Here is a 67,637-nt window from a genome sequence, read left to right on the forward strand (position 1 = left end):
TTATTTTTTCTTTTTTCATATATCATCATCAATAACAGAATTAATCTATATTTATAATCATCTGACATGGTTTTTTTTTCCCGTATAGCACGTGAATGACGTGGTATATTAATTTTTTTAAAAAAAAAGAATAAAGCAAATGAGAAGTGGAATGTGAAAGTGTGAATGGAGAAAGGAAATGGGAAGAGGGTGACGAATCAGATTCTAAAATGACCAAAAAATGTGGAAAAAGATGCGCCAACTGGAAAGTGGGTGAGAGGTGTAGTGGTAAACAAGAGAGCCAATTAAAACCAAAGTTGGGTCTGGTGACCCTCCATTTTGATTTTGTGCAAATCATCAACCCATTTTGCTTTTCGCAAAAGGCAAAGTCAAAATAATTAGCGCTTAGAACCCGAAATCTTCAAACCCATCACACCGAGTGGGCCCTTCTTTTATTTGTGTCGTTAAACAAACCGGAATTGCGCCCACAACTCATCTCTGTGTTCCCTTACATCAGTATATCTACCAATCCTATCGCCCACACCAAATCTCTCTTCCCAAATCCCACAAATCCAAAAGTGTAGTTCCACATCTTCATGTTTTTAGTCGTTGGGTTCATTGATAAAACAACCAATATAATCACCAACAAGCTTGGGTCTTAATATAAGGAATATTGATTATTTAAGCAGAGAGTCTTCATTCAAGTACGTGTAAATGCAAAAACCATCTAAAAAAAACTATTTACGATTGAACTTGACAATGCTTCACTTAATTTAATAGTCATGGAAAAAAGAACCAATATAATCTACCAAATTCTTAGACCTTTTATTTTCTTTTACTAATACTAAATGGAGAAAATCACCTACTTCCTCACACATTTCTCACCTTGTGAGATTGAGTCCCGCCTTTGATGAACGTGAGACCTAACTTAATATAGCAACAGAACTCTTGAATATTTTGAAAGGTCTTAATTTTTATTGAAATAACAAATTTATTAAAATTAATATTTACTTTGATTTTATGAAAGCTTTCATCGCCTGTCTAACATAATTTTTTTGATAATTACCTCCACTGTCAAAACCTATCAAAAAATCAGAGAAATTAAACGATTATAGTTAATTACTCTCTTCGTTTAAAAATATAAGATATTTTTTAAAAAAAATTAAATGTTTAAAAATATAAGGCATTTTTAATCTTTCGAAGTATAATAATTGCTTGACTTTATATTTATTACAAGGTGTTTAATAGAGGTGAATATAAAAATATATGGTTAATAAAATTTAATTAAAAATATAATATTTTATATTTTTAAACGAAATGAATATATAAAAAAGTAACTAAATGCCTCGACCTAGTTACTTACCATGCATCTAGTCAAAATAACGATTTTATGATATTCAATGATCAACCTTCTACCTTCAAGGTGTAAAAATCTTGTAGGTTTTAACGTGATGTAACTGTTTTTCTTTTTACACAATAATTCTTGGCCTTGTGCTGGAAGAACATGAAAACATGGAAAGAAAAAGGAAAGAGAAATGAGCAAGGAATGATGTGGAGCCAGCAGGACTGATGATGCACGGGAACGGGACACAGAGATCAAGAAATTATTGAGATGGTGTTTGGTTGACACTAATCCTGCAACAAAATCTGCCTCTTTTCACGCTGTTCGTTCTGGATCAAGCCTGGGCCCATCTCCCACATTTGTCCCCTCATCTCAGGGGCAATTTGGGCATCTGGCTCCACTTTTTCCTTCCTTTGGGCATCGCCAACGTACACTTTGCTCTTTCCCGTTCCTCCCCACTTTTTTTTTTTAAATTGTTTTATTTTAAAATATAAAGTCAATTCTTATTATTTTAGTCAATATTCCACCGCCATCTTGCTGCATTCTCAACTTATCCATGACGTCAGCCCGTTGGAAACTTTCAAGTCCTGAGTTCTTTGCATAGGACGTGCACCGAAATTTCCGTTTCAGTTAGAGCTCTCAATATTATATTTTTAAAAAGAATATTGAAACTTGCTCGCAATTTGTCTGTTTTCAAGTTGAATTATTTATAGACTTTGTATTTATCCCATTTGATTATAAATATCTTAAATATCTTCAGTCTCGACAAACTAACTCACAAGAAAACATATTTTAAAGATTAAAATAATCGACCATGCTACTTAGAAAGAGAATGATCTAGATTAAATCGTTAATTTACTTAATATCTTATTTTTGTTCACACATTGAAATAAAAAAAATATAAATATAGAATAAATAAATTCTTCACCCAAAAATTAACTAATTGATTAATAATAGAATATAAATAATTGACTCACTTAACCAATTATTTTATTGCCAAAGATATATTTCTTGCGCCCTTAACTGCTTTCGCGGATGATGATGTGTGCGTTCCACCTCATTGTCGGTCAGACTTACTATCCCCGGTGGACCCTACACTTGTTTGCGTGTCATCACGTTTGCCACGTCTAATCCCATACGCGATGTCAGCTTCCAAAAAATTAATACTGATAATAAGCACATAAAAAAACGTCATTCATATTTCATAAAATTACTTCCGGCCAAAAAAATATTTCATAAATTGTCAAATCTAATAATGACAAATCAGTACTTAAAGTATGCTTGCAATTAATCATTCATTGCACTATTACAGCTATAAATAAGGAGCGTGAAATATTATATCAAAGATAAAGTGAGAATAAATTAAAAAAAAAAGGGTGACGAGGCTCATTTGGGTGATTAAATGTTGATTTAGAAAAAAAAGAAATCAGGAATCTTGGTTATATTTAGTTACAGAGACAAATATGTATTTATTCGTGACTTAGGCTTATATATCGTTTAATTTGGTTGGTATTCTGTAGCTGCCAAACTAGTAGCTTTGATTTTTCCGCCCGTCGTTTTAATCTTTTGAAGATGCCACGCCATGTAACTTAACACCAGACACATGCTTTTTGTTTGTGACTCCAATCATACATGCTTTCGAAATGTTCTAATAAAAGTGTACCATTACAATGATTGCGTTTTTAAAAGAATATTATATATAATAAAATACAATAGATTTGACTATTTTGAAATTAATTGTATTGTGGGGCTCGTTATTCCTTTTTTTCTTTAAAAAATTTTTACAATATTTTTGTAATACTTATCATTTTTTATTTTGTTAGAAAAAAATAAAGCATGTTTAACTGTGGCTGCGAACATTTTAAAATTATTTTTATATCATACTTCATATTTATATAGTTTTCAAATTATCCTTTAATTTTTTCAGAGATAATAAGTTCAAAAATAAAATAAAGTGCTTATATTTTTAGTGTGCACACAAATAAAAAAATTGCAAAAAAATTAATTGGAGAAAATCAAAAAATCCTATTCCAGACATAGTTGAATACTATATATGGATATCCCTTGTAAAAAGAATTCAAACCTTAGTTTGAGGGTCAATTGCCTTTTTTTACCTCTAATTTTATGACTAAAATATAAAAAATCCTCATAAACTTTAAACAATTGTATATGACTCTCTCACATTTAAATATTTAAAATTATAGTAACATTTAATTTTATTTTTTAAAACCTCCTACCATTAATTAACTGTTATTTTATAATATAGCTATTACCATATCATATTAATGCAATGCATAAGGAACATGATATGGAAAAAAATATTTTTATAATTTTTTAACACAACTCAATGACAGATAACATTATAATTTTTACTTTTAGTACTCATGATAGTGCTCTCATTTTGTTTAGATGAGCGACAATGTTTTCATAGTTCACAGGTAACACAATTTAAAAGGAAATTATAATTTTATTATTCTCTGTCAATTAAAATAATAATTTATATTAAACAAATAAAAAATATCTAAAAGATGTCATTGATAATAATCATATAAATAAAAATTTATTCTTTAATACAAGAAAACTATAATATTTTACAAATTATTTTTAACAAAAGTGATACAAAACATCAATAGAAAAAAAGAACTTTTGCAGATATAGTTTATACTATAAAATCAAACAAAACAAACAGCTTAATATTTTTTATATTTTACATTATAATCATTTTATTATATTTATTAATTATATATCATTGTATATCAATGATAAATGCTGATAGATTTTTAAATTTTCAATAACAAATCTATTTATATTAATAATAAATACTTTGTAAATGAATGTAAACCAACCTCACTTCCAACTTTTTAAAAATTTCATTCATATTTTTTAGATGCAAGATTTTTTTTGGCCAATGGGCTAATTTATCCTAAAAAATATATATCTTGTTCTCAAGCTGCACACATTTCATTTGTAACATATCAGTAACATGTTTTTTTTATCTCAAGCTGCACACATTTCATTTGTAACATATCAGTAACATGTTTTTTTTTTTAAAAAGTAACAACAAAATTCGTTTGAATTATATAAACAATATTTTGGTTCTTCAAAATGTCATAATTTTTTTGAAGTTTCTAAATACTTTTCTACAACTTAATTAATATAAATGATTAAATTATCCTTAATTCACATATCAATTGTCATTTATAAATTTTATTCTAAAATTCACAACCTTTTTTCTTAAAATTGTAAGAATTCAATAGCAATTTAAGTTCGTATTTGAAATCATAATATTCATCAAGTGTTATAAATATTAATTGTTATTCATAAATTTTGTTCTAAGATTTATAAATTTTTTTAAAAATTGTAAGAATTCAACATCTCGCAAGTTTGAATTAAGAATAATTTGATAATTTATATTTAATTCTTAATGTTATAAAATTTCTTAGGGACTTAAAAAAATTATAACATTTAGGATATTAAAATGTCATTTACATAATTCAAGGAAATTTTATTATCATTTTTTTAATAAGTACTGAATTTTTTTTAGAGAAGAAAATAATAAATGCAAGCAAATAAGAGTATGGAGAAAATAAAAAAAGAAGATAATAAAATTTACATGCCTCTTATCAATGAGAGCTTTAATTTTACTCCATTTGTTAAAAAATATAAAGCATTTTTAATCGAATCTCATTCCCAATAAAGTAATTATCTACTTTCAAACTAACCTTATTTTTTTCATATTCACCCCTATTAAACACCCTACAATAAATATAAATTCATTATCAGTAGGGGCACTGAAAAAATTAAAAATGCATTACATTTTTTAACATTCAATTTTTAAAAAATATTTTATATTTTTTAACAGAGTAAGTATACCTTTCTTTTCATTTGTTTTATATAAAAGGATATTTTAATTGATAGGGAATAATAAAATTATAATTTTTCTCTTAAATTATATTACCTATAAATAATGAGAATAGTGTTGCTCAACTAAAAAAAAAATGAGAGCATGATCATGTGTGTTGAAGGTAGAGATTACAATTTTACCCCTTCTTAAATTGTGTTAAAAAAATAATAAAAATAATTTTTCATGTCATGTGATATGTGAATCAAATTAACCTGACATGGCAATAACCATGTTAATAAAATAACAATTACTTAATGATAACAGTTTTTGAAAAATAAATTAAAGATTAGAGAATTTAATTTTAAATGTTGAAAGGTAAAGTAAGTCATATATAATTGTGTTAAAGTTCAAAAGAGTTTTATATATTTTAGCCAAATTTTTATTATCATTGTTATCATTTTTTTTAATATAGCCATATTAAATTATTATTTTGATAGTGCTATTGCTACCCTTTTTCACAACCTCTGGAGCAAAAAGTACAATTTTTTTAACCATTTACAATGGCAATGTGTAAAATTATTGTTAACTTTAAAATAAAATAAACTATCAGATAGATACATCTTTTAAATTAAATATTATTATGCATGTTAACAATAGAATTTTCAAATTAATTATCAAGTATTACTGAATTTGTTAAAATGTATATTCAAAATGATCTAAACTTAAAGGGGTGCAAAATCTTATGATTTGAGAGGGCAAAACACAAAAATTTATATTACTTTCATATAATTTCTCCCAAAATGAGGGATGCATCTGCGTCCCTTAAATTTGTAGCTTCACCGTTGCAGCTAAATAATGCCTTGAGACAAACAAGAAAGAAAAGAAAAAAGAAATAAGCGAATTTTTCTCTAATCTCGTGTATCACATGGGACTTTTTTTTTTTTTGAAAAATATGAATATGAATTGTCTGAGTTTACTAACCCGACTACTTTTACAATTTTGTTCGATTTTTTTAATTGTTAAACTAATTAAACTAGAGCATAAGGCCATAAGTTAAGTAATAAAGTAAATTATTGGATCCAACAAGCGAATTAACGCGATTACAATAATATATGAGTTTTTTCAGGGTAATATATATTATTAGAGGACAATGTGAGTGGCCAAGAAATATGCTCTGGCAGATAATTTAATTCTGTTTTTCTTTTTTTCACGTCATGGTTCATTTCCACAACCTTTTCACGGTCAACGCTCGAGGTTTTATTCTCTAGCCTATACCCACATGTATATGTATTTGCATTACGTTATTTTGAAGATCACACACACACACGTTTTGCGCAATTTTGGTCAAATTTTGTTACCGAAATTAATTCAAACTCGTAAACGAATTTTTAACGTATCTGTAACAATATAACACCCCCTTCCAAAATTAAATACAATTTTAAAAAATTACGTGAGAACAGGGCTGCGCCGTAAGCCGTAATATTTCAAAATAAAGTATCCTATATAAAAAAAAGTCAAAGGAACCTGTCCCGTTGTTTACGTTTTATTTATATATTTTTCTGGAAATGGAAAGCACTGTTCACTGTTTAGGCCTCATCATGGATAAGGTTAAGGTTAGGCTAAAATAAAATGTTTCTTTTGGTACTAAGAAAAATTAAATATTTTTTATCACTGAATTTTTATTTCACAGGCTTCACAGTTTTTATTTTCATTCTTAATTACATTCTCAAATGTTTAGACGATCCAGGCTCAATTCAATTTTAAATAATTTCATAAAAATACGGAATGGAATATCGTGCACCTTATATAATTTAAAATTACTATAATGTTGCTTAATATTCATGCCTTTGAACTTTGAAATTTTCATAATATATTATATAAATAAATACTCTCTTTATTCAAAAAATATAAGACATTTTTTTAAAAGGTTAAATGTTAAAAATGTAAAATATTTTTATGTTTTGATGTATTAATGTGTTTTTTTCAAAACTGCACATAAATAATAATTGTGCTTTTTTAAAAGTACTCATGATAAATAAATTATTTTATATTTATTTTAAAGTAAAATATTAAATTAAATAAAATTTATCACTTTATTAAAGTGAAATTTGATAAAAAATTGTTTTATATTTTTTATCAGAGGGAGAACAGCTATGCATAAGTACCCCCAAACTCTTATAATATCAAAATTTAATTTAAAAAGCAAGAAAACTTAAAGCGGCTAAAATTTCCAAGAGCAACCCTGATATTAATGTGATCACGCCTTAACCAGAATCTGATAAAAAAGTTGTTAAAAATTCACTCAAGAATTAAAAAAAAAAAGTCAAACAAACTGTCCAAATCTCACGTAAACAATATCGAAAGATAACAAGCATGTTGTGGCGGACTTGTGGTGATCATTTTTTTTCCCCATCCATACTCTTAAAATAATTATAAAAATCGAGAAACCTAAATTCAAACAGAACTTTTTTTCTAACACCAATAATATCTAGATATATACTGCCTCTTGTCCTGTATATTAGGCTCTTTCCAGGAGCACAATCTGATTCCCTTGATAAGCGATTAATTGATGAGATTATTATATTTTAAATTAAAATTCTTAATTTATTTTTAAAAAGTAAGAGAGAGACAGAAAAATAATATGATAAAGTATAAATTTAATCCTTTAATTTACACAATTTTTTATTTTATTTTTTAATTTTATAAGATGTCTTTTTAATCCTTCAACTCTAATATTGTTAGTTTTATCTCAATAAATTTTTACATTAAACTTTTAAATATTAACAAAACATTCTTCAATATTAATATATTAAGATTAATACAAAAATAATCATTTAAAATTGATGATATTAGGTTAAAGGATTAAAAAGATATTTATAAAATTAGAAACTAAATTGAAACAAGTTAGATGATTAAAAATATACTTTAATCTAAATAATATTATATGTTTTGTCTATTTTTTGCTTTTTATTTGGGGAATATGTTTAAATTTTATTTATTCTTATTTTTTATATTTTTATTATATTAATATTAAGGAATTATAAAAATAATTTATAAATAAGATTAGAAGGAATATTACATCATTATGACAGAAATTTGAAACAGTGAAAAGGGAAATTAACAATTATTCCCCATGTGTGAAGGACGGCGAGAACACACATTAAAAAAATTAAAAACTCTTGTTAGGTCTACAGATTAGTCCGTCCTGTTTGTTTTCATCTAATTTTAGTTTAAAATATAAAATTTAATATTTATAATTTTTTTCATTTTACTGATTAATCATTTTATTTATTAACATACATTTTTGTGTTTATTATAAATTTATGATCTTCGTTCACCATAAATTAAGATTAAGAATAAAATAAAACTAATATATATATATATATATATAGAAAAAATTTTGTTAATAAAAATCTGTTTATATTTTGTTTCGTAAAGTAACATAACAGTTGGATGGTTGAGTACAAAGAAAGGCGAAGCCCTAGAAGCATCGTGACATCATAATTCCCTGACCCACGTACAGTTCTCACCCCCACAATATAAGCCTCACCCCTCAGCCTCCCCAAAATCCTCCTCCTTTATCTTCCTCCTTTCTTGGTCTCTGTCTTGTTCATTTATGTAGGGTTTTCTCTCTGTGTCCTCCATCTCTATCATGACCAATATCCCCACATCTCTCACTGACTCTTCCCTCGCCCTCTTCTCTCTCGCCATATCAGCTTCTGATCCCTGGCCCTTCTCCTTCTCTCCCTTCCTTCTCATAGCCCTTTCCTCTTTCTCCATCTCTGGTTCAACCACTTTCTAGGGTTTTCCTCGACATGGGGTTCGTCTCCAGTGGAGACAGTAACAGTAATCAGAAGCACCATAGCCACCACCACGTGATTAATTTTCATCTCCATCTTCCTCACATCCACTTTCTGCACCACCAGGAGAAGAAGGATGGTGATCTGAAGGATATTCCGAAAGGTTGTCTCGCGATACTGGTGGGTCAAGGAGAGGAGCAGCAGAGGTTCGTGATTCCGGTGATCTACATCAACCACCCTCTCTTCCTGCAGCTCCTGAAGCAGGCCGAAGAAGAATATGGCTTCGATCAGAAAGGTCCTATCACTATTCCCTGCCACGTGGAGCAGTTCCGCACCGTCCAAGGCATCATCGACAAGGAAAACGCTCACCACCACCCGCACCACAACCACCACCACCACCACCATCACACTTGGTGCTTCAAAGCTTGATATGCGTGTGTCTGTGTGTATCAGTCACGGCTATATGTATCTACGTTTTTGTTTTCTTGATTTCTGAAACACCCAGAATGTGGTGTGGAGATGACAATGACTAAAGAGCTCTGGAATAGAAATTGTCCGTGTGCTCGGTATTACATGTTTAGATCAGTGACGAAATAAGGATGCTATATCGACATATATATTTCCTGTGATCTCACTCTTTATTAATTGTGGATCTCTGTGTGAGGCGTGAACGCGTGAAAGTGTCAAGGAAGGAATTAAAACTAAAAAAGAAGGAATTAAAGCTGGAAAAGGGGTTAAGTGAGAACATAATGAAGGGATACAGCAGTGTGTATGCTGTGTGGTGTAAAAAGAGGACAGAGATGGGAATATAGGAGGGTCCATGCATGGGGACAAAGTCACATATGGTGTTGGTGTTTTGGGCTGTTATGACGTTGCTTTCTGTGTTTTCTAATCCAAGAATGTATGGTTTCGTGGCTTTGCCTTTAATTTGGGATTTCTTGTGAGTTTGGTGGATGGTTTTAGAGCATGCTGTCCCACTTGTATTTGTCCTTCACATACGTCTTTGGGATCAGTAGGATTCAAGCAAAACAACAAGTACAGCAATTTCTGACCAGCAAATTAAAATATAATTGCTTTTATTTTTCTGTGTTTTTGTAATATTATAGATTTTTTGGGTGGCAGATATTTTTAAGTTTTTCAAATAATTTTAATTCATCTTTGCTTCTTTTTAAATTAGAAATATATCTTCTATATAATCCAAATTCATTTTCTTGTTATTTATTCTTCAGTTATTTTAGGAGCTTTTTTAGCTTTGGCCGTTCCTCTTACCGTCTGAACATTTATTGACTTAACTTTAAAAGTTCTTTTATAATAATTTTAAAGTTAATAGAAAGAATTAATCTTTTAATCAGTTACTTATTAGGCTTCAACTATAATTTTGCAACTCAGCAACTTTCGCTGCGATTCAGTCCCTCCTTTTGATTCACCTATAATTTTATCCGAGGGATCATGAACTAAACTAACATTTATTGACTAAATTGTAAGTGATTTAAAAGAGGAATTCGAGTCATTTGATCACATCATAGTTGAGGGACTGAATTAAAGTGAATTAAAAGTTGAGGAAAGACTAATTTTAATCAAAAGTGCAATATTTTTTTTTGGCCAAAAAGTGCAAGATTAATTAAACTATTATGTATTATAATTATTTTAAAAATGTTACATTGTACCTCTCGCCTTACGAAACTCTCGAGTTTAAACAAAAACCGAAGTGATGGGAAGTTAAAATTGGTGAGTTTCAAATAATTTGATGAAAAGGTGAATTTCAGACATTCCATGAACGTAGATAGTTGTTTATCAAGATCAATTCATCAAGTATCATTGCCATTTGAGAATAAAATATAGGACGTAACTCACTAAACATTTCCTCATCCAAAAAAGCAAATATAAAAAATTCGTCGAGGTCAAGCCATGTCACAGAATCATTCCTCGTTCGGTTTTTTCCACGAAGAGGGGATTTTGACTCGGGAAGCACTTTCTCAATCCATTTGATATTGAACTAGGGAAAAAAAAATATTGTTTTAGGATTCATTAGTCAATCACCTAAGTTCAGACACAATATCGTCGTATTATTTTTGCTGTATCAGGGGAAATTTTCTTCCTCTCACCCTCTTGTTCTAACGACCGAGCAAAACTGTTCAGTGAATTTACCTAAAACAAAAACAAAATTCAGGGAGGCAAGTGGTAGGATTCCACCATTTATGATTGCTCTGTAGGAGCCGCCTCTGCTCACATGCAAATCTCTTCTGACAGTTGAACCGGTCTCGTCATCTTTGCTGGCCAATTCCAGTCTGGGTTTGAAATTGAGCATTTGATTCTAGTAAGCATTTTTTTTTTTTTTAAATAATGTTCGAACAGTCATTCCGGCCACGAACAACTAATCATTCCTCATTTTATGTAGTTGACGTATTCCGGGGGCGAGCATATTTTTTAAAATTATTCAAATAACAACGGGCATTTCCTTTTTGTTTACCGGCCTTCATTTTTATTTTGGAATGAATATTATATGCAAATCTTTAGTATATCCCAGTTCTGGCTTCACAATTTCTTCGTCTCTATCGGTGGCCGTTACGGTTCCGATAAATTAATGAGAAAAATTTTAACACGAGACTTCGACAACGTCATGAGGACTTAAAAAAGCCAATCTCAAGACACGCACGATACAGCTGTTCAGGTTTAGGCCATTCGGCTAGCCATTTTGGGCCCCGTCTCTAATTTTGACCAATTTGTTATGGCACGGAGGCTAGGATTGCGACCAAATGCTCAGAATTCTTTAAAGCAATTTAGATATAAAACAATGTTTGACTTGCAATCCTCCATCCGAATCCTTGTTCCTGAAGGACTCATCACCGTGACCTATGGAGCCATAAATTGGTTTTTGACTGTAATTGAAACGTATTTAATCTCCACACGAAATCCCTTAATCCCTTACAATATAACATGCGCAATCTGTGCTGACATGTAAAATTGAAGGACAAGTTTACTTTGCACGCAAATTACATGCTAAGGAATAAAACAATATGTTAGCTCTATTTTCCCTCGACCCTCCGCCCACCCTTAAATAAAAAATATATAGTCCTTTTGTACCGTTTCCTTTTAAAATCAAATATTAAAAGGAAAGAAATGGGGAAAAAAGTAGACACAGACTAATTCCAATGATTAAGCTAAATAATAAAAAGACGATGGCTTTAATCATACTAGCTGTCGCTGTCTTGGATTTGAACTACGTATTGTGATACCATGCATGTACTTGGTATATCCGCTGAAACTCAGTTTTCCATCAGTTTTTCTGATCCAATCACGTATTATGGTGTAAGCTGAAGGACCCAGATTCATATCCTGAAACGTGTTATTCAAAAAGTCAGTTGGGCTTATGAATTAAATCAACTCATACCTGCGCCAACAGCTACTAGCATGCATACCTGCGCCAACTCCTCAACTGAAATGACTCTGTTTCCTCCCCGTCGAAATGCTCGAAAGCAGTGGTTGCAATTCTCTCCCAGTCTTCATGAACCTCGAGCTGGTATACACTGAGTGCGGCGGCACAAAACTCTTCAAAATCCATTTTTTTATAAGCCAGCGCCTCCATCTTAAATCAAGAAATATGGAATTCAGCATAATGATTGCACAGAACCATACAGTTTCATAAGGATAGAAATGGTAGGTAACACTACTATTTATTAATTAATACAATCCAATTGGGTGCGAAATGATGAATGGTGGAAGTGTCCTTGAATTTGCTTGACTGCTCCACTATATCGTTCGCATAACTTCTCCTTAAACTAATATAGATTCCACTGTGCCACCTATTTTCCTCAAATACTAAGTGCAGCACTTTCAATATTTATTCACCTCACCACATGTGACGCTCATGTCAGAGAGTGTTATAATAAAAAGTAAAAACTATTTTAAGGCCTTAACAGGTTAAGCCTGAACTGTAGGTGTATCTTCAACAAATTATATCATGAAACTAATGTTCGATTAATTATATGACTACCAAATCTTGCTAAACTTGCTATAAGCTAGGCTGGGAGAAAGAGATTTTAGCGGTGAAAAGGAGAAGGCTGGAAGTACCCTGAATTGAACTGAAAAATAATTACATTTATAAAAAAAAAAGGAAAGAAAGAAAGGAAAAAAATAAAAAAAAATAAAAGATGACTCACCAAATTTAAAATGTCAGGGACCCTTGATTCCTTCATGGTATCAGTAGCATTTTTCATGAGAGCCTGCATTTTCCTTTGATTTTAGTTGATATTTTGTGGTAACAATAGCAGCAAGAATCAACCGTAATGTTTGAACTTTACACGAAAAATAGATTATAGTAATGTTGTATGTTACAAACACTATCTCAATGTCATAAAAGAAGTAAAATTGTAAAACCAGGCACTCACCGCTCTAAAATTATCAAGAGAAACAAAACCATTGTTTGGTTCTAATAGGCGGAATTGTGTTCTTAGAAAGAAGAGTTCATCTTCTGGCAATGCTTTTGAGAGAGCCTGCATCATCAATGTATAAGAAACAAGGAAGATAACGTTACATTTAAGATGTAAGGTGTATTTGTTTAATGGCCGTATAACAGGTAACCTTCAGTGCGGCTCGTTTGAAAGGCGTGGCCCGCACATATAACTTGACCGACTTGAAGATTGAAATGTCTAATGGAATGGCACGTTTTTCATCTCTCAACCATGGATGGGCTGCAAATGTGGAGGTACCTCTCCATCAGTAAAAGTCATAGAACTAAATCAGAATGTGTGTGTGTGTGAGAGAGAGAGAGAGAGAGAGAGAGAGAGAGAGAGAGAGTGAGGGAGAGGGCATTTTGATTGCAAAGATTCAAATATTGAGTCAACCAGGGTCTGAGCAGAACATTCTAACAGATACCTAGAGCTTGGGCAGCAGACATCCTTTTTCTATGGTCCTTGTTCAAAAGCCTCTTTACAAAGTCCTTAGCTTCTGGTGATATTGATGGCCAAGGTAAATCATCAAAGTTAGGATTAGCTCTTAGCACAGACCGGAAGATTCCTGATTCAGTGCGTGCCCAGAATGGTCTACTTCCACATAACAATATGTATGTAATAACACCGATACTCCATAAGTCTGCTTCAACACTGTAAGATCTATGGAGCACTTCAGGTGCAACATAGTAGGCACTGCCAACAATATCATTGAGGCGTTGTTCTGCGTGAATATGAGAAGTAAATTGTCAGTTTTTGAAATCAGGAGACAAAACAAAACTAAGAATAATTAAGAACAATGCTTGGAGATGAACCTGTCAGAAAACAGTAAGAAATGCTCTACAGGTAAACCTATAGAATGAAGAATCTAATAACTGGTACTATGCCCCAAAGTGCAGAATGACATGACTTCCTAAGTCATGTGAATATAGACAAAGATTTCCACTGGGCATTCCTAAGGAAAGTTGCCAAACTGTGACAAAAAGAGTTCGCATATGATTACCATTTTCATTCCTCCGTTTCTAACTTCTCCCTTTTACTCCCATCAAGAACCAACTCCCCAGTGCACAGGCGGTTTAATACCAAGCACACTATATGAACATGTTTCTTTCGGTTAATTCTCACAAAAAATTTCTTTCGGTTAAAAGTAAGTAATAATAGCCAAAGTCTCTTTTGGTTCATCCCAAAAAAAGGCAACCAAGAGTATGGCAGAGAAATATGTCAACTTCTTTTAAAGAATCTATATTATCTATGTCAAATTCAGTAATAAGACTTGAGGATTTATATGCTATCTTGACATCCTTTAACAATTATCAGAAATTTGATTATCCTAAGACGTTGTAAGAAATGACTAATTCAAAAATCCAGTGATCCTAGGATCGAATTCTCATTCAGGAAGAACTAGACATTGCAAGTATGGTTTACAACTAATATACAAATTTTGACATCACAAGACTCCATCCAGTAGGATCAAACTTAAAAAAGGATTTGAAAGAGCCAGCCTAACAATCAAAATAGAAATAATTGGTAAACAGAAAATAGAGAAACGGAGAAGGGTAAACCAGCAGCCATAAAGCTATATACCAATATTGAAGGACTGTCCAATAAAGAAAGGGGCTAGAACAAACAAACCATCAATATTTGAGACGATGAAAAGATTGGGATCCAATCATCCTAATTATGCACTTTCCATCATATTTTCCACTATAAATTTCCTCAGAAGATTGGCTGCCTTGTGAGGAAAATAGCATTGCACAGAATACAATCATGAATTACAAAACATATGGTAGAACTACCACAACACCATCATCTTATTCTGTCAACAGCTCAAGAAATCAAAAGGCATTGACTATATTTAAGAACCTACAGTGGGATATATGACTTCTGATTTTCTCTCAAATCTCTAGTGGTTTGAAAATTTCAGTTAAACCATCCTAGTTATACCAAAAATGATGCTAAAATGAAACATAAAATCGGTCTGCAACTTAAATAATAAGTTGTAGTAATTGATGAATGCATAGATAAATCAATTATTACCTGGTCTAACAAAATCCGATAGACCAAAATCGATAACCTTCATCAGAGAATCATCTTCTTTTGAGACAAAAAGAAAATTCTGCGGAACAGGCAAAATGTATAGGGTGACAAATAATACATTGGAGAGGTAATTATATACCATCACCCAAAACAAGAAAAAATACCTCTGGTTTTAAATCACGGTGAACGACTCCTTGGAGATGACAAAAGGCAACTACATCTAGAATTTGTACAAGAATTGCTTTTGCGTCATCCTCAGTGTATCTTCCACCTCTTTACAAATTATTCATATTACAAGAATCCAATTAAAATAATGATTATCAAATCAAACTCTCTCAAAAGTCAAAAGCATGGAGGGAGTATAAGTTATAGATAGTTGAAATGATGCATAACATTTCATGTTTACCTTGAAAGAATTCTGTCAAGTAGTTCTCCACCCTCACACAATCTAACAGGAAAAGAATACCTTAATATCAGAAAAAACATAAATCATAGATATTTTATGCATCGACTACTTATCCATTAAATCTACCCATATTAAACATCCTTGGATGCACAAACCTGTGATGGAAGTCCTAATTTCAAATAACTTAAAAATTACGCAATTTGCACGGACCAACAGTAAGACAACTAGGTGGATAAAATTTTGGCAGGATTAAAAGCAATAATTTGGAAATAACTGTTTGAAGACATACTCCATCACTATGTATACGTTATTGGCGTCCTCAAATACATCATGAAATTTCACCAAATTATTATGTCCAGATAAGGCTTTCAACATCTTCACCTCCCTCCTTACATCTTCAATTGCTATTGCTGTTGTCATCTGCCATAAAAAAATCCGTTACAGTTGTCTAGCTAAATTAATCAGGTAAGTGTGAGCATGACTTAATAAGAGTTCAATTCATGTTGATACATGTTATTTAACAAACTTGAAAGTAATTATTGAAGTCGCCCCTAATCATAGGTCAAAATGATAATTGCTCTCTGTCAAATAAGAAAAAATATACATGAGAATAGGAAGTGCAGAAATCTAGAGGCAGTTTTGACAAACTATCCATGAAGGACATTTAAGTCAGCCACCGGAAGTCAAGTAGCCAAAATCAGAGTTCACATTATTTGAAGCCCATAGTGATTAGAGTAAAGGAATGTTTTTTTTTTTTTTTAAAAAATTCGTGAACCAGTAAAAGAAATCAGATGTTAGTTCCCTTTCTCCGTGATATTAATTTTTCTTCCTCATTTTTTCTTCCAAAAAAAGAGATTTCCACGCGCATCTAAATTTCATTGCCAGGTCATGGAAGTGGCTGCATAAATAGCGTCAAATTAAGATTTGAGATTATGAACCAAGTCACTTCCAGGTTCATAATGTACATTCTTAACTTTTAAATCCACTCCGAAGAACTGATATGTTCACTACTAAGTACTAACGTCCAGCAGAGGTAAACAAGAACAACTTCAACCAAACAAAAAAGGAACTTGGGGTACTTTCTTGCAAACCTCATGCTTCCTACACTAATGTTTCAGCAACAAGGAGAGATAACCTCTGAGCGTCAGGCCTGGAAGATAAGAACCTTATAGCCCATTTGATAGCGGTAGAACAATTTCCTTTAGATCAAAACTTTGTTCCTCACATGAAAAGTAACTTCCACTGACATTTGCATTTTAAGCAACACCCCCCCCGGCCCCAACGGTGACGTAATTTCAGCAACAACTAAATTTTCCATCAACTTATTTTCACCATTAACCGCAGCTGCTAACCTCTTGATTCTCTGTGTCATGGCTACTTATCTAAAGGAAATTTTTTAACAGTTCCAATAAAATTAACTAGAGGTTAGTGTACTCCAAAATGTTTAGGCAATACTTTCCTCTAAAATTCCCGTCCAAGATAAGTTTTATCTGAAGTTGTTCATATTGCAATCATTTGTTTCACAAGGGGCTTTTAAATTCTTCAAGGGCAAAACAGGCATTGGCATCCATTCTCTATTCTCATGCGAGACCAACTCAGAAAGATAATAACACGAGTTGGTCGCACAGTTGAGAACTGTATACTATACACAAGAAAGAGACATTGGACGTCGTCAGCAACATCATCTGGGAATTCTGAGAATATCTGCTATCCCAGTCGCTTCTATGATCATGTCTATAAAGAATTTGTGGGTTGGGGATGATCCAAAGAGAAAAATGTTACCTTAAATTTTCCAAGAGGCAATCTTGACTGTTGAATCATCTTTGAATTTCCAAATTCAAAAGTTACTCTAAGTAATTGTGTATCGCATTTGGCCAACATTGCATGGAATTCCAGTGCCCAAAAAATCATTTTATGGAAGAAATCTGAATGACCAAGACCACAGTCAACTCAGACCAGCTTACAGAAAAAGTTGTCCATTTGATCTCCACAGGCTATATTGTTAAGTTATTCATTTTTTGTCCATCGCAGATTTATATAAAATTAAGCGACAAATGCATATACTATGCCTCTCTAACCTTAGCTTTCGATATGATTTTCACGGCTACGGATTGCCCCTTGAGGTCTCCCTTCTTTGCTTTCGCCCAGCAAGTATGACCAAAATGTCCCCGACCTACTTCTTTTCCCAGCTCGTACTTTGCCCCCAATATTCTTTGCATATCCGAAGCTCTTGTCCAACGGCCTGTCTCCCTCTCCACCTTCGGCTTGCTCCTCGGGTATCGGCCCGTCCTTGGGTTTCGCTTTCCCCTGCCGTCTCAGTAACGCTGCCATGATCGGCTTCGCCGGCGATGGAGGCGGAAGAGGCCATCTGAATTTCCTACCCGGAGTTCTGGCCGGCGATGGCGCCACCCCAGGCGGGAGAGGGCTCGGGAAGGGAAGGGACTAGTGAAGTACTGCGCGGAAGTGTTCCTGCCAGGGGTTGCATCGCCCGCTCCTGACACTGAGTCGCCGGACGGCAGGGGCGATGCCGCCGGCTGCGGCGATTTAGGGCGGTGATCGGCTGTAACAGTTTCATTGTTGACGACCGAAACGTTTTTGCTGCAACAATGTCCCATAGGTGGCTAGGAAGACCCGACGGGGTGATCGGGAAAAGTCAAACGATCCAAGAAGAAAGCAGAAAAAGCGTCGCCGGCAAAAATTGAGAAGCCACTATAGAAAGAGAGAGACGGAAATGTGAACAAGTAGGAGAAGGAGAAGAGGACGAAGAAAAAAGGAAGGAGTAGACGGAGGAAAAGAAAATGAATTAATTTGAAAGTCAGAGAAGTATTACGATAGTCCAACATATCAATCAATGGCTGAAACTCTCTGCCTTGGAGCTTTCATAAGTATTTACTCCTTCAACCTTGTTTCTTTCTTTCTTGTTTTTTTTTTTTTCATTTCTTTTCCTAGAAAGCCCCCCTTGAAGAAGGAACAGTACTCATTTGTACCAGTCTTATTTTCATTATAAAAAACGCTGCTTAGTTTTAACAAAACAACATTTATATTACCGGAATATCTTAGCCAACGTTTTGGTGCATTGTATTTGCGTTTGACTATTTGGATTTGAAATTCAGGTTCGCAAGTAGAGGTTCATTAGCACGAATCTCTTTCTAGTTTGTGAATTGTGTTAATGTTGAATAGCTTATTCTTCTTTTTTTTCGACAAAAACTAAATGGCTGCTATTGCACATTCAATCAGATTGTGGTTACATTCAACCGCGGGGCTACGTTGTCTTGAGGGGTGTATTATAAAAAAAAATTATAAATGAGGTATATAAATTTATAACTTTACACCGCCTACTTTTAATATTTTGCATCCTCTGAATTAAATGAAAAATATTTAAGCTTAAAAAATTATTAGATATATAATATCTTAATGATCTAGGTAAGATATGAAGGGCCTATTTATAATAAAAGGTCGTATCAATATATTTAATATAATTTTTTTAAAAAAAAAAAATGATGATAAAATTGTTTTTGTTATTATAATTTTAGTTATTGCATAATTATTATTTTTAAAGAAAATTAATTTTTATTAAATTATTTTGATTCAGGGTTCTAACTCTGCCACTTATTACATTAATTGGTTGCAAGTGAGGAAATATTTTTCTAATATAAATTGTTGTCTTGATAAGATTTCACTTTTCAATATAATATCTGTTGGCCATGAAAAACTTTTCATTATAATGTGTATCCGACCTTTGCTGCATTATTCATTAAGTTATGCGATTAATTAAAAATACAAACAATATTTTCCCAGTACGTTAGCCTTTAAAAAGTAAAAACTAACACGGTGCTTGGCTTGTTGCTTGCATACCAAAAAGGAAGGTGGGGGCATGGCGGTAAATAATTTTGTTACTCCCTCCATTCCTAAATCGTTCCGGCTTAATGTTGAGACTAAGGCACGTAGATTAAGGAATTTGAAATTATTACAAAAATATTACTATACATTAACTAAAGCACATCATTTAATTTTTTTTAAGCCAATACGCATAACATTTAATTGATTTTAATGGATTTGATAAAATTTTGAAGATCAGTAATATCCAATTTCATTTGCTAGTTATGATTCCATTATTATTTAGTCTGATTGGTTTAATATATTCATTAAATTAAATTATAAGTAAACGCAAGTACAAGCTTGTAAAATATAACATAAATTCTTAAACAAGCATTGTATAACATAAATTCAGAATTCATAAATCCACCCTTCTGTGTCTATAACAATCATTTTAAAGACGCAGTGGAATATATATAGATATATATATATATATATATGTATATGTATATATATACTATTGTTATTTATATAGCTTATATCGCACTTGTTAATATAAGTGGTTTTTAATTTGACAAACAAGTTCGATCACATCAATGATTATCTTGTCCATGCGACTCTGTAAATGATAATTACCAAAGCTAGAGCCGCGATGAGCATCTGTTGAATGGAAAAGTACTTGCGTTGATAAAAAATTTAAAAAAGAAAAAGAAAAATATGTGCACTCATATCACTGCGATGTAGTAGTCTCACCTTTTTGTAATAACGTTGACAAGAGACATAAAGCGAGCTTTTATTTATAATTAATTAGTAGACAAAATCATCATCTCTAAAGTTGACTAATGCTTTTATTCAAAATTACCTGGAGGCCTTATGCATTATTTTTTTAATCCACTGACAACCGAATAAAACAAATTTCCTCCGATCTTAATTATAAAAGAAAGAAAAAGTTTTTGCGATTTGAGAGGATAGACGGTGATAAACATAATAGCATATATGTAAGGGTGGAAATAAGTGACATGGCCTTACTCGTCAAACTATTTTTAACGCAATTTTATCTTCCCAATGCCTACTGTTAGGTTTCTTTATCAAGGTGCACTACCAACAACTCCTCTCACAGTCATTGGTATGCAAGATAAGGACGGGGTGTTTGGGCGTCTCATAGATAGATAAACATAGAATCAAAAGCCAAGGGGGAGTGCATGGTGCTCAAGTTTATCAACTTAGTAAGCTGTCTACCCCTCCTTGCTTTATTTTAAAAGTTGGAAGCATGGTTGCAAAGCCTGCTTCAATTGCCCAATGTTGCTCTAATCCTTCTCACGTGGATAGTTTTCACTATGGCTATATTATGTATGTTCTTTGTTGGATATTGTTTAACCTAACCATAGACTTTCTATTATCTTAGTCAACTTATGAATAGGATCACTGCCTACCACATTCCTGACCCCCCCTCTCTCTCTCTTAATCAAAGGCCCCTTGACCTATGAGGGTACTTTTCCAATTAGTTGAGAAGTAGCCATTTGCTTCAAACAGGCACCTTGGAGAAGCTGCTTTTCCTTAACTTTATAATCCCCAAAACCAAATGAAATAGTTTCAAAATGCTCATACCAATTTGCTGAAATCCATCGACACTAAATGAAGTAGGTCGATAAAATTTGACAAGTCAACTTTAGGCGAGCGCCAAGTTCGGATGTAGATAAGGGCATCTATGAAAGTCTTTATGCTAACATCCAAAGCAAGAGTTATAGTACCACTGTAGGTAACCCAAATACTACCTCATCCAACCCTGATATAAGGACTACTCAAAGAAGTCCTACTTCAAGCCCAACTAATACTAAATATGTTCAAGTTAAATTCAGATATTCAATTAGACCTATTTAATTAGATAGGTTAAGCTTAATTTTTTAAGGTTTAGCCTGCGAGCTCAACAAACAGCCTATTTACACACACATATATTATATAATATATCATAAACATCAGTTTCATAATTGATTTTTAATCAATTTATTTTTTTATTTTCGACTATGTTTTCAATCAGATTATACTTATATATTAATTTTAATATTATTGCTTATTATTGTATTGTAGTTAGTAAGTTCTTTTAATTATTATATATTATAATTAATAAATTTGGTTATATATTTATACTAATATTTTAAAAGTATATTTGAAATATTTAAAACTAGAATACAAACTTATTTGAAAAGCTTACTCTTAAGTAAGCCTTTAGGTCAGACCAAGCTTCAGATAAGTCAAGTTTGAGCAGTGAGAAAAGCCTTATATAGGTTTCAAGGCAGGCTCGATCTTTAACTTACTACATAGGTTTAAGCTTATTTAACCGAACTTTAACTTGACTTAACATATTTTTACCATTTACATATATGACTTAAGCCTCGTAGAGAAAATAAATGTATGAGACAAAATTGTAACCTTGTGTGAAGTCATCAATATCAATAATTAATAACTAATGATGTCAAGAAAGTTCATCGAATTGCCTTCCATTACTTTTTGTTGGTTGAGGTCCAATTACAGTTTCAACAACCCTTGATATACGTTATTAGCCTTATTCCATAATTTATCAGATATGTGCATGTCCTTAGATTTAATATTATAAGTTCTCTCTATGTTTTCCCCAAAATTAAAGGTTGATTCAAATTGAAAAAATTATTTCATTTTTAAAGAAGTTAATTTATCAAAATTATCATATTTAGATGTTTTTAGAGACTTATCTCTCTCTAACATGCACTTCACTCTTCCCCTCTTTCTCATTTATTTGCCTTCCCATTTCACTCCCTTGCCTTTTCTCGAGCCTTCACTCATGACCATGACACTTCTATAGGAACCCAACCAGATCCGTTTAGATTATAATTTGGCATTGGTTTAAACACCATTCTGTTTCTTTTGGAACCTTCTCAACATAAGGCTAAGATCATGGTTCAAAGGCTAAGTCGACAAATCATGCGTTCAAAAGAAAGTGTCATCTTTGTCGCACGAGAGACATGATACTCTGTTAATTTTTAAAATCTACTCATTATGAATATCTTTGCCTCTGCTTTGGCATGTGTTTGTGTTCAATAGGCTTATTCCCAACAAGTTATTGGTGATTTGGTGGCATTTTCTTTAGGTTTTATACCACATGTATTTTCCTGGCAAAAGAAAAAATCATGTTATTCTTGCATGATACTATTTCTAGTCAGCCCATAAATGATTATTTTCGTGTTGATATAAAACAAAACAATCTAGGCTGGATGCCTAAGAATCAATTTTAGAGTGGAAGGTATTACAATCCTAAAATTTATATATGAAAGCATTCGCTAAAGACAGCTTGAAATGTGGCATTTATTGTCTTGGAAGATTCACGTAACAGTATATGTAAAGTTGCAAGGAACTTGAATCAAGCCAAGTCATGAATAGTTGTGACTTTATTAGCTCTCCCGAGCATATAAATGATCCAGTATTCTGCATAGATCTGGTGTTGTTTATATTTCAAATTAAATATTTATATATGAAATTGAACACTTTTGAAGCATTTAATTTTTGAAGTCAAATCTCATATTGTGTAGTGTAAAAAATTTGTTGAAGGGGAAATCATATGATCAGTTTGCAAAAATCTATGACCTCCAATTCCTATTGTAAGACTGCTTTTATGTTGAATTTGACTTGAGTTGTCGAAAAAGGTTATGTTCTTGCCAAACATCAGAGGTAGGTACTTTCACTTTGAAGACTGATACAGATGTTCCCATTGCATTCTCTAATCTAGAAAAAATTATAAGTTCATTTTTAGGATTATATATGGTGTCTATGTTAGCACGTCCAAGTTTTGTAATGAATAGGCCGGCCTAACTCATACGAGTTCAGATCCAAGTATATGGTTATTTTAAATTTGTTTAATTATTTATGCTCGATGTTCATTGATAGCTCCTAGTTAGCCCCTTTTTATTTATTTTTTATTTTTTATTTTTAAAAATGTAATGTTTTGCATTATAATGTTATATATTCACTATTCAAGATATAAATTATAATGTCCACAAATTAAAAATAAGCAATGTGATTCTTAATTTTAAAATACAAATACATATTTTATAGTGCAAATTTAATCTAAAAATAAAATATTCCATTTATATAGGTAAACAACAAACTTAAATGAATAACTCAAGTTTGAGTATGTTTTTTTACAAAACTTAAACAGGGTTAGCTTAAAAGCATTTTTATATAAAAATATCTCAATTTTTCAAAGCCTAAGCTCTAAAATACAAGTTAAAACAGGCGGCCCATTAAGTTCAACTTATGTTCTAGCTCTACTTTCAAGTCATTAGTCATGGGTAATGAGTATTTAGTTTTCAAAAATTTTGCTCCCATTGCTTGTGTTAGAATGATTCTTAATCCACAATTAATTATTCTTCTGTTTTTATTTATAAGTTATTTCAAGCATGTTTTATTGAAATCAAGAAAGGCCCTAAAACTCATTAACCCTATATTCAAATTTAATAAGCCATCAACTTTACTTATATTAAGTATACATACTTTAATAGCTTATTTTTTTCTTCAACATTTAGTGGAGAGTAAAAAAAATCATAATAAAAATTTAATAACATAGTGTATAAATATGATAAAAAAAAGTATTCTCTCTATTATATAAATAGAATTAGGGAGGGTATCTTTTATGTTCTAAAACTTATCGGCATTATTGTTGGTGATGTTGGCCTTCAAGCTCCAAGTTCTTGCAGTTGTGGGGGTAATAATTGATAGTAAAATAATGAACACAAGGCATGCTCCACTTGTCAGCAAGGCCTTAGAGGCTGTCCCCTTTAGCATGTAGCTGGAGTTTTCAACAAAACGTGCTGTGCTTGTATACAACTTTTCATGATCGCTGTCTTGTACAACTCACCAAGGTAAAATCTGGTTAATCTATGATAAAATCAAACACATTTCCTTGTTAATGAATGTTGTTTTGATTTTGAAACCACTACTTATAAAATGAGTATATATAATGGGTCTTATTAAATGGTTATAATTATAATCGTCCAATAAATTATAATATTAGACGGTTCAATAAATAATCGTTCAATAAATGTTTGAATTTTTAAGTTTCACAGATTTTTGTTTAGACTTTATTGGACAATTATTATGAACAATCGTCTAATGTGTGCTTTTATATTAGCTCCCAAGTTTAGTTTCATTTCCAGCGTCCTCTCTCCCTCCAGTTCTAGATCTAATTTGGCGTCTCTCCTCTAATCTCTTCTCATTTTGGCCATTGATCTCTTCCAAACTCTCTCTTGCTCTCCCATACCTCTCTTCTCTTACTCTGCCACCGAAGACTCATCTCTCACAACTCCTATCTCTCCTTATGCCCCCATTCCGTAAGTGCTTGCATGTTCTCTTCTCATTTCTTCTGAATCTCTTGCTCTTTGAAATGATTTAACTTAGTTTTTGTATTTGATTGTTGTATGGATTACTGATTCTTGATTAGGCTTTTAGTTTGTTAGATTAGATTATATTGATTTTGAGTGTTATTAATGTCGCATGCTAGCTGTTTGGTGAAATGCTTTATAGAAAAAAAAACCCTTGATAAGAACCCACATAAAATTTAAGTTATGGGTCAGTTGAAAATGTATGTGAGACTAATAATATATGATTAGAAGAAAGTTATATTTAGTTTTTATTTTTATCCAAATTTATTATTTATTTTTATATGTATTTTTTGTTTTGAACAATATTTAACTAGTTTAAGTGAAAAAATTTATTGTTTGATTCTTTGATTGATAATTGAGTAGTATATGAAGTTTCATGGTGATTGGAATTGTATATGAGTACTTTTAGCTTACTCAAAATTGTTACTTATGTATAATTTGTAGTTTTAAATAACCTGTGATATTGTTGTTTTTTATTATGATGATGATATGATTGGAATGAGGGCAAAATGCTTAGGAAAATTTCATCCTTATGCCTATTATGCTGTCAAATTTTTGTTTGAAATTAATAATTTGGCATTTTAAGAGCCCTTTTGTTTAATTTTTTTAAATTCAAAGGAATTTTTTTATATACAAGAAATTTTTTTTATTTGTTTTGAATAGGGGTAAAAAATTTCAATGAAATCATTTTTTATAAATTAATGATATATAATTTTTATAATAGCTGGGCCTATATATTTTGTAAGTTTATATCTTAATTAATATTTCTATATTTTTTTTTTTAAATTTCTAACTTTAACTTATTTTCTTTCTTATCAGGGCTGTAGTGCTTTATCACACTGAAAAGAACTTGCCTGTACCATTGAAGTACAAGTCATGTGATTTAGCCTACCCTAATTGAAAGATAATAAAAGTACTTCTCACTACTAATTTTAACAATCAATTTTATTTTTCTAATTAATTCAATAACATATTTATTGTTTTTCTATACAGTGCCAACAACAAATAGTATATAGCGAGGATTGTGGATATTGGTTCATGAAATTTCTTAAAAACATCATCACTCATAAGATGACTCTAATCCCTCCTGTGGTATGTATGTTATTTACATTAAATATATGTGATTATGAATTTTAATTTGTTAAAATAATTAACTTTGCTATCATATTACATTATTTCAATATTATCCTGATTCATATTGTGAAGAATTTGGGGATTGTCACAACAACGAAGTTATTAAAGAATGGTGTGAGTACATTTCTAACTGTGGGCCAAAAATAAGTAAAATTGCACCTTTTTATTTTAGTTTTTATAATTTAGAATAAGTTTGGTTTAATCTAACAAACAACTTTGTTTTACTTAGTACTATGTTGAGAAATTGTATAGGTACTCAAATTTTTTTATTTTAATAAAATTGTTAGTTTACTATAATTCAATTTAGTTTAGTATAATTATAGATTGGATTGGTTTGTATTTGCAGTATTGGAAGGTTATGATTCGAACTGTTCAATATATATCAATTATTGGACAATTATGACCAAAACTGTCCAATAACCATCCAATATATTCTTTACCTGTGCCACCTATTCTGACACTATATTAGACAGGTCTTTAAACCATTTAATATTTATTTTATCAATATATGACGGTTTCATATTGAATGGTTCAATATAGACAAAAAAACCGTTCAATATTCTCTTTTTTTTTTATAGTAGTGAACATTAATACATAGCCTACAGTAATATATTAAAATAGAGGTGAGGAATACCCAAAAAAAATGCTAACATATTGCTAACGGTATTGTTAAAAATTAAAGAGTCTCTTTTTGGTATAAAAAATAGTTTATAGTCACCAAATCAATGAATATATAGTAAAATGATGTATTGCTTGTTGTTTTAGATATAATATTCTTTTGGGAGTTAGATGGCATTTGATCTATTTTCCTTGCACATTCATAAGATGAGAAAAAAATCTCACCTCAAGTTATTGTTCATTATTTTAATTTAAATTTTCATTTTAAATTAAATATTTAAATTATAGGAGCTTGATTAAAAAAAATATGCCGCAAGCGTATGGGATACTTTTGTTTGTTAAAAGAGACAAACACCAACATAGATAGAGCCCCGACGCAACTGATCTCGCGAAGGATGCCTTTTCGTTGGACTGACTCAATGCAATGAAGCTTTATGTGTCCATGGTGAAAGCAACATGAACAAACTGACGTACATGATAAATGGAATGGCATGCCATAATTTTTACATTCTATGTTCATTTTGTATGCATAATATTATTTTTTCATGTGATGAAATAATTATTAATTAATTAAATGTCGAAATATTTATGAAATATTTATAAATTATGAATTTACATTAATTAGACATTAAGCCTAGAATGAATTAGTCTTTATGATTTTGTGTGGATTGTGATAGGTGGATCACATTAGTGAACCCAATAGGCAGAGACCTAACTTATAATTATATAGCTGTTGGTTATTTCATATATCTTAATTAACTGAGTTGAAGATAATGAGAGATTAATTTATTAATTAATCATTAAAGTGGTTACTAATGTAATCCATATAATGTGATCAATCATAACAAATACACACGATACTTTCCAATCTCTCTATCGTCTTTATACTCTTTGAAAAATTATGTAGGTCTAGTAGGTTTTGAGTTTGCCTGCACTCGAGGCAATCGAGGAATCACAGTCATTTATGAATTTTTCAAGTACACATATTATTTTACTTAATCTTATTTGATTTGTATGAATTGAAATACTAAGGTTTACATTAAATTCTAAGAAGATACATGTTTTTGTTTTTTAGTTTGCTTTCAAACCCAATTGAAGTGAGATCAAGACAATTTGAAATGATGATGTGCTAGGTTATGAGCCAAAGCCAGGGTAACACTCAGCTCATATTGACCATGGATGTCCTTATTCATATTGTTTAAATGTACATAAAATAATGATGTTGATGATGGTTTGCTGTGCTACGACAGAAGTATGGTGCTATTGGCTAGATTCACCTTAATACTATGAAAGACTGGTATACTTTTATCTCATCAAATCAATATAAATAACTTTTAATGGGTTGATAATACTAATAATAAAAATTTGTTATAAAATAGATAACTATAAAATATTCTCACGTCATCATTTAATTGAAACAAGCACCTTAACTATATGAGACTAATTAAATAATTTTTTCTTTAATGCCCTGCTTGATGGCATGGAATTGTAGGAAGAAAAGTAGAAGTTGAATCAATGTTTGGTACAATAGAAGTCAATTCTTCATGAACCTTGTTTCATAAAAAATTAAAAAAGTGGATTTCATGTCTTTATTGGACCTCTATGCCCCTCATTTATCTTTTACCTTCTCTTTTTTGTTATTGCTTGCTACTTACTTAGCCACCACCATTGATGGTGTTCCTTCAATAATAATAGTGGTGGTGATTCTCTATTGGTGATAGCGACAATGTAGCATTACCCAGTAGCAATGGTATGCTTGGTCATCATGCCTTCAATTTGGAATGCAGTTGATTCTTCTTTATCTTCTTTCTATAATGCCTTAAATACCAATTTTGGCTACTTGTATAATGTTCTTAAATGATCTATGGGAGCCCCACTTGTTGAGGTTTTTGGAATTATAAAACCTCATGTGGACTAAGTTGATAAATTAGGAGTGTCTTCCCTCTCGGCTTATTGCCGTCATAGCTAATAAGCCTCACTTGTCAAGACTTGAGTCCTCCTTAGCCATCAAGAATCTCTAAAAATATGGAGGCTTGTGTTGAGTTCATGGGTTTCTCCAATCTCAATTTTATTTGCTTGATTTTTGGTGATAGTAATTTTAAATCTAATGAACAGTGTGGGGCTGGTGCTTCAATTTTTTTTTAGTTAAATGTCATAGGTGTTTTATGTAACATCCTAAAATTTCAAATCTGAAAAAATGGATTAATTAAGGGATAAATTAGTTAAAAATATGATTAATTTATTTAATTATATTTTTGAGTGGCTAATTGAATTTTTGGGTCATATTTAGTTCTAAATTGAGATAGAATGAAAGTCGGATCAAGTCGAGAAGTATCGGGGGGAGCAAAATCAAGTTGTTACTTGCTGCATTGTGAGTTGCGGCTTGCGTGGCGTGCACTGTAGCACACGGCACAATAGGCAACTTAAAATTTTGAAAATAATCAGAAATGGACAGTTTGTGGGGTGGAAAACCTAAAGCACGAAGAGGACAACTTTGGACACTGCTAGGGCATCAATTTGGAAGGATTTTAAGATCATTTGAGTCTCTAAACCCTTAGGTAAGTTTCCTACCCTTCTCCTCTACCTTTTCATCTCATTTTCCATGGGATTTGGAAGAGTGAGAATTTGGTCTGATTAGATTAAGCCATGAGTCAATGTTTTGAAGGTTTAATTTAGGTTTATTGATCTTGGATATGTGATAATAGGAAGCTACTTTCATGTTTGGTGAATTTTGAATCAAACCCCAACTTGATCATAGGGTGTTGAAGTGTGATAAGTTGAGATATTGAGTTTTATGTTGTGATAGAGTTAGAAAGTGACTTGAAGGGATGATGTGAACAAATTTTAATCTTGACAATTTTATTTGTTGAGAATATAAGTAAGAAGTGGGAGAATTGGGAGGCTAATATTAGCTAATGGTGCTTGTGTTAATCAAAAATTAACATATAGTACTTGTTATTGTAGATTGTGGTATGGGAAGACTTACCTTGACACAAGAAGAGAATTTAATACCACAGGTAACCCTTTTAGTAACAAAAGGGTTGAGGTAACTAGATAATTTGCATTATTTATTACCTTGTATAAGTTATTTTCAAGTTATTTTTCTATGATTTGTTGAGTATATATGTATAAATTCTTTAAAGGTTAACTATTTTAGAAAAAATAGAGTATTGGTTTGTGAAATTCTATATTTTTAAAGTAAATGAAAAGATTTTGTTATACTTGTTTGAAAAGTTATTTATGCATGGTCAAGTGGAGATATGTAGTGAAATGTGAAATATTAGAGGGTGGGAGGTCACCCTAGTAGAGATAGTGAAGATTAAGTCCATATGGCGTTGCTGGCACCTTAGAACGTCAGGTGCAGTACTTACTCTCCTTAGTGCCTAAAAATGGGTGCGGTGTTGAAGACTCACTCTCCTTAGTACCCAAAAGAGTACGGAGTTGGAGGTAACATCCGTAGGATGCGGTGTTGGAGTAACGACACCCCAATTATTTGTAATAGGAGGAAACAGTAGTCTGGAAGTGGTTTAGGACACCTTGGTCGAGTAGTTCTACCATGAATAGTGAGCTTGGGAACCATATATGTGGTTTGGTTATATGAAATAGCCTACTGGTTCGGTCGAGAGTATTGGAGGACCAGATGGTTAGGGATCATGCATGCAAATTTATGGTGATATTATATGATGTGATTATGTTACTTATTTTAATACTTGTTTATAACTTGGCTTATTAATCAATAATGTAGATTATCTTAATTACTGAGATTTTTATCTTACCTCGTGGATTGTCATTTTACAGGTGCTATCAGTGAGACTGAGCCAGGGAGGGAATTGGGTAGGGGCTAGCATATTTGCTACACTCTTTGTAAAGCCTGATTTTGGTTTGAGTGGTGTACATAAACTTGTTATATGATATTATATATTGCCAACTAGAAATGCATATCATTTTGATTGGTTGTACTTGTTTCATACTATGTTGTTGTGTATTTTAGCCCAATATTATATATATAGTGAATATGTGGTAATTTTTGTAGTAATGGGCTAAAATGCTAATACAAGTGTAAGGAATGTTTTATCTATGTGGTGACAATATATTTGTGGTGTATTATGTGGTAATAGAGGCCAAATAGCATATATGATGTTGATTTGGTATTTTGGCTATATTAGGCAAAATGGCCATTGAGTGGCTAAATTTTGTATTTGATATGTTTTTGTATGTTTGATTGATCATTCAAGTGTATTTTGGTCCATTGAATTTGGTTCAAGCCTCATAATGGATTAATGGTATTAGTTATAAGTTTTAGGTATTTGAATAGTTGAAAATTTCTTTAAAAATTGACTTTTGCATTTGAATGTCTAAAATTCTCATACGGTGTCAAATCAAGACGAAACTTATACTATTAGTTAGCTTATTGAATAAGCTTCGTGTGGGTACTTGAATCACTCCAATCGGACATCGGATGTGAAAATGGGGCGCGTTTGAAGTTCGTTTAGAAAAGTTGTTATTGCTGTCATGGATAGATGCACTGTAGCACATTTCGCGCAAGTCACAGCGTACGGTACAGCAAGAAAATTTGGCATTTTGTACCACATGCCATAGCGCATGGACCACGAGCCACGACGCATGAACCAAAACACTCAAAAATGACATTTTTGGCCCTGTTTTGAAGTGGTTTTCTTCCCAAAACTTTTTCATGCTTCCAATACCTATATAAATTATTAAGTTTGAGCTTAAACTATCAATTTAAAGGGTTTTTATGGGATCCCAATTATTCCACAATTATTTTTAAAAGATTATTAATTTAAACCTTTATATGGATAATGTGAGCTTAGGAGCAAGTTATGATTGTTTGTTGTGATTGTGTAGTGAATTTTGATAATGTCAAGGTGGACATTACATTTTATTTTTTAAAATAAAAATATAATGCTAAATAAAATTTTTATCTCAGTTTTATATGTAAGCATACATTTAAACATCAATTCTACCTTCATTCCACTTTTATTACCATTTTCACTTTCACTTGCACCTAAATCATTTTCAGAGGCATAATAAGGTTGTGCATTGGGGCAATGGTGAGAGCATATGTCTCTTACACTCAAAAATAGCTAAATTAATAATATATAGTACTAGTGGCAACCTAAGTTATTTTTCACTAAGAAGGCTAACTGAGGTTAATTAAGGCTAAACTAGTGAGCTAAACTAACTAAGAGTTGATAGATTTTAGCTAATTAAACTAAGTGGATAGATTTAATTAAAAAAATCTAATTAACCAGTGAAATGAAAATGGGAGTGTTTAAATCCTTTTAAAGTGGAGTTCTAAGAGTTGTGGGATGCTAAATTCCTTGTATACTCTTTCTAATTAGGCTTAAGTTAATTTCCATTCTCTTGATCAAATTAAACTCTTACAAAATTTTGTATAAGTATGCTTTCCTAACCAGTTCAATTAACCAAGTCCTTGCACAATTGTGTACAAGTCCCTAATCAATTTCTTAGTTAAGTGCAAAGTAGTCAAAATTCTCCTTATGTTCCCTTTATGTGCAGCTTGACCTATGGTAAGTCTAATGCATAATTTTACACGCAAAATATTTTATCAAACACCAACAAAACATATTTATTTATAGCTAATGTAAGACACGTTTAACACACATAAAACATATATTTTATATGAATTACAATGTATTGGAGAAAATTTTCAACAACTACACAAAAGGAAATTAAGTGAAAAAATACTAAACCAACAAGTTAAATACCAATTTTGGTAAATAAAAACAAGATATAATAATACTTCTAATTTTAAGAACAAGATTATATCAATTTTGGTTTAATGGAGAGTGGCCATAACCCTTAACCTTCCTCGATTCACTTCAAGACTCTTTTAACATCATTGTAAGTTTAGCCTCTAATCATCTTAGAACTCATTTGAGTACAATCCTTCCGCCATGGTTGAATCATACTCATGAACACCTTGAGGATTTTGAAGCCAAACCAAGAAAATGAAATGTAGGGTTTAAAGAGTGAGGTGGAAGAAGGATGGTGAAGTTGGATTATAATTTTGATGGTTAGATCATGAAATACGGAGGAGAGAATGTGAGATGGAGATAAAGAACATGAATAACAATGGAGAGAGAATGGAGAAGGGTGGAGGCTAAAAAATGAGAGTGAATGAAAGAATAAATGCTGAAAATAAAATTAGAGTAGTTTGATTCAAGTCTAGAGTAAATGAGCCCTGTTCTAGTATTAAGATAGTGAATGGAAAATGAGATAGGGTAGCTTTATTATTTACCATAGTAAAATAGATGAAAATTCAAATAAAAATGGTCTGAAAATTGAATTAGATAAAGCTCAAGGTAATGAGAAATTAAGAGAAAGAGAGCGAGTGGATTCAAAGTATGGTACAATGTATGCAAGATCATGCAAGACTTGTACTTTCACTTTAAAACTCAAGTGTTTTGCCTCTTGACTCATTTATTATCCCAATCCAATGGTCCTCGTGTGTCAAATCCAAGGTGTGTGACCTATATAAATAAATGTGACATACAAGATCAAAGTTCAAAGCATATAAATAATAATTACATTTCCAATTAAAATTAATCTCCAAATATGTGACATAATGCAATTAAATAATAAAAGCTAATTATGACATTATAAAAGAGCCCTTGAGGTGTTCCAAATAGCCTAAAAATTGTAAGCCCACACATGCACAAAAATAACCTAATCTAAGTATAAGAAAACAAGTCAACTCAAAACTTTGATTTTCCAAAATTGTTAATTTGTGAAATTAATTACGCTCAATCTAAAAATAATTTAAAAATCTAATTAGACCATTGTTTTTTTGGACTAAAAATACTTCTTGACTAATTTTTTCAAAATTTTAATTTCATGACCAAAAAGCCCCTAATGCACATAATCTTATACTTAGATGATTTCTCACAATTAATGCAATAAATGTGCAATTCGAGTAAATATAATATAATTTTTGGTTAATAATAATAATAAAAAGCATGTAATAAATGTGAGTTATCAAATGGCTTTAAAGTTTTGATTCTGGGGGAAAAAAAGAAAAGTATGATACAAGCGCCAGACAACGCATGAGCCCATCACAAATAAATTGTGAAATAACCTTATAGCCTTATTTGGTATGTGGTATTGGGGCTGGAATTGAGACTGGGTTTAGGTGATACCACTTTTGACATGTTTGGCATGAAGTATTTGACAATCCTTAGGACTACTCAGTACTACTTAACTGGAAATACTCAAACCTACCACTCCCGGTATTGCAAAATCTATTTTGGAATTGAATTTTTTTAATTGGAATACCATTGTAAAAATGTCCAGATTTCATCCTTTTGTCAAAGGCCTCCAATACTCTACCTTCCTTTTTTGCCGTCAAAGACCTTCGACCATCCACCTTGCTTCTCCTCCATCAACAACACTTCATTATTTTGAGAAGAACTCTCATCACCATCATGGCCGCGAAGCATTCTTCTCCATTTTCTTTGTCGATCTCATCACATGTGCTTATCTCTATCCTTGCATGGCATTGCAAACCTTCATCTTTAGAGTAGATAGTGATGGAGATAGACGGGTAGAGAGCGAGAGTGATCACGTAGTGTTCGTAGTAGTAGAGGAATAAGGTCAAAATGAAAGTAACAGAGGAAAACAAAAACCACACAACAACAATATCAGAGAAAAAACTAGCCAACACCATTTCGATCGTGGTTTGCTATACCTCGTGTAGTAGAGAAGATGGGTTTAGGATTACAATTTTATTATACAGGCTATTACAATCTTTTTATATTTTATATTTAATTATAAAATAAAACAAAAAAATATTTTTTAAAATTATTACAACATAACAAACATAATTTTAAAATCTCGTTCGCAATCTCAATTCCAATGACAATGCTCGGCGTGCGTACGAAACATGGCCTATAAATCGCGGGAGCGCCGTCGTTAACGAAGCTCTCACACCCAATCATATCTTTGGCACCACTTCCCCTCAATCTCAAAACTGTTAGATAATTACAGTGCAATTCCTCCGACCACTCTTGCACACCAAAGCCCCGTTAAGCTTCCTCCTCCTTCCATTCCTCAGATTTGTTATCGCTTTCTTCCGTCAACACTCATTGTCTTCGCCCTAAAAAGGTTTCAATTTTAGGGTTTCGAGTATGATAATTTTGAGAAACTAGGGATTTCCCCTAGACGCGACGAGTGGAGACGGGGAGCAGCGTTGGTTCTTTCGTTTCAATGGAGACCACAGCCGGTGTTGCTGCTGCCACCACCGCTCGCGGGGCTTCTCTGCAGATGCCGCCTTCGTCCCGTAAAGAGTGGCGGGCCATTGGGGACCAGCATTCAGCGCGAAACCCGGGAGACGAGGTAGTATTTGGTGGGAAAATAATTTGCATTGTCTCACCTTTGTGGTTCTGGCAGTGTTAGTCAGATGAAAATGCTTGTTATGAAATTTGGAGCTTCATCATCGATAGATATCGAGAAAAGGATGACATTTTGTTTCTTCTCTTGTGCTTGCCTTCTGGGTTTTATAGATTTTCTTATTGGCCAAATTGGCGTTAGGGTTTAACATTACTTGTTCGTGCGTTCCTTCGTATCGGTGGTTCCTCGTTTTAAGCATAACTTGTTCGCACTTTTTAATGGTGTTGAGCTTTAGGATAGCATATGCCACGTCTCGGGCTTAGGTTGGTAATGTGGCCACTTGCTTTGCCTATTACACTCTGGGGATTTGCAGATTTAAGCAAAATATCTTAGTTCGACTGACTTTAGTTGTTTATCCTGTTCGGTTGTGTTTTACAAGGAAGCTCAAAAGAGTATTCAATTGTCAGTTCTTGTTCTCACAGTTTTCTTTCTCTTGAGGTAGTTTTAATATTTTAATGCTTGGTTCTGGGAAACCTAAGTCTGGCTTTCGGGTAATCTCTGATTTAATGTTAATTTGGTTCACAATGACAAATGAAAAAAAAAAAAAAAAACTTGACAATCAGTTTGACATTTTTAAATCAGAGCAGTAGATGATAACAAACTGAACGCAGGGTGTGTGAGGAACATTGTCTACTTCCTTATCATCCGAATTTAGTTGGTGAAGTTCATTTTTGAGTGGAAAGCTTTGCAGATTGAGGGAGCATAATGTTCAGGCTCTGAACTCTGTGTTTTATGTTGTTGAGATTTTAGTTTCTTAGGTTCGATTGCTTTCAATTTTTCAGTAAATATGTTTTTATCTGGTTGAAGAGGGAGTTTCATCACTTTTGCTGTTCTGTTATTTGTTTGATTGTGAACTCGGTATCTGCTGATGCCTGATGTGCAGGAATTATCACAACCAAAGATAGGGCAATCAGATGAGAGAACCATATTTGAGGTAAGGATGGTGTTGGTAAAAGCTTCTTTTAGTATTGGGGATCCAGGAATGTGAAGATGATTTCCCGTTTTTCAAGGTGCAGCAAGGGAGAGAGCCTCTTGATGTTGATTTTTGTTCAATAACAGTGGATGGAGCACTAGACAGTGATATCATGCAGCAACGAATTCTCAACGTTGCTAGACAAAGAGAGGAGCTGGGGCGTGTGGAGATTGAGTTGAGAGCTCAGATGATTGCAAGAACTGGGATAATGGAAATGCAAAGCAGCTTTGATGCTCAACTCAAGGAGCAGGCTAACACTACCAGCAAGCTTCAGGTATATATTCTATAATTTATTTGCACTCCAAAGTATTTATTGCTCTGTTCAGTCAAATAAAATGATTTATAGAATTTACACCTAGAAAAAAGAACATGCTTGAATTGAGTTACATGTTTGAATTTTATGTAATTTTGAGGCTGTTCTAATTTATTGATTTGGTTTGGAGGAGCAACTTCTTGACAGAGAGCGCAGAATACATGAGCTGGAAGGGAAAATGGAAGAGAAAGACAGAGAGCTGCATGCTATTAAATTAGAAAATGAAGCGGTTTGTCAAATGCCCTTTCTTTGTCACAGAGTTGTTGACATGTTATTCTAATTTCTTTTTCTATTCTATCAGGCTTGGGCTAAACAGGACCTTCTACGTGAACAAAACAAAGAGCTTGCAACTTTCAGGTTCTTATTTATTTACACAGTAAATGAATATGCGTATTCTCATACGGACATGCATTTTGTTAATGCATTCATTTAGCTTGAGAAAAAGCAGTTTTCATGTACTACATTGTTGCCCAAGCCCCCAAGAAAATTTTGTAACATGGTATGTTTGCTTGGCTTTGCATCCAAACTTTTGAGCATGGCTAAATGGGTAAAGCTTTTTGCAGAAGGGAGCACGATCATTCTGAAGCTGAAAGAGCTCAGCATGTTAAACAAATACACGACCTTCAAGAGCATATCCAAGAAAAAGAGAGACAGCTTATTGAGTTGCAGGAACAAGTATGTTTGCTTGACTGTGTTTTTTTGGTGGAAATGTTTGCTTAACTTTTGTATTTGACTTTTTCCTTTCATTCTGCTCATTAAACATTTGATTCATGAACTATTCTGTCTGGACATTGACTTCATTCAGATATATTTATCTAATATACTATTGTTATTTTGGTTATTGGAAGTTTTTTAACTATGCTATTTGTATTAGCTGTTTTTTTTTTTCCCAACCTCATTTAGTGGCATAAGATGGCTTCTTGTCCCCATCAAAAAAAAGTTTACAAATTTTACAGTTTTTAGGAGTTGGATGGGCTAATGATGATTGTCTTTCAGCATAGGGTTGCTCAGGAGACGGTTATGTATAAAGATGAGCAGTTGAGAGAGGCCCAGGCTTGGATTGCCAGCGTCCGTGAGGTGGATGTTTTCCAGTCAACAACAAACCAGACATTGCAAGCAGAACTGCGAGAACGTACAGAGCAGTATAACCAACTCTGGATGGCTTTCCAAAGACAGGTTGACTTTCTATTCCCCCTTTTCCCTGTTGATTCATTTTTTTTTATATTTCTTTTGTATTCACCTGAGTTTTTTATTGATTTTTTTTCTTTTGTCTCAGTTGCTTGCTGGTAACATATGTGAATTTACTAAGTATATGGTTTAGGTTTGATGATTCACTTCATGTATTTAAGCAAGACTACAACTCATGATGATGTTAGTCTTTTGTGCTGTTTTATTGACAGTAAAATACATTTTTCTTTTGTTCATGAGTTATATGAGCCCGTCTTTTGAACCATTATTAGCATTGCATTTATTTATTTCAGTGTTGTCAATGATAACTTCCATGGCATAATGACGTGGCAACCTAGAGGCCATCTGCCTTCCATAAGACTTCCAAGGAGGGGCAGACTCTGGCAGTGCAATGGTGCTTGTCATGTGATGCACTCTCTCTCATCAATCCCCATTTTTTCCCCACTTCAGTCTAATGGCTTGTAATCATTGTAGGTAAATTTGTCTCTTGGTGCACTTTGACAAAAGTGATCAGTGAATTAAATGGAAATCCATGACTTGCACAATATCTGAGGCAGAGCACTTGAACTCCCGCTCTCTCAAATCATCTTAGATCCAGTACACATTCTCAGTTTTCTTAATATTTTCTTTCATTTTGTTTTACTTGTTTTGCAGACCTCTGTTCTTTCCTCCTCCCTCTTTACCAAGGCTTCCTTCCTTTTCAGTGTTTACCAAAGTTATGCAATGTATATTGTTTATTGTGCTTGCCCTTTGTATGTGTTTAATTAGTTTTCTTCTTTCTTTTAAAATGCCCACCTTATCCTCAACGTGGCAGTTTTGGGGCTTTCCACTATTGGCTGCTATGTGCATTTGACTACCCTTTTTCTTATTTTCTTATTTTTTGTTTCAATATTAGACAGTAGTTGGTGGTGCTTCACCCTTTTTACCTTCCTTTGGATTGATGTTAGTTTGCAGAAATGGAGAGAGTTCATTTGCATGCTGTACATCAACTTCAACTTGAGCTGGCTGATGCAAGAGAGAGGAGTGGAGCTTACAATGATGACTCAAGAATGTCCCAAACGAGTTCAAAACAGAATGCATCTCAGTTTGGGCAGGATAATGGAAACCAATTTGATGCAAATGGAAGCAGCAGCTCAGGTGGAAACAATGGTCTCCTTCCAAACGAGAATTCAGATAATGGTCTACCTTTAGCATCTTCTGGCAATGCATCAATCCAGGTCCGGCGCTCTAATTATTCATTAGTTTTACAGATGAACAGCTAGTTACTTATTTTCAGAATGTCATTTTTTTGCCAATATTTGCAGAATGTCATCTCGAAAGGCATTCTATACTTACATTTTTATGAGGGGGATGTGCGTTGAACTCTTGAATCTTGATAGCTTTTGAGTGACTGTTACGCAGAATGTCACTTGAGGATCTTCCCAGCTTTTGATAATTTATTTCTGTGCTGGTTAAATGCTTTACTAGGACGTGTGATATTTTTATGCACATTCTTACATATTATTGATAGAGTCTGCTGTATTTTAGTTTTCAGATGATCTAATGGTTATACACGGTATGACTTAGTTATGTACTCCCTCTGTTTTTCAAACAATAGTTACTTGGATTTTGCACGTAGGATAAGAAAGTTAATAAATAACTCTAATTCTTACAATGAGTTTTTTACTAAAATACCCTTATTTATTATGTTTTAGTAGTTAACGCCTCTCTCTTCATTAAATTGAAGGGTAAAATGGTAGAAAAACTTAATCAATGCTTCATTAAAATTCTAAACTGACAATTGTATGAAAAAAATCAAAACCCCAAATGACAACTGTTCGGAAAATGGAGGGAGTACCTTTTCGTTTATTTTATTGTGATACCCAAATTATTTTCAGCCTGGGGGGTTTAAAATCTTGACTTCATTTTGCTTTTCTAGAATGAACATGTTCCTAGTATTCCTATTGCTCCGTCATCTCTGCTTGGGATGCCTCCATGTATCCCACCTAGTCAGGTCACGGCAATGCATCCATTTTTTGTGCATCAACAAGCTGCCCCCCATTCAGTTGCATCACATGTACCTCAATCACAGGTTGGACATTTTCACTCAGTACCAGCAATATTACCTCCGCAACAGTGGCAGAACCAACAGGTATTGAAAGAAATTATTTATTATTAATTTTCTTGGAAATACATGGTGAGAAGTTTACTTCTTTTCTCCAGGCCATCTCAGAGAGTTCGCAGGTGCCTGTGAAGGATGATCATTCATCATCCCAAACTGATCAAAATTTGATGAGATCGGATGCTAAGTTTAATTATGAAATGTCTGTTAATGGGCAAGCTCTTAGCATGGACTATTTGGATGTTCGCATTGGTCAAGGGGAGGAGTCTCAAACTCTTACTACATCATCTGCTGTGTTAACACAGGTGTTAGTTTTGGATTTTGTCATTCATGGTGATCAGGTTATCCCTTTGATTTTGCATGTGACTGCCGTTGCTAAGCTTAAATTTATTTATGGTTGTTAAGTCTGTTGATAAAGGACGACTAGAAGCTTCCCAACCAGATCAAAGCCTACAACAAATTTCATCCCACTTTCACGATGTCTTAAGATTGAATACTAATGATCAGAACAGTGAAACTAAGGTTTGTTGCAACCTCTTGCTCATGTGATTCCCTTTTTCTTAATTATCATTATTATTAAACAAAAACTGGGTGTGGGTCTATCTTGTTGATGAGGCTAAGTCATAGAAGCTAAAGATGGAATTTACCATAAGTAAACATCTGCATCGGTTTCCATTATCTTGTGAAAATGTTTAGGTTGTTTGATGTTTGAACCAAAGATTCTACACCTCAGCCTGCAGCAGCCTTTTAAAATAGTAGCCTCTAACCTTTGTGGAATATAGTTTTCTTAATGTAGACCAAAAAGCATCAACTGAAAGTGACTGACAAAAGGTGGCCAAAAGAAAAGAAGGGAAAAGGAAAAAAAGGAAAAGAGAGAGAAGAAAGTGACTGACAAAAATGTGTTGCAAAATTAACATTAGTCTGACTGCTGTTACCGTTTAGATGATGAAGCTAGTGTTGTTTGTTAATAAGGATGATAATATATGGTGAATTTTCTTAATGTACAGCAAAAAATGTCAACTGAATAAGTGGCTGGCAAAGCATGGCCGAAAAAAAAAAAAAAGGAAAAAAAAAAAGGGAAAGAAAAAAGAAAGTTTGTGAAAAACATGGATTGCAAATTTAACATTAGTCTGACTGCTGTTATTGCTTTGATGATACAGGTAGTGTTGTTTGCTGAACAGGATGAGAATGTTACAACTTCAGCAAGTCATGGAGCAGAGGACCAAGTTTTGGTCACAGAGCAATCAAGCTCGGCTGCAAATGCATCATCTCACCAAATCCATTCAGTTAATCATAGTGTAATGACAGAAAGTTCTGCTGATTCCGTCTTGTCTGAAGCATCTGCCTCCACTGGGCATATGAATTTAACAGTTGCTAGGACTTTAGAGGCTGCTCTCCTTGATGAAAGGGCATTATTGGCGTGCATTGTTCGAACTATTCCAGCTGGTGGCAGAATTCGGATCAGTTCAACGGTTAGCAAGTTAATTTTGAACTCACAGATTCTATGCAAAATATGACTTGTGCGTCCAATCTGATTCAGTTGATATGCAATATGTTTTGAAAACAGCTTCCCAATAGACTTGGCAAGATGCTTGCACCCCTACGCTGGCATGATTATAAGAAGAAGTATGGAAGACTTGATGATTTTGTGGCCAATCATCCTCAAGTGAGTTTTACCTCTCAAGTTATAAGTTTGGGTGTACAAGCATCTGTAATTTATTTGCTGTACAAACTCATAGTGCTGTTCTTTTATTTCAGTTGTTTATGATTGAGGGTGACTACATTCAACTTCGTGAAGGAGCACAAAAAATGGTAGCAGCTACTGCAGCTGTTGCCAAAGTTGCCGCAGCAGCTGCAGCTTCACCTCCTTATTCTTCTTATTTGCCCACCGTTGCTGTTACACCAATGGCTCAATCTCATCGCCTAAAGAAAGTTCCTTCTATCGATTCCAGAAATGTTAAAACTGACAATACAGTCAAGGAATATGTAGTCATCTCTCAGACTACGACTAATGATCCCCTAAAGCTACCTGCAATGCAGCAGCCTCAGCAGCCAAATGGCATGTGCTTCAGTGTTACTGGAGGCCTCTCAAATGTCAAAATTTTGAGTAAATCTAAGGATTCCCACGAAAGTAGGCCTGTGCAGTCTTCTGTACATTTAACTGTTGGCATTGGGGTTAACCTGGACAGATCAAGTATGAGCAGTACCCAAAATATAGGCTCAGCCAATGGGAGGCTAGCTTCAAGCTTTTCCGGGAAACAGCAGACCAGGTATGATTCTATACTGGCTCTTGTATAATGGTATCTGTCTTGTGGTATCACGTTTATTTTCAAGACAAAAGATACTTCAATAGAAAATTTTGCTGACTGTTTTTGTCAGGGCAACTGCCGCTGCATATCCTTCTCAAAGATAGTGACTCTTCTACTTTGGATCTTTTGAAACACGTCGTTTATTTTCTATGATAGCATGCCTAAACCCGTTTATCAGCGCATTAAGATAACATTTTTCTATCAGAGATCATTGTTAAAACATATAGTCCTTGTGGTAAGCTGTGTATTTTTAGCGCTCACAACTTTATATTTTGTCCAATATAAACAAATGTATCATTTTCAAGCTTTAAAATATAATAAAAAAGGTACAGTTATGTTTAGCAAGAAATGTTTGCATGCAAATGTGATCTTACATGGTATTCCCGATTCTAATTCGCTGCACCCATCTGATCAACTCTGAACTGTCTTGATATTGAATTTCCTTCATAACATCTTGAGCTTTATTTCGGCAGGAAACGTGGAGATTCATATCTATGACAATCCTTGAGGAGCCGATTTTGTGACGTTTATAGAATTTGTGGGAGAATGCTTCGTAAGAATTGAAAAGCAATGTATTGCGTGCTGCGCAATTGTGATTTAAATTGTCAGTGTAGCCCCCCCTTTGGGATAAATTATTATTTTTTATTTTTATTTTGGCGTGCTCTTATCATTACGTAGCGGTCAATGCTCGATCTCGATCACCTGCACTTGCACTGTGCTCTCCAGCATACCCGCAATTGCATTTGAGAGGTTGTGAATGATTAAAACTTAAAAAGATCAATCAATAGTCAGCTTTTTAGAAATGTTCTGGCTATTGCTCTCAGGTTTGGTGTTTGCGAGGCCGTCTAAGGGATTGTGTACGCGATGCAAGGAGTAATTGATTTGAACTAAGCAGAAAAATTCAGGCCTGAAAAAAATAAAACTATACAGAAAAATAAGTCGGGGATGAGATTTAAGCTCTTTGATTTTGTTCGTAGTTCTCATTTTTTTCAGAAGTTTTTTAATATAAACTAGAGAAAATTTCGTCTGATTGTGTTAATGTGGAAACAGCCAGATTAAAAATTTATTTATAACAGTCGTTTTGAAAATTGACTATGGCATCTAGAAGTGGTTAGTTGGGACTCACCAATGATGGGTGATGGTGACCAATCACGAGTATTGGTGGGGATTGGCAATGACTGCAAATGGCAGCTAGCAATGGTGATAGTGGTAGACGGTCATTCATAGGGGTAGGTGGATGAAGTAATACAGATCTGTAATCCTGTGCTGTCGAATTAGATTTAATTATTTATATTTAATAATTTTTAAAAGTATAAATTTAATTTGAACAGTTTAAATTTATAATGGAGTAGTGGGAGCAACGGGCAGAAACTTTCCCCGTGTTGCTAAGGGGTCAGCTTACATATTCTTTCTACAACCACCCGCTTTGCTAAAACCAGTCATTTTTTTGTTTCTTTTCTTTTTTTAACTTCATTTTTTCATCAAAGGCCAAGCTACGCTCATGCTGAAGCTAAAATTCTCTCTCGTTCTATCTCTGTACGATTCCGTCATCTGAGGTTTGGCGATGAAGTGGAGATGTTGCCATGGAGAAAAGGGACATATGCTTCTATCTTCAACCTTGACGTCCTCTCCAAAAGCAGACTTCACAAAAAGAATGTCGATCATTCTTATGTCTTCAACCTAGATTGAGTAGATTCTGAAATTGAATTCCATTGTCGAACCAAACCTACTCGTCAATGAAAAGCCTGGATAGATAATTTGTTTCTACCTTCAACACTTTACTTCCTCTATGAAATTAAATTCCCTCTTTGATTCTTCAAGCTTGTTTGAATGTAGTAAGTCATGAAAGAAATTTGAATTCGGTCATGATAGTGTTAGGATAGTTAGGGTTCGTTTTATTTTTACGTGGTTGTTGCTGGTATAAATATAACATCTCAAAATACCAATATCAGAGCATATGTATAGCTTTAGTTTCCTTTTACATGCCATGTGAAGCAGATGTTGATGATTGTTGCTAATCTAAAGTTTATGGCCGAAGCATTATGGTGACTTTCACATCATCTACCAAGAGATGTTTTAGAATTTGCGAGAGTGGAGGTGGAGCGCAAGATGAGTTCGGAAGGGGGGAAAAAATTGAACAATGGACGGCCAGACATCATAAAACGGCATAGTTCGAGTAAATAGTAACGGGGAAGGGATTTGCACTTTGATGAAAAACATGAAGAATAACAAAACAAAAAAGAAAACGACATTGTTTCAGCTAAATGGGGAGTCAGTGGAGGGAAGGTTTAATGGCGAGGAGCTAAGGGCAAGAGTAGCTTCTAATGGCTAAATATAACATTTAAAAAAATAATTTGAAGATATTTGTATTTTCTTGATTTTTAAAAACAGAAAGTGATAATTTTAAAAACATTTGAATTTACCCTTATTTGCATGCTTTGCTAATAGTATATTTATTTGATTTATGAAGTTGCAAGTTCAACAAAATTCTAATTAGCGTGCGATTGAGAATTTTGAAGGCTTGTTTCCCCTTACAAAACAAGGTGGGGGTGTTTGGGTGGGAGGTAGGTTTTCTAAATAAGGAAATTTAAAAGTTATGCCAATTGCAGTAATAAAAATTGATCCAATTAATAAGGATTTAACTCCTAACTCACAAGTTGTTCATGTGAGGATTTTGTTGGTGGATAGTCTATAAAGATTTCTAAATTTGAAGGCATGTCTTGATTTTATAGTGAGCTCTTGAGATTCATCTCACTTAAATTTTTATAGTTGTTAAAAAAAAAATATGCCACCTGTTTTTAAAATAATATTTTAATCTCAACACAATTAGATATATATTTTTGAATTTTTTTTATTAAGAGGATTTAAACCTTGATCTTTATTTACACTTTAACCAGAGCTAATTCCAAGTGGCTTGACATAATTAATAATTAAATATTAATATTTTAATTCATTTTTATTTTCCTGTTTTAATGCGACTTAATTTTTAATGTAATTTATCTTTTTTTCTTTTTCATTAAGTCCCTCGAGGATTATTCATGCTTATAAAAAATTTCAGGACTGAACGGGTTCCCAAAAAATATCTTGAGTTAAAATAAAATAAAATGTTAATTTAAATAAATAAACTTGAGCTATTTTTTTTAAATATTAACATTTTACTAAAAAATTATCCAAACGGGCGAACCAAGAAGTTAAATGTCCAGAGATTGTAAACTATACTGATAACTCGTTTTTTCTCAGTGGGAACAAGAAGGCAGCCCAAAAAACAGAAAGTCCTTTTCTTTTCTTTTTTTGGTTACAAAGGCAGAGACCTTACATTCGTCCAAATGAATTCAACGTTGGGTCCCAAACACCACAAATATCATTACGTGCTAGGTCCCACCCACATCACCCGAAACGTTAGCAGCTCGTTCCCGTGATATCATTACTACTAGTCCATTATTAATAAACTCGAGCTTTCATTACCATGAAACGTGACGAATAAATTAGTAGCTCCTACGGAAATGTGGTTATTGCATCAGATAATGATAAATTACCTTAAACCTGAGTTAAGGTAAAAAATCGAAAAATAAAACGGTTGAAAAATCCCATGAATTAGAATTTGTAATTGGTCAGGATGCGTTTTGCAATTCAGTGACAAAGGGAATACTGAAGCACCATTTGTAAGGACTTGTAGATATAAGCCGAATAACACTGGATTGGAATGACCAAAAATATGAAGAAACTGTTGATCACTTGAGTCAGGCTAGCAATCATTTTAACAGTTAAAAGGTCATGTATTTCCATTGTTACGACCAAGCGGTGACTTACCGAGAGACCCACTGGAACTAGCATCTAAGCCATGTTGGTTGATTTCTTGCTTACCTGAGAGATTGATACCAAGTCTAGTTTGGGGGCTCTGGTTACTGCCACTGTTGGCGCCAGGAAACCTATTCACCTGCCCTTGGAGGAGCTGCTGTTGCTGGAAGAATGCTGGCTGCTTAAGTTGCTGCTGCTGATCATTCATCTGGAAAGGCAATTTTGAAGTTGAAAGGTCTGGTTGTTGCAGAGATATTGTGGGATGATGTTGCTGTTGATCTTTCATATCGAAAGGCAACATAGGAACATCTGGTTGTTGCTGAGACATTGCTATGTGAGGTTGCTGGCTGCCTTGCCCTTGTTGCATAACAACCTGGGATGACAGCGGCACAGTTTTCTTGGAAGTGAGCAAAAGTTGCAGTTTGAAATGGATTAGAATTGGGTAAAGTTTTATCATGAAGTTATCCTGTAAGAATATGAGATATTAATAAAATTAAGAGACCTAATTATAATGCTAAGCTCAAGAAACATCTCGTTATCTTGTTTATGTTTGGAAACTTAACAACCTAAAACCTGCATCTAAGTTTTTCTTCATTTATATCAGGGTTGGCTAGAGCATGCACTGGGTGAGTTAAGATTACCTGAGGGAGTACAGGCGCTTGAGGTTGGGCATCAGCAAGTTTGGCAAGAAAAGTCAAGTTCTGCTGAAGCTTGGCTTGATATCTGTGTTAGGTAAATGTTAAGAATCAGTAGAACAGTCTTATAAGAACATAACGGTAGTCTGCATAATAAGATACAGTTAAGTTGTTGATAAGTTGTACTACAAGTAGTTTCTTTAGTCAAAATAATAAAACCGGAAGAAATGTTGATCCAATAAAGAATTATATAATGCCTTTGATTAACTTGACCTTCATCAAAGAGGAAGAGATTATTTGAAACCAGAAATACGTAAACTTCCTGTTTATGCTAGAATATAGAGTGAATATACTCATGCGAATTCCTATGAGTATTTTGATAACTGCCTATTGCAGCCCTCAATTTATGCACTAGAATACAATGAGCAAATGACACAAATAATGTGAAATTTTCGGAGTCAGATTCAGTGCAAGGGTGCTAGAAATGAGTTTATAGAGGAGGAGAGGAAAGAGGGGCAGTTCCTGTTGATATAGTTGTCTAAATTATTCTTCACTTTTTCATTATTTACAATTGTATCGCATAAACGTATATATCTTTTTTCTTTGAAACACGTTTCCTGAGCTTCCATTTCCCAGAGCACCTATGATCTCAGTCAAATAGATCCAAAAAGGAAATGCCAAACAAAGCCGGAGGTACTGAAGGATGATTAACAAAAAGGGTGCACATGATCTACAATTGTGTTCCATGAGCATTTTTTTCTTGATCTCATGATTCCATAACAAGAGGTTATCTCCCATCCAGTTATAATTCAAATTGGTTACAGATGAAGTCCCTTAACATTTTTCACTGTCTAGATCCTGTTTGAACCTCGTTTCACACTAACTTGTTATACAAAGAAGTGTTTGATTGTCCTGTTTTTTAAAAGGCATGCATACTATTAATTTTTAAGCCGAAACTCAAGATTTCATGTGCCAATGATTCTTAAACTGTTCATGGACACCATAAGATCAGTTGTGGATAAAAAGAATAGGAAGTCAATGTCGAGAGCTTCAAAGCAGATTGTCAAAGAGTACTAAATGATTTGCAAGAGAATGCAGCAGAAATGCAAGGTTTCTCTAAACAAATTTAAGCAACAAATGAAAGTGACTCTTGAATGTGGGCACTTACTGGGCAACCTCACCAGACTTTCCCATATTCTGGCCCTCCATTATAGTCAGAATCAGCTGCTTATTTTCCTCCAAATACTGCACCAAGGAGAAAGATTCACCAACGCAATATAAGCAAGAGCCCAGAAAGTCATAATTTAAACTGAAACACATTCATTGCTACTCATCCATCATCCACTCAATGGTCTTGGTCAGAAAGTTCAAAATTTAAAAGTATTCCTAAGATATGTGAATATAAAATTTCTTTAGACACACATTCCATTAACAATGTAGGCCCCTCTTGGGTTATCAAGAAAACACGCACATCGGTAGGATCACTATATGCCAGTAAGAAAACAATTCAAGATTCCCATTGGATGGCTAACTTAAAAAATAAGTTGTCATAAACACTTCGAAATCAATCAATGACTTGACCCTTTAAAAGGACTACCGCAAAGAGAGACGCTATTAAATAGCACGAACTTTTATCATCAAACGTGTTTCTCGCATTCACCTCAATAAAGACGTTAAATTTAGCAGAAGTGAAAAATAAAATTTGATAACTTACGAGTCAAGGAAAGAGAAGAAGTAATGTATACGGCTTTCTCATATCTAAACAAGTAGACAGCGAAAGCCAAAAGCCAGATTTCTAACAACGCCATCACGAACGTTGAAATACTAAATAGATTGACTAAGAAACAATGGATTATGGACAATGAAACAGAAGAATGACTCATGGTAATCGTTGGTACCTTTTGAATTTGCTCGGTCGTGAGGTAAGTGACAGATGCCAAAGAAGAATCAGCGTTGAGCATTTTCGATTACTGATGCTTCTCCACACTGCAAAATCTGGAACCCTAACCCTAGTTCTTCCAGGAAATGAGCGTCAGAGTGATCCTTTCTCAGACCCTCTCCGGCTCTGGCTCTGGCTTCCTGTGGTTGGTAAAATTTGGCTATATATATACTGGGGCTAAATGCAACAAGAATGGTAAGTCCTAAAGTACGGCATTGCATACTGGCCTTTGGCCAGCAAAAACACGGCATGACATTGTAACGCGTATCTATAAATCTATAAATTAATGCTTAATTCTTTTGGCAGTCTCCCACTAAATATGGACATATTTATCAATAAAAATTTAATTATTAATTTATTATGTTACGAGAAATTAATCACTCAGAGATTCCAATAAATAAGATATTACATTATTAAAGCAAATACTTTAATAAAAGTACAATTTGCACAAAAAAGGGGGAAAAAGTAGGAGCCAGGGTTAATTTTAAGGTCGAATTGGGCAATTAATTTGTTGCATACAATGGACATGTGCAAAGTGCAAGCTTATTTTCCTCCAAAAAAGGTGATTACGTTAAGATTTAATGTTTCTTTTTTTGGAAAAAATATAATATTTAATTCCAAAGAATAAGAAAGGGGTACTATTTATGATTTCTAAATAACAAGTTTTGTGATAAGTTTGATAATTTTTAATATCAAAAATAACATTTTTATTTTCATTTTTGTGGACAAATATATTTTTTATTCATTTAAATTCAGGTTAAAATTTGATGGCAAAAAAAGTCAGGTTAATTTTTTAAAAAACAAGATTTAGGCTTTGATAGACACTAATTAAAAGGAGTCCTTTTCCTTATTTATCATATACTTGTAATTGTCACTCATCAACAACAATAATTTCTCTCCCCCCCCCCCTCTACATGCTTGCACGTGCCATTAAAAAATAATAACATTTTATTTTATTTTATTTTCATTCCATTCCTTTTAACCTAACAAACCACCAACTCTGCTAATTTTCTTTGTCTGGTTGTTGTTTTAGTGAAACATTTTTACTTTTTAATATTGATATAAATATAAAAAAATTATATCTATACAAAAAAAATTATTATCAAAATATTTCATAAAATTTATAAAATAATTTTAAATATTAAATATTTTATATTTAAAATTTAATAAAAATATTTATAATTGCTTGTTGTCTAATTATAAATATTTTTTAATTATAAATGTATAAAATTTAAGATTTAAAATATTTTATAAATTTAATGAGATCTGTTAATAATAAAATTAAATGTAATTTTTTTAAATATAATTCTTTTAACATGATTTTTTTATTAATAAATTTTATGTTTTGCTTGACCTTTAAAGGGATATGTTTTGACCTGACCCATGAGAGATGAGCTGTCCGGTCTTTAAAGTAGGAATTAAATATGACAAGAGCCAAATAGTCCAATCCCCGGGGCCCAATATTATCTATAGGCGGGGGGGGGGAGAGAGAGAGAGAGAGTCTAGTACGACGCCGTTTTACTCCAATAACATCCGCGCGAGTTCCATTTGTTTGAGGAGCCGTCGTCGCATACGGGAACAAGAGGTGGACAGCATCAGATTCAGGGGACAACGTCAATGGGGCATGTTGGGCGTATGAGATTCGGGTCCTTCTTGTTACAAGCTCATTTCGCTTTTGCTTTTGCTTTTGAATTTTGGTTAAAATGGGGAGACTTGTTTAGCAATGAAGCTGATTTGATGGTGGTTTTTTTTTTTTCTTAATATTGTTTTGGAAATTATTATAAGCAATTGCAATAGCCTGGCCTTTTAATTTATTCGCTTGATACAGGTGCTGCCATGGCGACCTGCATGTCTTGTGCAATTCAAATATGATCTTTCTCTGCGCCATAAAAAGCCTACCTAAAAGAGATCATCTCTTACATTTCTCCAGTAGTAAATACTTGATATCTTGTCACTCGATTTCCTAATCCTGTTGTCTGTTGAAATATAGCTTCTATAGTCTATACTTCTGTTTTATCGTATAAGTGAGCCTGAAGATTATTTATTTAGACTAGTTAGCGACAGCAACCAAACATTGATGTGATATCAGATCTTTAATTCGGTTTCTAGACTTACCGGCAACTTCTATTAACTGTTGGGATTGTACCTTGGATCGATATAATGATATTGAATAACTGAGAGATAGTCATTATAAGTGGTAGTTACTAGTGGGTGCTTCTTTCCATTAATACAAGTCATAATGTTCAATTGTTTTCAAAGGTCATTTGTCTGCAGACTGGTGCAATTGCAGAAAATATGCCTGTTGAATGTAGGTATGCTGGTCCCATTTATTTTGGCATATCTTTTTCCTTGCTTATCTGAAGATTCAACTTTTGTAGCATCAACAACACCTATTAATGATCTTTGCGTTTTCTTTATTCGGGCCTTGTCTTTCATTTCTGCATTATCATGTGCTAGATTTCATGTTCCTTCAATTGTAAGTGCATGTTTAGTTGTATTTCTCTTTTTCACCTCTGCTTTCTTCATTTCCTCTCGGAATTCTTTAATGCCATGAGATTCCTTGTCTTGACTTGATTATGTGCAAAACAATTTTCTCTCCTTGTTTTACCTGCCACTCTCTAGTCAACAATATCTTGTTGCTTTCTCTAGCGGGTTTATTCTTATTTCTTAAACCATATCCTTTTCACTTAGAGAGACTTTGCTGAACCTGAAGCTTAATTAGTTGCTAGTTGAATGGCAGATTAATGATAAAAGTAAGGCTGGGATGAATGTAGAATCCATCCAGAGGGTAAGAAGAGATGTTACATTTCTGATAGTTAGAGCTATGATTTTTGTTGTAGCTTGGATGGAACAGTGGAAAGGAAGTGGGATATTTTTAATTTTGCCTAATTGTACCTTTGGTTCCTCTAGTTTCGTAAGAATTTCAATTTGGTCTGGTTAATTTAAAAATGGAGAACGTTGCCTTCCTTCTTTTTCAAAACAATCCAATTCCAAATGAAGAATATGCTATTGATTTCTGATGTTATACGTTGATACCACAATGAATGTTTTGCTTTAGCTTGAAAATTAATAAACAAGCGTAGGCAGGTGGAGGCCGTAACTATAATGAGGAATAGTATGAAATTTTTGAATTTTTTGCTCTATTCTGATGAATTTGGTGCTTTACCCTCCATGGTTGGAACTATCTGTATAGTCATTTTCAAATATAGAATATAATATGCTATCGATTTCTTATATTGTCCGTTAATGCAGTGATAAACAAAGCTGACATGAATTCTTAATTATGTAGCTACCTTGAGAACTCATATCAGCTTGGTTCATTACTTAATTAACGTGCAACATCAGAAATCAACAGCATATTCTTTACTGTTCAAAATGAAAGCAAAACAACTGTATTTTATAGTTTCACTTCTGACGCAGCATTTATGGTGCGCATCTAGTTAATAGTTATTGATTCAGATTTTCCATTTGTACAGGAGTCGCATTACTAATGTGATGAGAAAGATGGCAACGATGCCCTATTTATTATTACGTGCCCAGTTCTGTATGGCTGCATGCTGGTAAGGCATGCATATAGAGAACTAATAGGTTGAGAATAAAAGTGTACTCAGTGGCGTGGCACGATTTGAAAGTTAAACTCTGAGAACTAGTGCTGGCTCATGTGAAATATGAAGTCTGCTTCTCGAAACAAAAGTATAGAAAATCTTGAAGTATGTCTATGAATTTCAATTTCTTGGACTATGTATAAACTCTTTTTTGCTGCTTAATATTCACAAAAGATTGTTATTATTATTTTTGTTCGTCACAAATTGTTTGTTATGTTTGAACAATACGATTATCATGTTAGAGGTGTAGAGTTTCAAATATGACTAAAAAGTTCTCAAGTTCTTTTTTCTCAGTTCATGTAAAAATAATAATGTAAATATGATTTGATAGCTAGAATTAGAGTACAAAATTGTAACGATTACAATTATAAAATTAAAGTAACTAAGTCCAAGTGCAGAATGTAAAGTGAATTTAAATTGAAAACCAAGCAATGGGTTTGCTTTGTATGTGTGGAGTGTGTCCCCCTAATTTTGTCAGTTGAATCCCTTCTTATACTCATGCCCCTGAGATCATCATGCCCAAAGAATTAAGAGCCCATGTGCAAAATATTCACTATCATTGGGTATGATCTAGCAAAATTTGAGGCACATTAGATAGCGATTTCACATCCATTAATTGTCTCTCATGCTTAGTCGCTTTGAGTTTTAAAGGTTATGTCCCTTGCTTTAGGATGTGTTCAGCATGCAACCTAATTTGGAAGCGTACTGGGCCTTGGCTTGATAATTGGGCCTCATTTCTCTTTTATTACTTTGGACTTTTGTTAATTGATGCTTCATTTCAAACCCAAACAATTATTTACCCTTGTAAACGAGTTAAGGGTACAGCTACTGGTAAAAGCAACTTCCTTCTATGGTTTTTCACAGATGAAAGCCTTAAGGAGTCACTAGGCAGACGAGTTGCCTTTCTGGAAAACTCAAAGCGAGGTAAAGTCACACCACACGAGGAAGCTATAGAATAGGTGCTTGGACTGAGAATTTGTCGAGGAAAATCTACTGAATTCAGTCACTATGCAGAGTGACGATTAAGTATTGTAATGTTTGGTAGGTTGAAAACTATTTTCTAAAAAAAATGTGAAATCATCTCGCAAAGACCTAGGCCTAAGCCTTCAACTCTGCAAATATTGAAAGTCGAATTGAATGGAATGAGGGAGTAAGATTCGGAGAGAGAGAAGGGAAGGAATGAATGGCCTATCAATCTTTTTGTATTCTTTTCCCAACCACCATAATTTTTAGGAAGACAAATGGTATCCTAGTTTATTAAGTCACAGTTGTGCTTGTCGAAGTATATATACAGAGAGAGAGATCTGCTGCATGAGCAACCCGACTGTGCGTTACATGTGCTCTACAGGCCGCACTCCATCTTTCTTCCCAATGAGCCTATTTTTTTATTTAGAAGACGAGTGGTTCAAAAGGCATGGTTTTCAATATGTCTCTAGATAAGGCCTCTACTAGTCCAGCTAGCTAGTGAGCGGTTCTTTCGGGTGAGAAGCGGGTCAGGCCCATAGGGCGGGCATCTCTCGTAATGCAAGTTGCATTATTCGCCACCACCTGAGAAGCAAAAGATTCGAGAGTCCAGGTTGAAAATACATGCATAGATAGTGGTCTAATGACAAGGGCCGACAACGAAAGCTCGGGACGAAGCTGTATAATGTGGAAGTCTCACGTACGGTTCCCTGAGAAGGGAGTGGCTACCTACTAGAGCTTTGACCAACCACCACCTAAGGCCACCCCTTACTTTACTATTATTATACGGTTATAGGGTTCGAGACAAAGAAAGATCAAGGCAGCATATCGGTTTTTCCTTTATACTTTACTTGGATCTATTTTTATGCTATTAGCTATTCTGTTGATTGTTCTCCAAACAGGGACCACTAATTTACAAATATCATTAACCTCAGAATTTAGTGAGCGACGCCAAATCTTTCTATGGATGTGCGTACTAACACCTTTACTAAACTAAAACTTTTGCGCTGGAGCGCCTTTATTCGTAGTAGGTCACTGCTTGTTGACTAACCTTTTTTTTTTAAAGTCATACCTCAACTTCAAGGAATGTTCCAGCTTAGATGGAAGAGAATGTTTAGGATTCCTAAAGGGGGTAGTTGGCTAATAAAATTCAGAAATGAGAAGGGGGGTATCTGATCTAGTAAAAGAGGCTTAACCGCCTCTCACTAATAGGTCACAGCAGATATGCCACCGATCATATGCCTTAGGTCCCGCTCAGGCTAAGGATTAGAAGGAGGGTTGCTCCTCTGACTATGTACGGCACGCCTTGCGACAATGGTGGCTCCATACGAGAAGAAAAGAAGGAGCAATAGCATGTCTTTTTTCTTAAGAGTGGTAAGAGGAAAAGGAGAGAAAGGAGGGCGCTCGAAATTTTTTTTCTTTTTTTTCCAGCTTTCACTATAAACTCTATAGTTAAAAAATTTTTCCCCTGTTACCCCCTTTATCGTCCAACGCCCTTACCCTGAAGGGTGCCTACTCACTGCCCTCTCCTGTGGAGAGCACTCACCACCCTAAGAGGGCGACTCTTAACTCTTTCTTAACTCTCCTTTAGGAATATTAAGAAGAGGTTTAAGGGGCACTCAGGAGTCATTGTCTATGACTCCCTTCACTTGAGGAGAGTAAGTAAGATATATTTTTTCAAGACAGCTTTGGTGAAAGAAAAATGCTTTTAAGCATATTTCTTTTATAGAGACTTGTCTTACTAACTTGCTCTTATTGACTCAATAACTGACTTTTGATATTACTAAGGAACTCTTAAGAAATCATACGAAAGCTATTACTTCTTCCCGGTGGTGGCCCAGGCTCAGTTAGCAAAGAAAGGGAAAGCAGGCAGTAGTAGGAATCAAGAAAAACCTCTTCTGGCAAAGCCTAATTATTTAGGGCGTAGCAGGAAGATTCCGCGGTTACTTCAACTTCACTTAAAGACTATTACCATTTCTCGGTGCTTCTAAGCCCGACTGCTAATTCATCAATCCTAGCAATGACTTTATCGGCTCAACGATAACAAATAATTCTTTTCTCTATCAAAAAGCTAATCTCTGCCAACTCAACTCTTGTCTCGCCTACTAACTCATTAAAGTAAAAAAAGTTAACTGGGTGATAGAATGCTTTCATGCTTGGAATGACTTCCCGAAGGTAAGGACTTAGTGCTGTGATCCGCTAATTCATCTCTTAATCTAGTATTCTGCAAAGGAGGTTGAACCCATTAAAGATATAGAACCAATCAAGGAAGTATTGGGATATGTTAAATATGCTTTTAAGACCATACAATCAAAGTATTTACCATGGCTTAAGGGTGTCTATACAAAGCCTTCTGGAAAAGGGGCTTTCCTGGGTACTTACCTGGAAATCCACCCCCAATGATAAAGCTCAACTTGGCCTGAGCAAGCCTTGGTCTTCAATATTTCGTAATTTGAAATATGAGATTGCTGCTTTTGCACTTTAAATAAGGTTGATTCATTCATTTAAGGAGTTCGGGTATTCTCTTTAAGAAGAGGATCTTATGGCTTTTAGATAATACTGAGAATACTCGTGCTGCCAATGAGAACTTAACTTTTTATGAGTCAACTCCTGATCATATTCCTTAGGTCTCGCTCGGGCTAAGGATTAGAAGGAGGGTTGCTCCTCCAACTATGTGTGGCATGCCTTGCGACAATGGTGGCTCCATACAGAAAGAAAAGGAGCAATAGCATGTCTTTTTTTTAGGAGTAGGAGGAGGAAGAGGGGAGAAAGGAGGGCGCTCAAAATTTTTTTCTTTTTTTTTTTTCAGCTTTCACTGAAAACACTATAGTTAAAAAATTTCCCCCCATTACCCCTCTTACTGTCTCAACACCCTCCTTTTTTTTTTTTAGGTACGTCAGTCATTTTATTTCTAAAAACAATTTTTTTGTGTACCAAATATGCTGTTAAGTATATCCAATCGATTTGCAAGGCGCATGAACTGACTTGCCGTTTCACCTCAAGAGTGACGATCAGCAGTGCATCCTCATGAGAGTGGAGTTGGTTAGAAGCTGAGTACAAGTAGTGGTCATTACTGTTTTATGATGAAGTGCAAAGCAATGTTATATTGATCGCGATGATGGGTTACAGTAAAATCCTTGATATCATTCCATAGGAAAACATGTATACTTGTGTGTGTAGCACGCCACGCGAGTCGGTGAAGCATTCTTTGTTAATCAGATTCATTGTGCCATATGAGAACAATTTAAGTTTTACTTTTGGTTTCAATTTGTAGCTGATTATACACGAGTTAGTGAGCTGGAGTAAAAGGTGTAATCGAAGCAAATCTGGCAAATACGACGGGGTTAATTGATTGAAAATGTGCAGACTGGTGGCATTTTGGTGGGAGGGGAGAGGGAAATAATAAAAAAACAAAAGAAGGGTAATAATTGGAAAAGGTGGTGGGAGAGATGATAGGGAGAGGAGGCGGAGAAGAGTCAATTCGGGGGCCCGATGGGGAATGGTCCAGAAAGAGAAAGGGAGTAAATACAAAGACCTCTCATCATAGAAGCTGGCCGACAGCTGGCATTGGCCCTCGCCCTGAATTGGAAGGAAAACTACGGTGACAAACCCGAGCACTTTTATAAGTCACTGTTTTTAAGCGATATTTTATTTTGAAAATATAAGTTTGTCGACATATGGTAAAAAAAAAAAAAATTACACAAGATACTTCCTCTCATCCAAAATATAATTAGCTTTTATGAGAAGTTTATAAAATCTTCATTCTCAGAAAAATATTTTTTTCCATTTTACTCGTAATTCCCATAACCAACGTATTTCATGATAAGTGAAGTATACTTATACAAAGATCTAGATCAATAAATAGTCAAATATAAGGAGTAGAATAAAAAAAATTACATATATTAGTTTGGTTATATTTTGAACTAAAATAACTAAGAAAGAATGCTTATATTTTAGACAAAAGAGAATAACTATGTAATGATAGACATTTAAAAAACAAATGCTTATATTTTAGAGCAAAGAGAATAATTATGTTATGATAGACATTTAACAAATAAAGTCTTAAATGGCCAGATTCAACTGTTCCCTTAGAAGTGAAATTTAATTAAAGATAATTTTATAAGTACAAAGTAAATACAAGATTAGACTTGATATTGACATATTAGTTAACAACAATAGTGATATCGCTTATAGTGAATACATTAGAGATGAGTGAGAAAATTAGATAAAATGATTCACAAAATACTTTGATTGTCACCTCAATACCACTGATAAATGAATAAGTATTTTTGAATGCTTGGACATTTGTTAGAATAAAATAACAAATTGTAGCACTCATTCAATATAAGTTTTTTAAGAACAATTCTCTTATAAAAACTATCAAAAGAATCAAGAAACTCATTATATGAGATTGAAAATCACTCTTGTTCATGTGCTTAGAGAAGATAATATGTACGTTAGTTAGTTGGTGCATCAAGCTTCTAATAATAATTTATATGTTTAGATTTTTCATATTATGCCCCCAAGATGCAGAAATGGTTTGTTTGTTTTTCTTTTCCACCAGTGGCACGGTTTATTTGTGACCTTGCACTAAAAAAGCAATATAAGCTCAAACATGTAGATGAATGATCTAACTCAAACTGTTTAAAAATGGGTAACCAATTATAGAGAGTTATTTTTTTTAAAAAAAAAAAGAATCAATGAAATACAGCTCATGCTCCCACGTAGCAAAGCAGGGTATAGTTCGAACCCTGAACTCGAAGATCGCAGGGGAAAAGAGGGAGTAAAGAAAGAAAGGGAAAGAAGAGAGGGAGAGAAATGATAAGGTGGGAAGATAATTACAACTGGAAATACAAGGAAAAAAGTGGGGGTTTGCTTGGCGAGAAGATAAGAGTGGTCCCCCATCATCCTCTTCAGATGATGATGATCATCATCATAAATAATAGTAACAATAATAAAGATAAAGGAATGGAAAGGAGAGGGTGATGCTCCCCGGGCGGTGGCAGGCTTCGGAATCAACCGACATCTCATATGCGGGGGAGCGAAAGGACAAAGGACCCATCTGCTATCATGCTTTCTAATCTGATTTCTCACCCTCTCCACTTTATTCATTAGGCACCTTCACACCTACTCATCCCAACCAAGCAAACTCATATTTTCAAAATATAATCTCATTCGTGCCTCCAATTTCTCATTTTTCATTCATATTTTTAGATGTCACTAACATCCTTTTTCTAAAAATGTTCTTAAATTGAGGTGCAATTACTAAAAAAATTTAATTGAAATCACTCTATTAATTATATTAGAATAAACATGTGACAAAAGTATATAATTTTAAAAGTAGTTGATTAATTTATTAAAAATGTAACTCGATTAATGTCTTATAATATTAACAAGAGACGGTTAATTTTATAAAGGAAACTCATTTTAGAGGAATATATTTCATATTATCTTGGAAAATACAAGAAGATGAATGAATGGTCCACATCATTCAGTGAAGGTTGTCGGGGTGATATTGAATTACCCAAGTCCTAAATTATATTCGAATAATCTATTTTGTTTTTCCTGCTTTATCAAAGATTAGAAAGCATTGTTTCGGAATTTGGAAAACACAGAAAAAGGAGGTCGGGAGGGGAGGTTGCAACTAACAGCTTACAAGTAGTGACGCTGATTCACTCTACAGCTGTCTTCAACTCAACCCCATCCACACACGTTTTGCATTTTCATTTTCCATTTTAATATTCCCACCCTTTTACTTTGCCGCTTCTGTCCCCCATCATTTTTAACTTTCTTTCTTTTTTATTTTTTTAACAAATGTGAAAATTAAAAATAAAACTTCTAAGTACCTGTTTGTTTTTTATTTTTTAAAAAATTCATACATAAAATTAAAAAACTTGTTTGCATGAGTATTTTAAATATAATTGTTTAAAAAACTTGTCTCATGTTTTGTTTTTGAATACAATAAAAATAAAATAAAATAACTTTATGCTCTCTTCATTGAAAAATATAATGCATTTTTAATAAAATTTTACCCCTTAATAAAATAATTAATTATTTTTAAACTAATCATATCTTTCCTTATTCACCTTTATTTAATAGGGTGTTTCACACTAAAATAAATATAAAGTAAATGATAAAGTATGAGCAATTAAAAAAAAGATAATGATTATATTTTAAAAGACTAAAAATACCCAATATTTTTTAACATATAATCCTTCAAAAAATAACTTATATTTTTTAATTGAGAGAGTATTAAATTTTATTATTTAAACCTATAACTATTTTGATCAATAATTATCATAAGCCACTGTCATTAATTGCAAATGACCATTAATATGATAAATTTTTTTAATTCTAAAACTATTTAATAAAACCATATATATATATATATATATATTGTTTTAAAAAATAATTTTAAAAACTGCGTTATAAAACAATTTTAACAAATAAAAAATGCGAACAGAAACTAAACCAACCCTGAATTTTCTAATTATCAAATTCAAACCCAATCAATCTCTTACTTTATATCCACGACGATGAGCCGTAAGGATGGGTGGAGGTCATTCCAGGCTGAAAATAAAAAATAAAATTAGACAATGTGGCAATTGCTCATCTCAGCTTTGCTGCTCATTCTCACAGACAAATTCTTGTACAGACCAATTACATCATGTTATCTATAATTTATTTAATAAAAATATGTTATGTTATTATCAATTCAATTAAATAGAATTTTATATGTTGTTATTTTAATGATTTTATTTTTAAAAAATTTTCTTACCTTTTTTTTCATATCATCATAAACGATAGAATAAATTTATATTTACATTTATATGAAATAGTATATTTTTATTAAATAAATTATAAATGATGCAGTGCATTAGGTCCGAGCAAGAATTTTTCTATTTCCTGTGCAAAGTATTAATCCAAAGTTAATTTATAATATTTGAATTTGAATTTTTATTAATCTCATTTTATTACTGAAATTTCAAACAATTCCCATAATTAAATAAATAATAATAAGGAAATTAGAACCAATCTCATTTAAACAATTAATAAGTAGCAATCCATGTATCCACGCATATTGTAATATGAACAGGACAATTTATTCCTTAGGTTTCGCACAAATTTATGGGATCCAAATCTCATCAACTTATTTTTTTACCAGCAAATCTCATAAATTCATGGATCTTGTAGATTTAAGCCTTGAAACTTTTAGATTCATACTGTTTCGGTAATTTTTTTATAACATGCCTAATTTTTGAGAATAATATTTGTTTTAAGCCTTGAGATAGGTAAATCTATAATATATTATATACTCCATCTATCTCAAATTATAAACTACTTTTAAAAAAGTTTTGATGACTTAAAATACAAGACACTTTAAAAATATTAAAATTTCATTAAATATGTTTATTCTAATATTACTATTTTTCTTTTTATTTAATTTTGATCTTTATTTTGTTTCAATATAATAAATAATGGGTATTGTTAGAAGTTTAAAGTTTACTATAAAAGATAAAATTTTTAATTATATTTAATAAAATTTATTAATATGTAAGATTTTATTTAAAAGTATTTAACAATATAAGATTAGCGGAATATAATTATTAAAATAAAATTTATTTTAATTTTATACTTGATTAACCCTGGGCTAGACTCTAAACTCCTGCGATTCAGGTTGGGGAAGGAAAATGTAGGGCCAAGGCTATCACCCATAAATTTATATAATTATTATTTTTTATTTTAAATTATAAAATATTTTGAATTTTTTTATTTAATATTCTTTTGTTAAAGAATATTAAGAAGAAAGAATATATAAAAAGAATAATATTAAAAAATTATTATTAATAAAATTTTATTTTATTATAATATTTTATATTTTCATATTGAATCTCCTTTAAAAATATTTTAGAGAATACTTACTCCGTTAAAAAATATATGGCATTTTTAATTGAATCTCATCCTCTAATAAAGTAGTTGCCCACTTTTCAACTAACTTTATCTTTTTATATTTACCCTTATTAAATACTTTATAATAAATAAAGTCATTATTAATATAGGCACTTTTGAAAAAAAAGATAATGATAGTTGGCGGTAGCAGTGTAAAATTTGTTTCAAATCGTGCCTAAGAACACTATTTTTAAGAATAATTCTGACACAATTGTCAGAGCTCTCCAAAATTAAACAGAACCTCCTTATAAAAATAAATAGGGTGATAGAATAGTAAAAAAAATCTAAAGGAAAAGTTAAACTCAAGAATAGAGAGGGAGAGTGTTTCTAAAAAACTTAAAATGTATGCCTAGGTCTCATGCATGCACACTACTATTTATAGATATATACCCCACAGCATCGTTGAAGCCAAAATTAAGGAGCATTAACCTACCATTCAAAGAATAAAATATTATTAAAACAAAACATTGATGGGACGGTTTTGGACGTTGAGGGTTTGAATCACATGATAATCTAATATGATAAAAGGTCTTGAAGAGAATCCTCATGTTTCCAACACATTAAGGAAATAAATTATCATTATTTCATCATCTGGACAAAATAAAATGGCATTAAAACTGAATGTTTGTGGACTTGTAAATAAGTTTATAACTATATTAAGATTTAATAATTAAAAGTTAAATGGGAGTAACGTATTGTGCTAAGGTAATTAGGGGAAATAAACTTATTATTTGAATTTGAATTTAAAGTGAGATAAATGAAGGTTTTTTTTGGAAAAACACTTTTAAATAAATATTTTTGAATTTTGTCAAAAATATTTTCACATAATCTACTGAGACCTCTCCTCTTATGTAAGCAATAGGAGACTTATTTTTTGACACACTTTCATAGTAATTATAACAATGGTTACATAGTAAAAGATTAAAAATGTCTTACATTTTTAACATCTAATTCCTAAAAAAATACCTTATATTTTTGAATGAAGGGAGTATTAATTATTTAATCTTTGTAGTTTTAATTTAGTTATAATTTAGTTACTAAATTTTAACTTATTATAATTTAATTCTTATAATTTTAATTCAATTATAATTTAATTCCTAAACTATAACTTTTGCAACTCAATCTTCATAATTTTAATTATTTAAAATAATAATAAATTTATAAATATCAAAATTATGTTAAAATTTGAAATTAATATTTTAAGTTACTAAGCCTTTTTAATTTTTATATTAAATATTAAAATTTTAAATTAATTTTAATTTTTATATTAAATATTAAAATTTAAATTAATTTTAATTTTTATAATTTATTTTTAAAAATATAAGATTTTATAATAAATATTGATATTTTAAATGATTAAAATTATAGGATTGAATTATAAAAATAAAAGTTCAAAGGTCTAGCTACAATCAAATTAAACTTATAATTACTGAGTCAGAAAAAGTTAAAATTTAAAAATTAAATTATAAATGAGTTAAAATTATATGAGTTAAAATAATATGAATTAAGTGATTAATTTTTTTTTAATATTTTATGATTTGGGATTTATATTTGAAATTTCTTGGCCAAATTATAGTATTCAAGCCACTTGGATCTCAATCTGGGCGCTTTTTATTGCCTCTGCCCATATGAGTAGTACAATCTCGAAAGAGTCACGCGCCTGGCCACAACGTTAGACGTCACGTCCTGACAAATGACAATCCTAAGGCTGTGAGTTAATTAGCGCGTCTGCAGCCTCGCGGCAACAACTGTCTTCACGCGCCTTTCTCAATTTACTGCCTGCCTCACTGTTCATTTATTTGAAGGAAAAAAAGTATATTTAAATTTTATTATCAAAAAATTTCATAAAATTTATAAAATATATTCAAATTTTAAATTTATAAAATTCACAACTTGCTATTTCTAAGTTACAAGTGTTCATTATTTAATTATAAATATCATTTGTCAAGTAATTAATGCGTATGATCTGTGATTTAAAAGTATTTTGTAAGATTTATAAAATCTCTTAATAATAAATTTTTTTTATAAGATCCAGTTATAATTTTTTCAAAAATAATATCAGTGTTTAAACAAAAAAGGACAAGTAATGTTACAAAGGATTAAAGTATATATTTAATCCTTTAATTTTATATAAGATTTTATTTTAATTTTATAAGGTATTCTTTCCAGTAAAAAATAGAAAGCATTTTTAATCAAGCCTCACATTCAATAAAATAGTTACTTATCTTTAAATTAACTCATTTTTTCATATTTATCCTTGTTTAATAAGATGTTTCACTCAAAAATAAATATAAAGTAATTTATTCAATAGAAAAACTTAAAAAAGAATGCATGATTACACCTTAAAAAATTAAAAATGTCTTACATATTTTAATGAAAGGAGTATATTTTAGTTGTTTAATTCTAATATTATTAGTTTCATCACAAAATTTTTTACATTGAATTTTTAAATAGTAGTAAATTAAATTTTTTAAAAACAATAATGATTGACACAAAAATAATCACGCGAAACTAACATTATTAGAGTTAAGGGACTGAAAAATAATTTTTAAATTAAAAGACTAAATTAAAATTTTGCATAAAGTTAGATGATAAAACTACTTTTTCCGTTAAAAAATGTAATGTATTTTTGAGGAGTTGAATCAATATTTTTAAAATCGGACCAAACGGTCAGACCGGTTCGGAATTCAGTTTGGTTCATATGAGAAATCCATTTTATGGATTGAGTTAAGTTGGGTCGTTTTGAAGTGGCGGTTAGATTGGAAACTGGATCTGGTTTTTAAAAAGTAGACTGTTAAATTTTTTTATTTTTTTACCAATTTTTTTAAAAAATGACTAATTTTGTTAATCATTTGATATCATGTTCTATCATGTGAATTGTTAAATCATGATAAATTCAAAATATTTAATTTTTTTAAGTTAAGTAGCAATTTCATATTTATTTCTTGTATTTAGATTATTCTATACATATATAATTCTTTTAATTTAAGTATTACGTCATCGGTTTGATCATTGATTCAACCCGGTTGAACCATGTTAACCGTGAATCGCTGACCTTTCCAGTTCAATATTCAATTTGATTCTAAAAATATTGTGTTAGATGTTAAAAAGTATAAGACGTTTTAAGTATTTTGAGGTGTAATCATTGTCTCTTTTTTAAAGTGCTCCTATTTATAATAACTTTATATTTATTGTAGAGTATTTAATAGAAAAAAATATGAAAAGATAGAGTTAGTTTGAAAGTAAGTAACTATTTTATTGGGAGGTGAGATTTGGTTAAAATATTTTATATTTTTAAATGAAGAGAGTATATTTTAGCCTATTATAATATTTAAATTTCAATGCTTATCCATCCAAGCATGGTGTAGGAGAAATGAAGGTAAAAACAAGGACATTTTAAAATTCAAATTTCAATACTTATCCTTGGACGCATGACATGGGAGATTGAAGTTTAAGTCTCATGTAATATGAAATTAATAATAGTTTTTTGTTGGCCAAACAAAATTAATAATAGTTTTTGGATCTAAATTAATAATAGTTAGATCATCATAAATTTTTTTAAAAATTAGTTGTAAATTAATAATTACATTTGAAATTAAAATTGTCTTGACACTTGAAAATTTAAAATTATTTAAATTAATATTTGTAAATTATATTTTATAAAAAAATTCGGGGATATACCTATTAATAATTCACTCTTTTAAAATTCAAGTATCGTTCTCTTATAATTCATTATATTTTATTCATAAAAAATAATTTTTTTGCATTTTATTGGTATTCAATAATAAATAGTTCTTGATATTTTTATTTAACAATATAATAAATATATTTTCTTAACCAACAGAGTATTTTTATTTAAGGCTAAAGTATACTTTCAGTCTTCTAATTTTATATAATGTCTCAATTTGATCATTTAATTTTGTAAGGTATCTTTGTAGTCCTTTAACACCAATATAGTTAGTTTTAAATGATTATTTTTTATGTCAATCATATTTATTTTAAAAAAAATTAAACTTAATATATCAAGAAAATATTTTGTCAATATTTAAAAATTTAAAATAAAAAATTATTAAAATAACACTAACAATATTAAAGTTAAGAGATTAGAAAAATAGTATTTTATAAAGTTAATGAATTAAATATATACTTTAGCTTTTATTTAATATATTTTTCCTTGCTTCTCATTGATCGACTGGGACCCTTCGGCAACACTGAAGACTGAAGGGTTTGGAGAGAAGTGGATGTGTTCAAGATCAAGTCCTACTGTAGCGTCCCACCAAGACGTTATATGATCTAGCCATTACCCAACATTTTTCAACAAATTTTGGTCCCAATATTAGGAGCAACTTCCACCCTCAGGCGAGGCCATTTTGGGTCCCCTTTTTCTCTCATCCCTCGTCGGTCGGGGCAAAAATGAAGGCAAATATAGAGGGCTAGGATAAAATAATTAACACAGTTTTATTATTATTCCTCGCTATATATTTAAATATTACGGTCACGCTATTTATGAGGGATGATAATTGATGAATCATACAGCTCATTTCATGGACACAGTACCCCACAGGTCGTGGAGTGAGAAAAAGCATACTCTCCGGTACACTTTATTAGTTTCATTTTAAAAGAGTAAGTAGTTTATTTTATACAGTTATGAATTGATAATGATATTTTATTTTAATAAAATATTTAAAACTATTTTTAAAAATATGAGAGAGAAAAATAAAAAAATAATATTATTAGTTTATTTATTTTTTTAAGGTTTATGTTTGTAATTTTATAAAATTTTATTTTTTTTTTTTTGTTGTATTGATATTGATGAAGTTAATAAAAATAATTTATAAATAGAATAGGGAGTACAACTTTCAAACTTTGCAACGACGTCAGCGTCACTACTAATTATTTTTGCTTTGCTCGTTCCATGAAAGTTTAGGACAAAATTGATACTGTTCAGAATGAAACGAGACGCTGCAGCGTAGGAAAACGAATATTCCGTACTTGCCGTTGGTTGATGTGTATCACCAAAGACGCAGCAGCGTATGGTAACAATTTATTCCTACATTATCCATTACGTATTTTCAATCTTGTACAACGGTCATCAAGAAGACCAGTGTATAGACAGTAGCAACCGTACTTGCTCTTGTTGCGACTGCAAAACTGCAAGGGAAATCCGTGAAGGAATTGAAGTTGGAGCAATATTGATATGGCATCAGGAATGTGGCAGTTGAAACTTGAAATGAAAGCGTCTTCTCTCTTCTCCTACATGCACTATTCCTATTACTGTAGTATTTGCGTCCAGATTATGAAGTGTGCGTGAAACGATAAAGAGCTAAAACGGTGGGCGTTATAAAAACAGGAAGGTACAATACAAGGGGGTGTTTCAAATTTTTTTTAAAGAAAAACACAGTTTGTCTCCTTTTCCCAATGACATTAATAAAGCAAGGCAGGTTTTTTTTTTTTTTGGGGGGGGGGGGGGGGTATCTTGTAAATCTTGAGGCGGCTTGGGAGAAAATGATGGATGGCACAATAATAACGAGAGAGAAAGGAAGAGATGGGGTCACTTCCACTCATTGTGTCTGCTAGTGTGTGGTGCGAATGTCGGAAGCATGGAAGCAAAGCAAAGGCCAGAATGGCGGCAACCCCCATCCCTCTATCATCGTAAATCCCCACTTCAACCTCCCCTCAACGCTTTCTCCCATTCCTTCCTCCAACCCCCACCAATGCATGAGAGAGACAGAGAGATTACCTATAAGTATTGTTAGTACTGTTAAAACAGGATTAATTTGCTCGCCTCGAAAGTTGGGTCTTGCAAGTGGTTTCCTATTCGGGAAAAGTGAGGTGATTTGATTAGACTGGGCTGTGCGGGTGAATCTGGCGTTTAAAACAAGGAAGAGTGTTTGTTGAAGCATTCCCCAGTGAGAGAAGAGAAGATGATGAAGATGGTGCCTCATAATCACCACCACCGTCCATTATCGCCCTTTGATAACGATTCCTGTGCTGGGGGTGGTGATGGCGATGGCCCCACAACTTCTTCTGCGTCTGTGTCTATGTACATGACTCATCATCATCATAATATAAACCATGTTGTTAGTGGAGGTTATGCTTCTCCTGCCGTTTCTGCAGCAGCTGTTCATAGTAGGGGGGGTTTGCTGTAAGAACGTTGCAGCCTTTTGACATTTCCACTCGCCCTCCCTTCAAATCCCCAGTTTGTGTTTATTTCGTCCTGGTCAAACCTCTGGGCTGCCTTATTTATTTGTGGTTTCTTGCTCATCTATGCATGAAAGGCTGCATCTTTATTAGAAAAATAGCGGTACAACAAGGAAACGAAAAGAAAAAGGGATGACAGTCAGAAGAGAGAGAAGAGAGGGTGAGGGCGCGCTGCTGTTGTGTCTGAGTATCTGAAAATGCTTGTGTGTTTTGGTTGTGATTGTACATAGGAACGATGGCGGCTTCGTTAGGGTTCCCTTTCACAAATGCACAATGGAAGGAGCTTGAAAGGCAAGCCATGATTTACAAGTACATGATGGCCTCTGTTCCTGTTCCTCCCAATCTCCTTATCCCCCAACGCTCTCACATCTGCTTCTTGTTCTCCCTGTATGTCCCC

The 67,637-nt window shown here is 32.7% G+C and overlaps 4 protein-coding genes and 1 long non-coding RNA gene across 9 annotated transcripts; 2 read left to right on the forward strand and 3 right to left on the reverse strand.

Moving 5' to 3' along the window:
- Positions 1 to 8,911: 8,911 nt before the first annotated feature.
- LOC129303297 (uncharacterized) lies at positions 8,912 to 9,771 on the reverse strand. The gene has a single exon (XM_054942517.1). The coding sequence runs from the start codon at positions 9,368 to 9,370 to the stop codon at positions 8,921 to 8,923; it is 450 nt and encodes a 149-aa protein (XP_054798492.1). The 5' UTR covers positions 9,371 to 9,771; the 3' UTR covers positions 8,912 to 8,920.
- Positions 9,772 to 11,929: 2,158 nt separating this feature from the next.
- Positions 11,930 to 18,702, reverse strand: LOC129303626 (CDPK-related kinase 4-like). The gene is given in 14 exon segments (XM_054943058.1): positions 11,930 to 12,301; positions 12,385 to 12,425; positions 12,428 to 12,551; positions 13,126 to 13,188; positions 13,354 to 13,458; positions 13,547 to 13,656; positions 13,841 to 14,137; positions 15,451 to 15,529; positions 15,615 to 15,723; positions 15,857 to 15,898; positions 16,146 to 16,276; positions 17,935 to 18,063; positions 18,065 to 18,292; positions 18,295 to 18,702. Coding segments are annotated over 14 exon segments (1,782 nt in total). The 5' UTR covers positions 18,472 to 18,702; the 3' UTR covers positions 11,930 to 12,154.
- A 16,038-nt stretch (positions 18,703 to 34,740) lies between these two features.
- Positions 34,741 to 42,799, forward strand: LOC129302483 (uncharacterized). 4 transcript variants are annotated; one of them, XM_054941408.1, is made up of 15 exons: positions 34,741 to 35,211; positions 36,149 to 36,199; positions 36,276 to 36,512; positions 36,682 to 36,780; positions 36,853 to 36,908; positions 37,115 to 37,226; positions 37,548 to 37,727; positions 38,687 to 38,956; positions 39,811 to 39,870; positions 39,942 to 40,145; positions 40,246 to 40,362; positions 41,001 to 41,312; positions 41,408 to 41,506; positions 41,599 to 42,110; positions 42,623 to 42,799. In XM_054941408.1, the coding sequence occupies exons 1-15, from the start codon at positions 35,083 to 35,085 to the stop codon at positions 42,645 to 42,647; spliced, it is 2,463 nt and encodes an 820-aa protein (XP_054797383.1). In that variant the 5' UTR covers positions 34,741 to 35,082; the 3' UTR covers positions 42,648 to 42,799. The 4 variants fall into 4 exon arrangements, with proteins under 4 accessions (XP_054797383.1, XP_054797381.1, XP_054797382.1 ...); XM_054941406.1 differs by having other exon boundaries at positions 34,742 to 35,211; positions 39,658 to 39,870; XM_054941407.1 differs by having other exon boundaries at positions 34,742 to 35,211; positions 36,282 to 36,512; positions 39,658 to 39,870.
- Positions 42,800 to 45,718: 2,919 nt separating this feature from the next.
- Positions 45,719 to 48,762, reverse strand: LOC129303961 (GRF1-interacting factor 3-like). 2 transcript variants are annotated; one of them, XM_054943556.1, is made up of 4 exons: positions 48,481 to 48,762; positions 47,751 to 47,827; positions 46,589 to 46,670; positions 45,719 to 46,413 (listed from the first exon to the last, which is right to left on the reverse strand). In XM_054943556.1, exons 1-4 carry the CDS (start codon positions 48,541 to 48,543, stop codon positions 45,922 to 45,924), a joined length of 714 nt encoding a protein of 237 aa, XP_054799531.1. In that variant the 5' UTR covers positions 48,544 to 48,762; the 3' UTR covers positions 45,719 to 45,921. The 2 variants fall into 2 exon arrangements, with proteins under 2 accessions (XP_054799531.1, XP_054799532.1); XM_054943557.1 differs by having other exon boundaries at positions 45,719 to 46,320; positions 48,481 to 48,759.
- A 1,330-nt stretch (positions 48,763 to 50,092) lies between these two features.
- LOC129299546 (uncharacterized) lies at positions 50,093 to 52,294 on the forward strand. Its single transcript, XR_008590594.1, has 3 exons — positions 50,093 to 50,264; positions 50,350 to 50,833; positions 51,998 to 52,294. It is a non-coding gene; the product is annotated as an uncharacterized LOC129299546 (long non-coding RNA).
- Positions 52,295 to 67,637: the final 15,343 nt, after the last annotated feature.

Source organism: Prosopis cineraria, unplaced genomic scaffold (assembly GCF_029017545.1).
Source record: "Prosopis cineraria cultivar Desert tree isolate PC_DT_omini unplaced genomic scaffold, ASM2901754v1 PC2, whole genome shotgun sequence".
In the NCBI taxonomy this organism is placed as follows: Eukaryota; Viridiplantae; Streptophyta; class Magnoliopsida; order Fabales; family Fabaceae; genus Prosopis; species Prosopis cineraria.

Excerpts from the sequence above, each read along its gene's own strand:
- LOC129303297 (XM_054942517.1), bottom strand. The coding sequence starts at position 9,370 with ATGGTGGTGGTGGTGGTGGTTGTGGTGCGGGTGGTGGTGAGCGTTTTC.
- LOC129302483 (XM_054941406.1), top strand. The coding sequence starts at position 35,083 with ATGGAGACCACAGCCGGTGTTGCTGCTGCCACCACCGCTCGCGGGGCT. Across the intron at positions 35,212-36,148 it reads CGCGAAACCCGGGAGACGAG|GAATTATCACAACCAAAGAT; the intron begins GTAGTATTTGGT and ends CCTGATGTGCAG. Across the intron at positions 36,200-36,275 it reads ATGAGAGAACCATATTTGAG|GTGCAGCAAGGGAGAGAGCC; the intron begins GTAAGGATGGTG and ends CCGTTTTTCAAG.
- LOC129303961 (XM_054943556.1), bottom strand. The coding sequence starts at position 48,543 with ATGCTCAACGCTGATTCTTCTTTGGCATCTGTCACTTACCTCACGACC. Across the intron at positions 47,828-48,480 it reads CGACCGAGCAAATTCAAAAG|TATTTGGAGGAAAATAAGCA; the intron begins GTACCAACGATT and ends TCCTTGGTGCAG. Across the intron at positions 46,414-46,588 it reads AAGCGCCTGTACTCCCTCAG|GATAACTTCATGATAAAACT; the intron begins GTAATCTTAACT and ends ATATTCTTACAG.